The 65,590-nt window shown below is 34.3% G+C and overlaps 3 protein-coding genes across 4 annotated transcripts; 2 read left to right on the forward strand and 1 right to left on the reverse strand.

Annotated features, from left to right (window-relative positions):
* Window positions 1–29,649: 29,649 nt before the first annotated feature.
* LOC114631056 (olfactory receptor 141) lies at window positions 29,650–30,619 on the forward strand. Its single transcript, XM_028779361.1, has one exon. The coding sequence runs from the start codon at window positions 29,650–29,652 to the stop codon at window positions 30,595–30,597; it is 948 nt and encodes a 315-aa protein (XP_028635194.1). The 3' UTR covers window positions 30,598–30,619.
* Window positions 30,620–35,162: 4,543 nt separating this feature from the next.
* LOC114631068 (olfactory receptor 141-like) lies at window positions 35,163–36,110 on the reverse strand. Its single transcript, XM_028779371.1, has one exon. The coding sequence runs from the start codon at window positions 36,108–36,110 to the stop codon at window positions 35,163–35,165; it is 948 nt and encodes a 315-aa protein (XP_028635204.1).
* Window positions 36,111–61,896: 25,786 nt separating this feature from the next.
* LOC114631054 (olfactory receptor 1094) lies at window positions 61,897–65,159 on the forward strand. 2 transcript variants are annotated; one of them, XM_028779359.1, is made up of 2 exons: window positions 61,897–61,909; window positions 64,119–65,092. In XM_028779359.1, the coding sequence occupies exons 1-2, from the start codon at window positions 61,897–61,899 to the stop codon at window positions 65,090–65,092; spliced, it is 987 nt and encodes a 328-aa protein (XP_028635192.1). The 2 variants fall into 2 exon arrangements, with proteins under 2 accessions (XP_028635192.1, XP_028635191.1); XM_028779358.1 differs by lacking the exon at window positions 61,897–61,909 and having other exon boundaries at window positions 64,031–65,159.
* Window positions 65,160–65,590: the final 431 nt, after the last annotated feature.

Raw genomic sequence — 65,590 nt, forward strand, 5'->3', positions numbered from 1 at the left:
AGAGAGAGAGAGAGAGAGAGAGAGAGAGAGAGAGAGAGAGAGAGAGAAACACACAATATTATTCCTTTTTAAGAATTAAATTTGAAATGTGACTTTGAGATCCATGAAAATGAATATCTGATAACAGTGGTTTCTCGTTTCACTTGATCAGTCATACAGGGAGACCCCATTTATTTCTATTGTTAAATAAGGTTTTGCTGGCAAATTAATGCACTGGGTGAGTTGATCTAGTCCAAGGAAGACAAGTGTATCATGTATTCTCTATCATGTGGGTCCTTCTTATGTATGTTTAACATGGAGGCCTTAAAATTCATAAAATTAGGAAAAGGTCGTTAAGGAGGAATCTCTTAAGGGAAATAGATATTAAAAATGGAGGGGCGATTAAATTCAAGAGTGATTTTGATAGAAAAAAGAAATTAATAGTCATGGATGGAGGGCTGTGTATTTTAAAAATCAGTACAAAAACTTAAAGCTAACATTAAATAAAGAATGTAAAATAGAATTTAAAGGAAAAGATCCTGCTTGGTTAAATAATGCTATTCCTAGAAACCATGGATTATTAGTGTAAGGAGTGAGATGCATCCATAAAAGTCATTGGTTATAGAGGCCCAAAAGGCTTCAAAAAATTAACAGCTCTTATCATTCCTCTTATACTGCCCACCAGAAACAGATAATAAAACCCTATTACTAAAGGCAGTGTAGGTCAGAGTTACATAGTATTGAAAAATCAAGCTGAACTATTCTGGATATTTTCTCTTGATAACTACTAGGTTAAACAGTACTAGATGGTCCTTTCGAGGTTGATGAGGGAAAAGACATCATTTTTAAACAGCTTTTAATTCTACAAACTATAATACCAAACTTGCAAGTAAGATGTACTCATTGGTGCAATTGTGGTATGACTGTTGTATACTTAACTATTCTCTGATTCTACTTAATTGAGGAAGGACTCACTATATACTCTAAAATACTGAATTACTGGTTTCTGAAAGATTCTGGGAGAGTGGGAGTCATTATCTTCAGGTGTGTACTATAATCGGTCCCACCAATTTCTGCAATCACTGAGAGTGTTTTCATTAATCTCAGTACATTGTCAAACAGGAAAATATCACATGGTTTTCTCACATTGTAAAAGACAGAAAATTCTGATAGAGAATTTACCATCATCTCACAAATTCCCTTCCAAAATCCTTATGTTATTAATAGTCTCTTAAAAATAACTTCTCAATTATGTCCCATAGCAGAACACTTGTATTAGTAGGTCACATGCTCAAATTAAAATATTCCACCTATTTTTAAACTTATCACATGAAAGCTAAATTTAATCTATTCAAATAATCTTCATTCTTTCCAACATAAATTCAAAAGTTTAGTTAAATTATATAGAAGACACTCTAACAGTATCTTAATTAAGTTAAACATGTTATATGCTTCCAAAGTAAAATGGTAAGTTAAACTAGTGTCATGGAAAAAAATCAGAATAAAAAATGTCTAACAAGTTAGTCTAATTACTCAGTTGACAAACAACATAATAATTATTTTGGAAAACAATTTGTATTGTGTCTACTAGGTCCAACTAGGGCAGATTATTGTGCCATCCCACACTCCAGTAATCTTCCCTTATGCTTAATTGAGAAGTTGAGAACATATATATCAGCTCTTATGCATTGAAGTAGCATGCTATGGCATTCCTGGGCCAAGGCTACTGTATCACACTGATGACTAGATAATCCTCTAATCTTAGGAGTTATTCTACTTTTTGGTATCTACTTAAGATTATCAGTTCAGTTTCAAGGAAATTCAGTTTCCTTCTCTTGGAAATATAACCTGTTTACCTAAATATTCTAGAGAAATTACCTACTGAAATCTTATAAATTAACAGCATTACTAAATTAAATGTATTTTCAAAATTTAACCTTACTTAAAAATAAATGTCACAGTTCCCAATGGCATGTAAGATAGATTTATTCTTACTGAAAATTAAATGGTAGAGGGAACAAAGGCATGCTTACAATTAAGAAATATAACCATGAATATGTAATATAACATACTTATTTAGAATGTGCATATAGGTGTAATTATTACTATATATTATAAACTGTATAATGTTAAAAATAAATTATAATTTTAAATATTATTTTCTTGCCTCAGAATTTCATACATTAATATGTAGAATTATGACTCATATTAATATATAATATGTAGAATTATATATTGTATCTAATATATGATATATATATACCATATATATATATATATATATGCTCAAAAATTGGCACATGATCAGACATAATCATTGCAGAAAAAAATTCTGATGAAGAACTATCATTAAGATCAGAAGTGGAGAGATTAGATTTTCCTGTATTCATCTTCCCTGTCTGCTGAGTCCACTGGGTCACACTCAGCTGTCTTAAGCTCCCTGATGACCTCCATTTTTCCACCATCCCTCACCCTGTATTTATCAGACACACTGATCCAGAACCATACAGGCCAAGGATACCCATCAGAGGCCTGCTGCACCAGAACCATTTAGATTAGGCCCCTTCCCAGTACATTTTACAATAGACATATCTATGAAATATATCCTGGCAAATGGCTGAAGGTGCTTCAAAGAATACAATCAACACAAACCAAGGCAATCTGACAACTTCACCGTACTGCAGCATACTGGTTGTCCTAACATAAATAGAGCATAAGAAAATGACCTTAATCCCAATCTTGTACAGATGATAGAGGCCATTAAGGAAGAAATAAACAAATCCCTCAAAAAACAGAGGAAAACACAATCAGAGAGGTAGAGGTTTTTAAAAAGAAAACAAATATATCGCTTAAGATATTCAGGAAAATACAATTCTCAGGGGAAGGAAATAAATAAAACTTTACAGGAACTAAAAGTGGAAATAGAAACAATAAAGAAAATTCAAACCAAGGAAGTTCTGGAGACTGAAAATCTAGGGAAGAGATCAGGAAAACCAGATGCAAGCAACAACAACAGAATGCAGGAGATGCAAGACAGAATTTCAAGTTTAGAATAAACAATAGAAGAAATTGATATATCAGTCAAAAAAATACTAAATGTACAAAATTCCCAACACAAAACATCCAGAAAATCTGGGTTACCATAAAAAGACCTCACCTAAGAAAAATAGGAATTGAAGAAATAAAGAGCCCTAGATTCAAAGAGCAGAAGATATTTTCAACAAAATAATGGAAGAAAACTTTCCTAAACTAAAGAAAGAGAAGCCTATAAACATACAAGAAGCTTATAGAACACAAATTAGACTGGACCAATAAAAGAAAATCTAACCAACACACAATAATCAAAACACAAAACATACAGAACAATGAAAGGATATAAAAAGTGTCAAGACAAAAAGGCCAAGTAACATTCAAAGGTCGACCTATCAGAATTACACCAGACTTCTCAACAGAGACTCTAAAAGCTAGAGTCTCTAAAATTCTTGGAGAGACTTCTCACAACCTCTAAAGAAATCCACAGATGACACCCAAGACTATTATATCCAGCAAAATTCTTAGTCGACATGGAAACACAACACATTTCAAGACAAATCCAAATTCAAACAATATCTATACACAAATCCAGCCCTACATAATGGACTAGAAGAAAAACTCTGACCCAACGAGGATAACTATGTCCAAGAAAACATAGGAAATAAGTGTTTCTATGTCAGAAAAAAATGGGAGGAACACATAAATACACAAACACATTAACACCGCTCACATCAAAATAACAGAAAATAACAATTGCTAGTAATTAACATCTCTCAACCTCGATGTAATTAATTTTCTAATTAAAAGACATAGGCTCACAGAATGGATATTATACTGCCTCATACAAGAAACACACCTCAGAAGTAAAGATAGCTAACACCTAACAGTAAAAGCTAGGAAGATTTTTTCAGTCAAACAGACCCAGGAAGCAACCTGAAGTAGCTATTCTAATATCCAATAAAATATAATTTCAAACAAAATGAATCAAAATAGTCATTGAAGGGCACATTGTACTCATCAAAGAAAAACATACCAAGATGATATCTAATTTCTGAATATCTATGCCCCTAACATTTGTAAAAGAACCCCACACATTATTAGCATGAGACCTAAATACCCCACTATCACCAATTGACAGGTCATCCTGGCAAAAATTACACAGAGAAATGAAAATAATAGAAATTATGAATCAAGTGAATCTAATAGACTTCTGTGGAACATTCTCCCCAAACACAAAAAAATATACCTTCTACTCAGCACCTCATGTATTCTTCTCCAAAATAGACCGTATATGGAATCACAAAGCAAGCTTTAACAGATACAAGAAAATTGAAATATTGCCTTGTATCTTATCAGACCACCATCTATTAAAGCTGGACTTAAAGAACAGCAGAAACACTAGAAAGCCTACAAACTCATGGAAACTGAACAACTCTCTACTCAATGATCACTGGGTCAGGGAAAAAATAAAGTAAGAAATTAAAGACTTTCTGAATTCAATGAAACAAAGAGACAACATACACAAATCTACGAGACACAGTGAAAGCAGAGCTAAGAGGAAAGTTCATAGGCATGAATACCTCTATAAAGAAACTAGAAAGTTCTCATATCAGCAATTTAAAAGTACCCTTGAAAGCCCTGGAATTAAGAAAGGAGGAGGTGGTGGGGAGGAGGGGGAGGAAGAGGAGGAGAAAGAACACCAAAGAGGAGTCTTAAGAAAGAAATGAAATCAAGGCTGAAATTATTCAGTTAGAAACAAAGAAAACAATACAATGAATCAACAAAGCCAAGAGCTGATTCTTTGAGAAAATCAACAGGATGGAAAAGCCCTTAGCCAAAATAAACAAGATACAGAGAGACAATATTCAAACAAACAAAAGCAGAAATGAAAAGGGAGACATTACAACGTACTCTGAAGAAATTCAAAGAATCATTAGGTCTTACTTAAATGCCTGTATTAGCTCTCCCACAGCCCACAACCTACTTTTCTCCTAGAAAGTCTGTAATAACCAGGGACATGGGTGAGAGCTCCTGCCCCAATACCTGCTCTAGCTGAGACCCCCAGGAAGCCCAACAGGTACTGCTCTGGTCTCTATCTTCCTTCCAGTCTGCAGCTCCAGCCAGGGAAGATTGATGCACCTACACCTTTCTCATTCCCCTGCCTGTCTCCCAGGAGGTCCACCATAACCAGGGACACAAGTACGACTCCCAACCCTAATACCTGCTCCAGCTGGGACCCCCAAGATGCCCAGCAGACTCAGAACCTATCCACTTTGCCAGGGCCCAATCTTCCTTCTATAATGTAACTCCCCTTGGGACAGATGAGGCTCTCTTGCTCCTCTCCTATACCCAGAGTATGGTTGTCTCTCAGGAGGACTGCCATTACCAGGAACATATCATGCCTGTTTTCCAGGAGGTCTGCAGTAGCCAGGGACACAGGAGATCTACTCTAATTAGGGACATAGAAGGCCTCACCTAACCAGAGACAGAACTGCCTGTCTCCCAGGAGGAATACTTTAACCCAGGTCACAAATCTGTATCTGCCATCCAAGGTGGGAGAGGCTCTAGGTAGAGACACTCAGGCCACTTAACACCAGAGATAACCAGATGGCAAGAAGCAAGCACAAGAAAAGAAGCAACAGAGCCAGTGTAGCTTGGCACCATAAGAAACCAGTTACCCCACCTCAGCATGCCCTGTATACCATAACACCCTTGAAAAGCAAAATTCTGATCTAAAATTCTATCTCCGGAAGAGGACAGAGATTATTAAGGAGGATATAAATGCTTAAACTATCATAAGGAAATATAGAAACACACAGGCAAACAGGTAGAAGCTCTTAAAGAGGAAACAAATTAGTCCCTTAAAGTTGCATGAAAATTCAACCCTATGAGTAAAGGAAATGAACAGTCTAAAATCCAAAAATGGAAATAGGAACAATAAATCACAAATGGAGGCAACCCTGGATACGGGCAACTTATGAGAAAGATCAGAAGCTACATATGCAAGACCAACAGAATACGAGAGATAGAACATCAATGTGTTAGCAGTTTCAAGCAAAGTACATTGTTTGAAACTTAAAATGTACCCCCAGAAAGAATTATTAATTTAACAGTCTGGCAAGCCAAGAGTGAGTAAGATTCTGCACATAGCCTTACCAACCTAAGAAAGAAGTACATTGCTTTTGATAATGTATATTCCATGACAGGTAAGGAAGACATTTTTGTCAAAATGACCTAAGACAGGCTCAGTCTTGTTTATTAAATAAAAGAAGGGATGATGTGCAGAGTTTTGGGGTCTGCTTGGCAGGAATCTGACATTGGTCAAGGACAAGGAAATGTGCTGATGGGCAAGAATCTGATATTGGCCAAGAACAAAGAAATGGGCTTCAGGTAGGAATCTGACATTACACTAGAACAAAGAAATAATTTCAGGCAGGAATCTGAATCTTAGGCTAGAACAAAGAAGTAGGCTTTAGACATGAAAATGACTTTGGGGTAGGACAGGGAAGTAGGCTCAGATATTTTGGTCATCCTGATAAGCCCTTAGAAACAGTGATCACAGGAGTGACCATGGGACTTTGCTTATTGTCTTGCTTTTACTTCGACTATTTGTGTTTATTGACTTGTTTGTTCCTTGCTTGTTATTTACATCTATTGTACAGCTAGTTCCTCAACCTAGAACTGACCTTAATACTTAGATGTAAATAAATAGTATAAGATCAGATTGGGAAATAAATAAATAAATAAATAAGAAAAAAGAAAATTAAAAATGAGAAGCCACATGAGGATGCACTTTCTATATTTTAAATGTAATAACTCATAGCATATTGTTGTTGCTAATCAAGTAGTAGATGGTGCAACAAACAAATAAAATCAGTTATGAGGTAAAATTGCATCTGGAAAAGATACACTGTATGTACAGCTTGCAAAGGGGAGAGTAGCTTTTTACTGAAAAGGACTAGAGTCCTCAGAAATAGTCTTCTTGTGTTTGACAAGCTACTTCTTTTGGTTAAGTAAGAAGTGGGCTATATCACAGCTAAATATCACAAAGACTGAGTGTATTAGAAATGCTATGATCAGAGATTTGTGATACAGTCTTGGAATGTATGATCACTAAATCATGCCAAACAGATGTGCAAAACTAATTATGCTTAGGTGAAACGGAAAGGCAAAATAGATATATGATATCTTGCAGGATTAAGTAAAATTGAGCACAACACGAAATAAGCACACACACAAATAGTCGGGTAATATTTTGGATTAACACCATAGTACATGTTTTGGTAGGTAGAAAATATCAGTGATCAAGCACCTCAATATAGGGCTCTTGGAAAAGTGAATTGCATACTGGGGTATGCCCACTGTCGGTGATAAAAACTGCTTTACAGATTGTAAATGACAGATAGCTGCAACTGAGGCAGTACTTCAATTATGCGCTTACTACAATAATGCCAGATTTTAGAATTTTGCCCAGGCTATGGCACATGTTTGCGTGCTATGGCATAAGAATAAAGGTCAATGTTAGAGAAAAAAGAAAGAGAGATAGAAAGGAACCTCAGACCTAAAAGATAGCATAGACAATATTGAAACAATGGTCTAATAAAATACAAAGTGCAAAAAAGTTTCTGACCCAAAACACCCAGGTTATTCAGGGCACAATTAGAAGACCGTACTTAAAAATAATAGGTATAGAAGAGAATGCAGAATCTCAGTTCAAAAGGCCAGAAATCATCTTCAATAAAATCATAGAAGAAAACTTCTTACCTAAAGAAAGAGGTAGGCATAAATGAACAAGAAGCCTACAGAACAACAAATATATTTCAACTCACTTGATAGTGCTAGAACAAAAAGAAGCAAAGTAGATAACAGGAACTAATCAAATTCAGGGCAGAAAGCAACCAATTAGGAAACAATAGAACTATACAAAAGATCAGGAAAACCAAGAACTTTGAACAAATCAAGAAGATAGATAAACCCACATCTAAACTAAATAAAAGGCACAGAGACAGTTTACAAATTAACAAAATCAGAAATGAAAAGGGAGACATAATAACAGATACTAAGGAAAGTTTTAAAAATCACCAGATTTTACTACAAAAGCATATACCCAACAAAACTGGAAAAATGTTGATAAAATGGATGATTTTCTAGACCAAAGTTAATATGAAGATAAACTATCTAAAGAGTATCATAACTCCTAAGGAAATAGAAGGAATCATTAAACCTCTACAAACCAAAAAAGTCCAGGGCCAGACAGTTTTAGTGCAGAATGATACCAGATGTTCAAAGAGCTAATGTCAATATTCCTAAAAGTAGTCCACAAGAAAAAGAAGTGATGCAGTAAATCTGTTACAGCACTCTGAGCTGCAGGTGGGTGATGGAGCTTCTTGCTACTGCCCAAAGCTCTGGAGTCACCAAATGAAACACACACACACACACACACACACACACACACACACACACACACGCTGGCTTATTTTTAATATATCTCAGCTAGTTACTCCTGAACCTTCATGTGGACAACATGGATCCCTCTGATAATCCTGAGTTAATACTTCCTAATTCTATATTTCATCTTGCTACCCTAGACCCAGTTTGGGGAGTGGCCCCTGGGGCTACTTTTCCTGATCCTTATATATTGGAGGGCTCTTCCTCCTGCACTTCTTTCTTAGTAGTTCATCTCTTTCTTATCTTTCCTAAAGGTGGAATCTCTCTCTCTCTCTCTCTCTCTCTCTCTCTCTCTCTCTCTCTCTCTGTCCCTTTGTGTTTCTTGTCTGGAGAATCCTCAAAGTACCGCTTTTGTCCCACTGACTAGCCACTGGTTTCCGGCCCTTTACTGATAGATCAAAAATCCAACCATTGTCAGAGGCCCAAAGTGGACATGTAAATTCCTATGTAAGCACAAATCAAATCCTCAAAACAGAAGTAACACTACCCAATTCATTCTATGAAGCCACAGTTACTCTCATACATAAACCACACAAGAACCAACAAAGAAGGATAATTTTAAACCAATTTTTTGACGAATATTGATGTAGGAATACTCCATAAAATTCTCACAAACCTAATCCAAGGAGACATCAAAAGAATCATTATGATGATCAAGTATGCTTCATCCCAGGGATGCAGGGATGGTTCTGTATTCAGAATTTATCAACATAATCCACTATATAAACAAACTCTAAGGAAAAAAAAAACATGATCATCTCAATAGATGCTAAAAAAGCCTTTGAAAAATCCAACACCCCCTCACTTTAAAAGGATTAGGGAGGTCAAGTATATAAGACACATAACTAAACATAATCAAAGCAATATATAACAAGCCAATACAACATCAATTTAAATGGAGATAAACTTAAGTCAATTCCACTAGTATTAGGAACAATACAAGGCTGTGCTCTTGCTCTTTCTCTATCTATATATTTATTTAACATATTACTTGACATTGTAGTCATAGCAATAAGGCAATTAAAGGAAATCAAGTGGATACAAACTGAAAAGGAAGTAGTCAAAGTATTGTCAATTGCAGATGATATAATAGTATATAAAAGCAACCACAAAATTTCTATGACAGAACTCCTACAACTAATAAACACTTTCAGAAAAGTGGCTTGATACAAAATTAACTCAAAGAAATCAGTAGTTCTTCTGTATACAAATGGTATACCTTCTAAGAAAGAATTTTTGGGTAAAATACCTTTACAGTAGCCACAAATAATATAAAAATATCTTGGTGTAAATCTAACTGAACAAGTGAAAGATCTGTATGACAAGAACTCCAAGTACTGGAGGAAAGAACTGAAGGAGATATCAAAAGATTCAAAGATATCCCATGCTGAGAAACAATAGGAATAACATAGGGAAAATTGCCATCTTGCCAACAGCAATCTACAAATTCAATGCAATACCCATCAGTATTCCAAAACAGTTTTAATAGACCTTGAACAAGATATTCTCAACTTCATATGGAAGAACACAAAAACCAAGATAGCCAAAACAATTTGAAGAATAAAAGAACATCAGGTGGAACATCTCTGGCCTCAAGCTATACAGAGCAATGGTGATTAAAAACTGCTCTTCCATAGGAGTCCCAAGCTGTAACCACTATTTGGCTGTGGGTGTCTGCGTCTATCTAAGTCAGCTGCTAGATAAATTCTCTCAGAGGACAATTATGCTAGACCCCTCTCTGCAAGCATAACAGAGTATCATTAATGATTTCAGGGATTGGTGATTAGCCCAGGATTTGGCTCAAGCTGGCATGGTTATTGGTTGGCCATTCATTCTGTAAGTCTCTGTTTCTTCCGTTCCTGCATTTCTTGTAGACAGGATAACTTTTGGGTAAAAACTTATCTCGGCAGATTGCTGTCCCAATTGCTCCATATTGGTTCCTAGCTGGCTACAGGAGACTAGGCCTTCAGGTTACACAGTCCTGTGAATCACAGCTTAAGGACACCTGAAGTGATTCTTGGGTGGCTCCCTTGTCCTAGGTCTCTCTCTATTTCTTCTTGGAGATGACCCCTAAATCCATATGTCTATCAGTTGCAGATTTTCATTTATTCTCATAGTCATTTCGTTATCCCTCCTGTCACTCCCCACATTTGATCCTGTACCCTCTATTCTCATTCCCATTCTTTTGCCCACCCAATTCAATCCCATCTTCTGCCTTTTATGATTTTATTCCCCCTTCTATGTGAATTTCAAGCATCCGTGATTATGCTTGCCTTCTTCTTTAGCTGCTTTTGATCTGTGGCCTATAGCATGTATATTTTATAGTTTGTGGCTAATATCCACTTTTAAGTGAGTACATACCATTCATGTCCTTTAGGAGTGAGTAACTTCACTCAGATATTCTCAAGATACACCTATTTCCCTGCAAAATTCATAATCTCTTTGTTTTCAATAACTGAATAGTATTCCATTGTGTTGATGCAGCACATTTTTTTAATCTATTCTTCAGTTGAAGAATATTTAGGTTGTTTCCAGTTTGAAGGAAAAGTTTTGGCCTCTAGAGGATAGGAACTTCACAGGTAGATGAATAGAGTAAACTAACCTAGACCCCGTGGCTTCCAGAGACTGGAAGACCAACCAAAGAACAAACACTGACTAGAACTAGCAGATATTCATTTGATCTTCATGTGGGTCCCAAACAATTGGAGTGTGGGTTTTCCTAAAAGTTGTTGTCTATATGTGGAATATGTCCTCATAGCTTGGTTGTCTTGTTTGGCCTTAATGGGAGAGGATTGATCTAGCCTCACAGAGCCTGGATGTTTGAGAGTGTGGGGATATCTAGGGGAGTACCACTGTCTCAGAGCAGAAGCGAAGAGGAAAAGGGAGAAGAATTTTGAGAGAGGGTAAGCAATATGCAGACAGTGAGCATGATATAACTTGAATGTGTTAAAAGTGTTAATAAATTAAGAAAATAAAATGTTATGGGATTGGTACAGAAACAGTGAAGTCAATTAATGGAATCAAATAGAAGATCCAGAAATAAACGTACATACCTATGGACACTTGATTTTTAATAAATAACCCAAGCCATACAGTGGAAAAAAGATAGCATCTTCAACAATTTGTTCTTGACTACTTGGATGTCTACATGTAGAAGAATGCAAATAGTTCCATACTTATCACCCTCCAAAAAATTCACAGTCCATGTGGATCAAAGACTGCAACATAAAACCAGATACACTACACTGCATAGAAAAAAAAAAAAAAACTTGGGAATAGCCTTGAAATTATTGGTACAAAAGACAACTTCTGAACAGAACACCAACAGCTTAGGCTCTAAGGTTAGTATTTGATAAATGGGACCTCATGAAACTATAAACCTTTTGTAAGGCAGAAGAAACAGTAATTAGTACAAAAGGGATCTCTACAGGTTGGGAAAGGATCTTCACCATTCCTGTATCTGAAAGAGGGAGAATATTCAAAATCTATAAAGAACTCAAGAAGTAAGACACCAACAACCCAAATAAGCCAACTAAAAAAATGAGTTAATGATCTAAACAGAGAATTAATAACTAAGGAATCATGAATAACGGAAAAACACTTTCAGAAATGTTAGAAGTCATTATGGAAATGTAAATCAAAACAACTCTGAGATTATATCTTGACACCAGTCAGAATGGCTAATAAAAGCTGAAATGATAGCATATGTTGGTGAGGGACAAGGGACAAGGTGAATATTCCCACATTGTTGATGGGAAGTCAAACTTGTACATCCACTTTGGAAATCAATTTGATGGTTTCTCAGAAAACTAGGAGTAGTTCTACTTCAAGAACCAGCAATACTACTCCTGGGCATATTCCCAAATGACCCACCACACCATCGGGGACACTTGGCCAACTATGCTCATAGTACCCTTATTTGTAATATCCAGAAACTGGAAATAACCTAGATGTTCCTCAACTGATGAATTAATAAAGAAAATGTGGTTCATTCATGCAAAGGAATGCTAATGAATTAAACTTGAGACTATCATCCTGAGTGAGGTAAGCCAGTTCTAAAAGGACAGGCTTGGTATGTACTCACTTATAAGGGGATGTTAGCCATAAAATATATGACACCCACACTACATTCCACAGATACAAAGAAGCTAATAAGGAAAGAAGGCACATGAAAGGATACTTGAATCTCATAAGGGAGAAAAATAGTCATAGTAGCCAAATGGATGGAGGGAACTAGGTGGCATAGGGAATGGTGATGGGAATAGGGAGGGTCAGTATCAGGTGTCCAGAGGGACAGAGTAAGAGGCCAGATGTCCATATTATGAATGGAAATTTGCATCTGGCAGGGGCCGGGGTTGAGGGGTATCTCAAGGACTTTTCTGAGACCTATGGAAAGGATAGATGCCCAAGAATCTTTGGTGTTGACCCTAGCTGAGACTCACAGCTGTGAGAATATGGAACTTGGAGTAGCCACTAGGAAGTCCCAGGTGTCAAGAAAGCAAGAATCTCCCAGGACCCAATGGCAATGACTTTAGATTTTAGTTGAGAAGTTATGGCAGTTGGTGGTTGTGTTAAATCTCCAACCTCAAAAAGCCCATTCAAGGAAAATGCAACTTTGTTTCAGTGAATCTCCATCCCAATAAACCCATACGTGTAAAACACCACTCAGTTGAATATTTATAAACTGTACACCTATATTGGGCAGATTTGCCTCTACAACACTTTCTTCCCTAGCTATGAAAGCCTTGCTACTTATAGTTCCTCCAGGTCATGTGCTTCTGCTGCAGCTTCCTTCCAACAAATCTCTCTCTCTTTCCTTCTCTGTTTGCCATCTCTGCCAAACTCCCCATCCTCCCCTCTTCTTCCTGTCATGACCAGAAAACTCACCTCCTCATTTTTTGCCCAATTGTCTATTTGTCATTTATCCTAGCCAATCAGGTAATCAAGGGAAATTTCTCTACAGTTGATGGCTTCTAATGAAGAGAGAATCAATTTTCTTTAGGAGAGTAGCTCTTGTGAGGGGCACAGACTACAGTTGGTAGCCTCAAACCCACAAATACGTATATGGTCACTCAAAATTGTACATGAGTGTGAGAGACATTGGGGTGGAAGTAAGACAAGTTTTAGGGAAGACTGGAGAGTAAATATAGGTGACATACACTGTATGCATTTATGAAACTCTCAATCGAATAATAAAAATAGCATCTTAAAGTTTCATTAACCCTGAATAACTTAGCATTATACCAGAAGTAAAGACATTATTTATTTATTTATTTATTTATTTATTTATTGTTGTTGTTTTTTTGAGACAGAGTTTCTCTTTATAGCCTGGGCTGTCCTGGAACTCACTCTGTAGACCAGGCTGGCCTTGAAATCAGAAATCTGCCTGCCTCTGCCTCCCAAGTGCTGGGATTAAAGGCATGTGCCACCACTGCCCAGCAAGACATGATTTAAAATATACAAATTAATACAAGTAATGCATTTCATAAAATAGAAATTACATGGAGCTCTAACCCCAGCAATATCTTAGGTAAAGAGACAGAAACACCTGCCCCATTCAGGGAGTAACTGGGACACACTGGGACCCAGGAATTCATTCCTGCCCAGAGCACTGGTCCTTCCATTCTGACCTGAGCACCGAAAGGATCCTGGGCTGCAGCTCTGCACCAAATCTCAAAAAACCCAGAGGAAGCTGGACTCAAAGGAGCTCTAACCCCTTCAATATCTCAAATAAGGAGACAGCAACACCTACCCCAAACAGTGAGTAACTGAGACCCACTGGGACCCAGGAATTCACTCCTGGCCCAGGACACTGATCCCTTCCAGTCTCCGCCCAAGCACTGAGAAGATTGTGGGCATCAGCTCTAACCTTGTAATGGCCGTTTCTTTTGTAATGGCCAGTTCTGCTACTTTGTAATGGCCCGTTCTGCTGCTCTAGTCCACAGGTCAGGGTCTAGCAAGAGAGAGAGTGGGGACGGAGGAGGGGCGAGAGATGCAAAAGATGGATACAAGACAGAGTCTGTTGGAGTCTCTTCAAGTCTCTTCTTTATTCTCTTATATTCTCCTCTATTCTCCTTTAGTGTCTTCTATTCTCCTATATTCTCCTCTATAGAAAGGAAATCCTGGGTATTTATACCCTTTACAACGTGACTTGCCCTTGTGGACAAGCTCAACTGAAGGCACTACATCACATGCCTTGTAGCCATGAATACCAGGTGCACCTTGCAGCTGGGGCCACTAAACAGTGTAACAAGATGTTTATCAGAGTGTGCTCAGCTATTGCAGGCTGTTGAAAACAAGCCTCATCAGGGTATATGGCTCGAGATGGCTGTAAAGATGATAGCCGCTTTCAGCTAAGAGTCAGCTCCCAACATAACCCCAGCAGCAATGCCCACCCCAAAAAGTTCTGACACAACCATGATAATAGGAAAAACAGGCTCCAGTCAGAGATAGTGAAGTTAGCACTACAGAGATCCAGATGGCGAAAGGCAAGCACAAGAACATAAGCATCAACAACCCAGGGTACTTGTCATCATCAGAACCTAGTTCTTCCACATTAGAAGATCCTGAAATCTCCATATCACTAGGAAAGCAAGATTCAGATTTAAAATCACTTCTAATGATGATGATAGAGGATTTTAAGAAGGACATAAATAACATTCTCAAAGATATTGAGGAGGACACAGGTAAATAGGTAGAAGCCCTTAAAGAGGAAACACAAGAATCCATTAAAGAATTACAAGAAAACACAACCAAACAGGTGAAGGAATTGAACAAAACCATCTAGGACATAAAAATGCAAATAGAAACAATATAGAAATCACAAAGGGAGACTACCCTGGAGATAGAAAACCTAGGATAAAAATCAGGAGTCATAGATGCAAGAATCACCAACAGAATATATGAAATAGAAGAGAGAATCTCAGGTACAGAAGATAACATATAAAATATTGACACAACTGTCAAAGAAAACACAAAATGCAAAAAGTTCTTAACCCCAAACATCCAAGAAATCCAGGACACAATGAGAAGACCAAACCTAAGAATAATAGGTATAGAAGAGAGTGAAGATTCTCAACTTAAAGGGGAAATAAATATATTTAGCAAAATTATAGAAGAAAACTTCCTTAACCTAAGGAACGAGATGCCCATAAATATACAAGAATCCTACAGAACACCAAATAGACTAGACCAGAAAAGAAAGACCTCCTGTAACATAATAATCAAAACACCAAATGCACAAAACAAAGAAAGAATATTAAAAGCAGTAAAGAAAAAAAGTAAAGTAACAGATAAGGCAGACCTATAATAATTACATCAGATTTCTCACCAGAGACTATAAAAGCCAGAAGATCCTGGAGTATGATATCGTACAGATTCTAAGAGAATACAAATGCCAGCCTAGGCTACTATACCCAGCAAAACTCTCAATTACCATAGATGGAGAAACCAAGATATTCCATCAAACCCAAATTTACAAGATATCTCTCCACAAACACAGCACTGCAAAGGATAGAAGGAAAGCTTCAATACAAGGAGGGAAATTATACCCTAGAAAAAGCAAGAAAGTATTCCACTTCCAACAAGTCCAAAAGAAGATAGCCAGACAAACAATGCCACTGATAATAACAAAAATAACAGGAAGCAACAATCTTCTCTCCTTAATATCTCTTGACATCAGTGGACTCAATTCCCCAATAAAAAGACATAGACTAACAGGATGGATATATAAACAGGACCCAGCATTTTGCTGCAAACAGGAAACCCACATCAGTGACAAAGACAGACACTACCTTAGAGTAAAAGGCTGGAAAACAATTTTTCAAGCAAATGATCCCAAGAAACAAGCTGTAGTAGCCATTCTAATATCGAATAAAATCAGCTTTCAATGTAAAGCTATCAAAAAGGATAAGGAAGAATATTTCATACTGGTCAAAGGAAAAGTCAATCAACATGAACTCTCAATTATGAAGGTCTATGCGCCAAATGCAAGAGCACCCACTTTCATAAAAGAAACCTTTCTAAAGCTAAAAGCATACATTGCACCTCACACAGTAATAGTGGAGACTTCAACACCCCACTCTCGACAATGTATAGATCATGGAAACAGAAACTAAACAGATATTCAGTGAAACTAACAGAAGTTATGAACCAAATGGACTTAACAGATATCTATAGAACATTTTATCCAAAAAATACATATAAGAATATACCCTTTTCTCAGCACCTCATTGTACCTTCTCCAAAATAGACCATCTAATTGTTCATAAAACAGGCCTCAACAGATACAAGAAAATTGAAATAATCCCATGCATCCTATCAGATCACCATCGACTAAAGGTGGTCTTCAATAATGACAAAAACAATGGAAATCCCACATACATGTGGAAACTGAACAACACTCTACTCAATGATAATGTGGTCAGGGAAGAAAGAAAGAAAGAAAGAAAGAAAGAAAGAAAGAAAGAAAGAGAGAGAGAGAGGGAGGGAGGGAGGGAGGGAGGGAGGGAGGGAGGGAGAGAAAGAAAGAAAGAAAGAAAGAAAGAAATGAATGAATGAATTAAAGTCTTTTTTGAATTTAATGAAAAGGAAGACACCTCATACCAAAACTTATGGGACTCAATGAAAGCAGTGCTAAGAGGAAAACCCATAGCAATAAGTGCCTCTGAAATGAAACTGGAGCGAGCATACACTAGCAGCTTGACAACACACCTGATAGAGCTAGAGGAAAAAGAAGCAAACACATCAAAGAGGAGTAGAAGGAAAGAAATAATCAAAATCAGGGCTTAAATCAACCAAGTAGAAACAAAAAGAACTACACAAAGAATCAATAAAACCATGAACTTGTTCTTTGAGAAAACCAACAAGATAGATTATACCCTTAGCCAGACTAATCAGAGGGCAGAGAGACAGTATCTAAATTAATAAAATTAGAAATGAAAAGGATGACATTTCAACAGAAACTGAGGAAACTGAAAAAATCATCAGATCCTACTACAAAAGCCTATACTCAACAAAATTGGAAAATTTGGATAAAATGGACAATTTTCTAGACAAACACCAGTTACCAATGTTAAATCAGGACCAGATAAACTATCTAAATATTCCCATAACCCTGAAAGAAATAGAAACAGTCTTTCAAAGTCTGTGCACCAAAAAAAGTCCAGGACCAGATGGTTTTAGTGCAGAGCTCTATCAGACCTTCAGAGAAGACTTAATATGATTTCTCTATAAATTATTCCACAAAATACAAACAGAAGGAACACCACCCAATTCATTCTATGAAGCCACAATTATACTCATATGTAAACCACAAAAAGACCCAACAAAGAAAGAGAACTTTACACCAATCTCCCTTATGAATATTGATGCAAAAATACTCAATAAAATTCTCACAAACCAAATCCAAGAACACATCAAAACAATCATCCATCAGGATCAAGTAGGCTTTATCCCAGGAATGCAGGGATAGTTCAATATTCAGAAATCCATCCATGTAATCCACTATATAAGTAAACTCAAAGATAAAAAAAACACATAATCATCTTATTAGATGATGAGAAAGCATGCGACAAAATTCAACATCCCTTCATAGTAAAAATCTTGGACAGATCAGGAATTACAGGCCCATACTTAAATGTAGTAAAAGCAGTATACAGCAAACTAGTAGCCAACATCAAACTAAATGGAGAGAAACTTGAAGCAATTCCACTAAAATCAGGGACTAGACAAGGCTGCCCACTCTCTTCCTACCTATTCAATATAGTACTGGGAGTCCTAGCCAGAGGAAATAGGCAACAAAAGGAGGTCAAAGGGGTACTATTTGGAAGGGAGGAATTCAAAATTTCACTATTTGCAGATGATATGATAGTTTACTTAAGTGACCCCAAAACTTCCACCAGAGAACTCCCAAACCTGATAAACAATTTTAGAAAAGTTGCTGGATATAAAATTAATTCAAACAATTCAGTAGCCTTCCTCTACTCAAAAGATAAACAGGCTGAGAAATCCATTAGGGAAGTGATACCCTTCACAATAGTCATAAATAATATAAAATACATTGGTGTGAATCTAACCAAGCAAGTGAAAGATCTGTATTATAAGAATTTCAAGTCTCTAAAGGAAGATATTGAAGAAGATTTCAGATGAAACGATCTCCCATGCTCATGGATCAGCAGGATTAATATAGTAAAAATGGCTATCTTGCCAAGAGCAATGTACAGATTTAACACAATCCCCATCAAAATTCTCACTCAATTCTTCACAAAGATAGAAAGAACAATCCTCAAATTTATTTGGAATAACTAAAAAAACAAAACAAAACAGGATAGTGAAAACTATTCTCAACAGTAAAAAAACTTCTGGGAGAATGACCATCCCTGACTTTGAGCTGTACTGCAAAGCAATAGTGACAAAAACTGCATCTATTGAAACAGAGACAGGCAAGAGAATCAATGGAATAGAATTGAAGACCCAGAAATGAACTCCCATAAATATGATCACTTGATCTTTGACAAAGGAGCTAAAACCATCCAGTGGAAAAAAGATAGCATTTTCAACAAATGGTGCTGGTTTAACTGGAGGTCAGCATGTCAAAAAATGCAAATTGATCCATACTTATCTACTTGTACAAATCTCAAGTCCAAGTGGATCAAGGACCTCCACATAAAACCAGCTACACTGAAACTAATAGAAGAGAAAATGGGGCAAAATCTCAAACACATGGGCACAGGGAAAAAGTTCCTGAATAGAACACCAATGGCTTATGCTCTAATGTCAAGAATTGACAAATGGGACCTCAGAAAACTGCAAAGCTTCTGTAAAGCAAAGGACACCATCAATGGAACAAAGCAGCAACCAACAGATTGGGAAAAGATCTTTACCAATCCTACATCTGATAGAAGGCTAATATCTAAGGTATACAAGAACTGAAAAAAATAGACTCTAGACAATCAGATAACCCTATTAAAAGTGTAGTACAGAGCTAAACAAAGAACTATCAACTGAGGAAATTTGAATTTCCGAGAAGTACCTAAAGAAGTGTTCAACATAATTAGTCATCAGGTAAATGCATATCAAAACAACCCTTTGATTCCACCTCATGCTAGTCAGAATGGCTAAGATCAAAAACTCAAGTGACAGCAGATGCTGGTGAGGATGTGGAAAAAGAACACTCCTCCATTGTTGGTGGAATTGTAAGCTGGTACAACCACTATGGAAAGCAGTCTGGCAGCTCCTCAGAAAATTGAACATAGTAGTAATTGATGACCCAGCTATCTCACTCCTGGGCATATACTCAAAAGTTGTTTCAACATACAACAGTGACACATGCTCCACTATGTTTATTATAGCCATATTTATAATAGCCAGAAGCTGGAAAGAACCCAGATGTCCTTCAACAAAGTAATGGATACAGAAAATGTGGTACATTTACACAATGGAGTGCTACTCAACTATTAAAAACAATGAGTTCATGAAATTCTTAGGCAAATGGACGGAACTAGAAAATATCCTGAGTGAGGTAAACTAATCACAAAAGAACACACATCGTGTACATTCACTGATAAGTGGATATTAGCCCAAAAGCTCATAATACCTAAGATAAACACATAGTCCACATGAATCTTAAGCAGAAGGAAGACCAAAATATGGGTGCTTTGTTCCTTCTTAGAAGGAGTATAAAAATACTCAACCAGAGCTCCGAGGTTCTAAACTTCCAGCCTGAGAACAAAAAAGGAGGTAATCATGGCTCCACCTCTGTAAGTAGTTGAGGATGGCTGTCAGGCATCAGTGGAAGAAGTGAGCATTGGTCTCTGAAAGTTTGGATTCCCTAGTGTTTTGGAGTTCGAGAGCAGGAAGGCAGAAATAGATGGATGGTGGGAGCACACCCTCATAGAAGTAGGAGGAGGGGAGATGGGATAAGTGGTTTTCAGGGGGAATGGGAGAGGGGTAACATTGAAATGTAAGTAAATAAAATATCCAATTTAAAAAACCAGATAATGAATCTGGCAATTGTAGTCGAGCAGTCGAAACTTTTTGTCAACAATTTATTATGGTGACTTTGTATAATCCTCAAGGACAAAGACAAGGATGAGGCCCTTGGAACTTTAAAATGATTGGTGAGACATACTGTTGCTGAGACAAAGAATGATGCTGACCTGTGAGCTTGCTGAGTGCCCTGACAAGGGTGACTGGGAAGCTGTATTGGTCGTTCCTGACCCACCTTTGCTTGACTATATCCCACATGTGACAAGCTGCCTTGTCTCAAGTTTTTAGACCTTGTTGAATAGAGAATCAAAAAGAGAAATTATAATGTCTCTTGTATTCTTCTTAAAGGTGTCCAGCTATTAGGATTCAATCATGTATTGGTCTAGAAATCAATCCAATATTGGAAATAACAGTCTGCTTTTGGAAGACTGGATCTGGACTTTGTCAGAGAGATATTTGGAAGTTAGCTGTAGCTAACTATGATGTTACAATAGCAAGAGATAAAGTTGGGACAGGATCTGGATTTCAAACAAGGATTATTGCAAGTTATAAGGCTCTTTTAATTGTCAAGTTAAAATTGGTTTTGTCTCTTCTACAGTATTTGTTGTAAGTTGCATTGACTGTATAATTTCCAATTGTGTTAGTATGTGGCAACCTGGCATGTCTGTTATGGGGTTCTATCAACCAGCTTTCATCTTACTGCCCTGAGTATTAGAAAACCTTGATTTGCTAAAAAAAAAAAAAAAAAAAAAAAAAAAAAAAAAAAAAAAATCTTGAAAGTGCTGGAAGAAGTGAGTTAGGCTTTAAGCAGAAGCAATATGTAGCGGGCTTGATTATTGCTTTTATAACAGCTTCAATTCCATTTATTGCTAGCACCACTGCTTCTTTAATAGCATTAACATAGGAGTTAAGACAACTATTTTTGTCAACCATCTAGCAAAAAAAAATGTTACTAAAGTATTGAGTATATAAAAGTATTTATATAGGTAACTGGAACAATGGATGATGCTCTATAATCTATTCAAATTATCTGAAGGACGTCCAGGGTTCAAGAGTTAGGAGCCATCCCACGTGTCATGATAAATATCATTGGAGTAGTGTTACTTTTGAAATTCACAATGATTGTCATTATAATTAGAAAAAATTAATGACACATGTAGGATATTTGGCATAATCCTAACACCTCTCTGGGTGTGTGAACTTTCCATAGTGAGATTATAAATTTAAAGAATACTGCTCTGTTGAGCTTTCATGCTGCAAATACTGCCGATAAAATTATCCACGGCCTGAGGTCAGTGTTTCCATCTTGGTCAAACCAAAGGAATGGCATATATAGCTTGATCAGGCTAGCCCTTCTTGTCCTGAGAATACTTTTATTCCTGCTCATAATGTTAAAGCTTATCTTTAACAACATCAACATGTAGGCAGCAAAAGTACATGCCTTGAACCTGAAAATGAACCCCCAGACAGAGTCATTAAATTAACAGGCTGACAAGCCAAGGATGGGTAAAATTCTACACAGAGCCTTACCAACCTAAGACAGAAATACATTGCTTTTGATAATGCATATTCCATGATGAGTAAGGAAGGAATTCTTGTCAGAATGACCTAAGGCAAGCTCAGTCTTGTTAATGAAATAAAAAAGTGGGAGTGGTGGAGAGCCTTTGGGGTTGCTTGGCAAGAAGCTGATATGGTTCAAGGACAAGGAAATGGGTTGCTAGACAGGAATATAACATTGGCTAAGGATGAGGAAGTGGGCTTCAGGCAGGAATCTGACATTAGGCTAGAATAAAGAAGTAACTTCAGGTAGGAATCTAAATTGTAGGCTAGAACAAAGAACTAATCTCTGGCAGGAACCTAAATATTAGGCTACAACAAAGAAGTAATTTCAGAAAGGAATCTAAATTTTAGTCTAGAATAAGGAAGTAGGTTTCAGATATAAAAATTACCTTGGGCTAGGACAGGGAAGTAGACTCAGATACTTTGGTCATTCCGATAAGCCTTTAGAAACAGTGATCATGGGAGTGTACACCTAATTGGGTTTAATGCCTTGCTTTTTCTTTGACTATTTGTGTTTATTGTATATCTTGTTCCTTGACTATTTGCAACTACTGTATTGCTAGATCCTCAACCTAGAACTGACCTTATTACATGAATATAATCATAATGGTATAAAGCATTAAGGAAGAGGGTTTATAGGAAGGGTGTTCATGGGAGGGGAAGTGGGGAAAGGGGATAACATCTGTATTGCAAATAAATAAAATATCCAAAAAAGAAAGAAAAACAAAAGAAATTACTTGAGGATCTCAGTATATGCAAAAAGGTTTTTTGACAAATCCAACATATTTTTCTTATAAAAGTCTTAGAAGAAAAATGCAGAAAATATACCTCAACATAATAAAGGATACAGCCAACATCCATAACCAACATGATCCTATCATGAAGAACAAGTCTTGTATTTCCTTTTTCCATCTCTGTTAATGTAGTGTTAATTAAAATCTTAGAGTGATAAAAATAGTATTAAAAATATTATGGATAGAACAAATAATTTTAAAATTGGGTTTTTGGGTGACATGTTGCTTTACATAAAACATACTAAACATTCCACCAGAAAATTTTGAAAATTGACCATCACTTTCAGCAAACCAACAGATTAATATTAAAAAAATAAAATAAAATAAATGAAAAGTGGCCATGACATAATCCAAAGATAATCATACTTAGGGAGAACTAAAGAAAATAATACCATTCATAATAGTCTCAAAACACCTAACAACAAACATATGCAAGAAGGTGAGACACTTCTAAAATAAAAAAAATCTTTAAAATCATAAAAATAGAAGTCAAGAAGACAGTAGAGAATGGAAAGATGTCATGTTCTCAGTAACTGGAAGAATTATTACAGTGAAAAACTTTATCTAGTTAAAAGGAGTTTACAGAGTCAGTGGAATATCAGTCAAATGTTTCATGCAATTATTTAGAGAAAGAGAACAGTATCTCTAAAATTCATTAAAGAGAAAAAAGAAAAAAAACCCTAAAAGATGCCAGGTAACCAAAGCAATTCTGAGCAAGAAGATCTAACGTGAAAGAAATTATCAGTCTGATCTCAAAATTTACTACAAAATCAAAGTAACAAAAAAAGCTGAGTATTGTTTGTGGAGGCTACTCTCTACAGTGCACTAGTTTGTTCTATTGACCTGCTTGCTAGATTTGTAAACTCTTTTAACTGGATAAATTTCCATCTTACAATTATTTATTGAGGCATATTATTCAGTTTAAATCCTAAAACTAAAATTTATAAATATTTTACAAAAGATAGATATAATTGTCTGTCAGTATGGACATCTATGAATATCATTATGTCTTCTTTTTCAAGCCAGGCTTTTTGTCTTTAAGAAAAGTACACAGGATGCTCCTTGAAAGAACACTGATTATTTCAGGAACAGTATATAGCCAGGTAATTTTGATTTTTCCAAAGTAATCAAAGGGATTTTGAACAATGAATTGCAGGATAAAAATATGAATCAGAGCTGGACATTAGAAAGTGCTATTTCATAAGAAAAAGAATATGTATAAAATTCTAAAATGAGTACAATGAATCAGAGAACAGTAATATCTCCAAAAGTATTTAAGCTATTTAATAAATTCTTTGAAATCACATCAATTTCAGTGGACATTTAAACTATTTCACTACTCTAGTATTTTGTACACATATTCTTGTTTAAAAATAGGCATTTATAAATTAGAGTCAAATTACATTTGCATCCAATAATAACTACTGACAAATCATTCCAAGTGCTATAAGAGATACAGTATCCACGACTGCCCCAACTGGGATCAATCCTGTCTGCAGACAACAAACGCAACACTGTTGTTCTGGCCAAGAGGCACTTGCTGAGAGTAACCTGGTATGACTGCTCCTTCAGAAGTTCAGCCAGCAATTGACAAATACAGTCAACCATCAGACTGAGCTCAAAGACCCTGGTAGGGAAGCTGGAGGAAGGATTGGAGTAGCTGACAGGGTTTGCAACCCCATAGGAAGATCAACATCAGATGGTCGAACCACCCAGTGCTCCCAGGGACTACACCACCAACCAAGGAGTTTACAGGGAGGGATCAATGGCTCCATAGACATAGGTAGCATAGAATGGCCTTCTCTGATATCAATGGGAGGGGAGGCCCTTGGTCCTTTGAAGGTTTGATGCACCAATGTAGGGGAATGGTGGAGGGGTGGGAAAGGAGAGGGAAGGTAGGGGAGCACCCTCATAGAGGCAAGGGGAAGGAAGAGATGGAGGTTGTGGGTTGTGGGGGGCTGTGGATGTGGGATATCATTTGATATCCCATCTGGAAGTGGAATACCGTTTGAGATGTAAATGAATGAAATCATTAAAAAATGATAAAAAAAGAAAAAGAGACAAAGCACATTGAAGCTTAATGGAGGCATTCCAATACTCACTTGAATTATTAGGATAAAAATACATGAACATGATGACATTTAATAAGAAATTTGGGGCAATATATACATTTAAATTTTTTATTAATAGTAATTTAGTATTGACATTTATTTTATTTCTATTAGGTCATTTAAAATCTTGGGACTACCATGTAGTAATCTACAGAATTATAAAACTTTCTTTAAAATACTATGGGAAAATGTAGATGTTAAAAGAAATAAAATCACAGAATATCAGATATTATGTGGCAATGGAAGACACATATCTGATAAAGGACTGCCATTAAAACATCCAATAAATCTTGATTAGCAACAAGAAGTAAACAACAAAGCCAATTGAAAGTTTAGTTAAAAACCTTATACAGAAAGCCTATTTGAGAAAAATGAACAAATGAACTTATATAAGCATGATCCAGTAGTTCATTAAGGGATTGAAAATGTAAAGAGAGAATCCTTTCATACACCAAGACCACAAAATCTCAAAGTTGTATGTAAAATTAATTCATGATCAGAGGAAAGGATATAATACAGCCATTTAGGAGGGCACAATGGACATTCCTAAACTACGCTATTTCTTGGACTATTTTTATTATGGCTCATAATATTCAAGACATTTCTTTGAATGTTTGATTTTTTTTTTTTTTTTTGCTAAGGATCTAATTTGGAGGATGCTTAGAAAAATTTTTATGCTCATTAATTCATACATTAAATATCCCAGGAAATTCAAAGACATCCTTGAAATCTCTCTATCTCTAAATGTCTTAAAAATGAGTACTATCAAGAGTAGATTTAATTGTATCAAAATAATATCTGTTTCATGTTCCATGTAAAATGCATCTATCGTCACAACAAATAGTTACTTCATGTGAATAAATTTCTTATCATTTTGGAGCAGTCATGAATAGAATTTTTTTCTTGATCTTTATTTGATGATTTGGCACTGACATACAGCTAAACTATTGATTTGTGTGATAATTGAAGGTAGTTGTAACTAATAGAATTATAGGACTAACAAAGCCTGAATTTTATATTTTGCCTTTTTAAATTTTGTAGTTCTGTATGTATTTATTATAATAATCTATGAAACAATAATTATAATTGACTTTCATTAAAGAGTTTAGGTTATAATTTCAATTGAGTAAAAGTATGACATTTCAAAAGCTCAGAATCCACGCATTAGATCAAAACTGTTACTTTTCACATCATTATACCTTACCATAATTACCCATTAATTGAAATATTTAACATGTGTATTATCAGAGAGAGGAAATCAAGTCAGGGAAATTAAATATATAACAAAATATCAAACCCATGTCATAATATTTACAATCTCTGATTTTTTCTCACGAACAATCAAACAATTTCTAAAAGAGTTTCTATGTTAGAATACAAAATGAGAAAACTTAATTCATTTCATGAATATTAATCTGTAATGTGTTTTCTAAGACACTAATTCTTTTATGATGAAATACTTCATAATGATGCTATTTTGAGCCAGTTGTTAATTGGTGTATATTTCCCTTGGGTAATCTCTTGGGGATTCATCAAAATTTGATTGAGTAGATATAAATGTTCTACATTTACTATATGGTTTGAGTAAATAAGCATGAATTTGTTGACTTCACAGGTAAGATAAATTTTAGTTAACTTGAAGAACATTTTAGGATGATTACAACATTGGATCATAAATTTTTGTACCTCAATTTTGTCTATCATATATAATGTGAAAACTTTTAATTACTGATTATTGCTTGGATGAATGAAATGTATTTATCCATACCTGATTTATTTCAAATTTCATCAAAATGTTGAAAAGAAACTTTTCCTTGAAAACATAAAAGCAAGTATTCACCTATGCATTTGAGTATACATACATGTTCCAAATTTAGTAGTATGTATTCTTACTCTCCCAAAAATAAAACATTTCAAAGAATTAACAATACTAGCCACAATAGATGAAAAAGATACACTCAATCCATATCCTATCAATGGGACTAGTACTTTGATAAAGTATCAATAGTCCTATTATATAGAATTTACTTTTGTTTCCTTAATGCTGATATTATTTTTCCTACTTATTGCTGATTATTATTCCCAATAGCATAGTTTTTACAATTTTATTAATTAAAAACAAATTGAACTCACTCTAATATGGCAAACTGAGTTGTGGTTATCTGTATCTAAGTATGGTGGAAATAGTAAATCAATAGATCACAGATTCTCATTCTAGAAATAAAGAGAACATATAATTCATTAAAATACACTTTTCAAAATATTTTAAATTTAATCCTGATAAAATAATATTAGAACACATATTAATAATCAAAAATATTTTGTATAACTGAAGAATTAAATATTTGGCTTGAGTCTTTAGTCATATATTTTAGATAATATAATTTTAATTCTTATTTGCTAATATTGGATACTTTCTAAATTAGCATATACTGCTATAAAAAGTCATTCCATATTTATCTTGATTTATTGCTTTATGTGGCATGTTACAGGAACTTCTTTGAAAATGTCATCCCCCATGCAATCATTCTACTTGACCATCAATCATCACATACCTTACTTATTCAAATGTATATATATTATAGAGAAGCAAATTTTCCAAGAAAAAATCCTCACATATAATGTTACAAAGAGCTTGTGTTCATGAACTAAAAAGAACACACATTTTAAATTTCCATGTTCTATATTTAAATCTCAAGAGAGATATCTCATTGAAGTTATCTAAAGTATTATATTCAGCCTGATAATTTCCTCTGATTGCTGGTAACTTCATTTCAAAGAATTTCTCTATGATTTCTTTTAAAACGATGCTTATAGCTCATCTATTCAATCTCATTTAGTTCACAGTTCTTGGTAAAGTCACCACAAATATATCCTCTATTTTGTATTTTACATATATACTAAGCTGTAATTTATTCAGACTTTGTAAATCTCTACACCTATCCTTTTTTAGGAATACACCACTGATATACTTTATAGATTTCCAAATAAAATTTAATGCAATTGACTCTTGAATGGTTCTTTTTGGTTTTTCAATATTCTCCCTTGATGTTCTCTTGTTACTTGTATTATTTTCTAGGCAGAAACACCCTCCACCGAACATACACACAAACACACACCCACACCACGCACACAATTTAAATCCAAGTTCTGCATGTGATAATAAATATGAGTGCTTTTTTGTGTAAATTCTGTTTCATTTTTCTGAAGAAATCATTCCCAGTTTTGTCTATTTCTTCCACATTATTTCACTTTCAGTTATGTACAGTACAATTTTAACTTTGCTTTTGCACCATATTTCTTTTGCACATTCACATGTTGATGGATATCTAGGCTGGTTCCACATCTTAGCTTTTGGTAATAAGTTTGCAAAAACATGGATGTGCAATGTCTCTATGGTAGATCTTGAAGAACTTGGGATAAATATAGAGGAATGGAAGAAATTTTGTTGTCCAAATTCATTTTTTAATGAAATATCATATATTATCCAATGTGGCCACATATTTTCATACCCACCAGACAATTTAAGTATTCCTCTTTTTCCAGTACCTATTGTCATTTTTTCTAATGGCTAGATATTTGATTGTGTTGAGAATCTCACAGAACTTATATTTTTCAGTTTTCCTTAAAAAGTTGAACGTTGTTTCAACTATTTTCATAATTCCTCTTCCTTCCTTCCTTCCTTCCTTCCTTCCTTCCTTCCTTCTTTCTTTCTTTCTTTCTTTCTTTCTTTCTTTCTTTCTTTCTTTCTTTCTTCCTTCTGTTCTCTCTTTCTTTCTTTTTTTTGAGAATTTTTGATTAAGTTCTCTGGCCCAGGTGTGCTGAAGGATTGATTCATTAGAATTTCATTTCAGTAGATATTAAAATCTCCTATGTGATAAATGTTAAACGAAATCAGTTTTGAGGGGACATAGATGGTTTTCATTATGCTGACTATTTTCTTTGTTGGACAGAACTATTTAATCTCTTGTAATTTTCATTATCAGTTTGAGGGATTATATTCTATGTGATAAGAGTACTTTTCAGAATGTACTTCCCTGTATTTAGATGTGTTTCCCTTATATTTTCCTCAAGCATTTTCAGTAAGCCAATCCTAACTTTATGATAATTGATATACTTAGAATTATTTTGGAGCATAGAGATTGGTGTCTGATATCATTATTCTACTAATAATCACCATTTCCCTATCACCACCCAATGAAGAATATTAGTTTTGACATCTTAGTAAAAAAGTTACAATGTTATATCTCTGAATGCTTATTTCTATGTCTCTTTCCATCCCAGGGCATACATATGAGTATTGTACTGGTAGACACTGGCTTTGATCTTAAGATTTTGTGCCACATTAGGAACTGAGATAGATTTACAATTATTTTTCTGGAAGACTGTTTTGTATTTTTCAATTTTTTTGTGTTTCCAATTTAAATCATTATTGTTTTATTATAATCTGTGGAGAATTCTATTGAAATTTAGATGATGATTACATTGGACCAATAGAACATTTTATGTAGTGTACCCATCTTCACAATATTAAATACCATTATCTCTATTTCATTATATTTAAGTGGCATATATGATTACTCTATGTATATATATGATACAGCTATTTTCTCCTAGACCATTGATTAGTGTGTATCAATTAGTCTATGTTTACTTACATATATACTAACTGTTGTTATCATATTACTATGGACTAAAGACTGAGTATCTTCAATATTGTTGCAGGAGATTCCAACATGAAGAACATCACAGAAGCTACTTCATTTGTTCTCAAGGGACTCACAGACAGCAACAAACTTCAGATCATTCTCTTTTTCCTCTTCTTAGCAATTTACCTTTTTACTCTAATAGGAAATGTAGGACTTATTTTTTTAGTTGTTGGCGATCCCCAACTCCACAACCCAATGTACTGTTTCCTCAGTGTGTTATCTTCTGTAGATGCCTGCTATTCTTCAGATATCACCCCAAATATGTTAGTAGGTTTTATGTCTAAAAGCAAAATCATTTCATTTTATGGTTGTGCAACACAGATGTTTTTTGCTGTTACATTTGGAACCACAGAATGCTTTCTTTTGGCAGCAATGGCATATGATCGATATGTAGCCATTCACGACCCACTTCTGTATGCAGTGAGCATGTCTCCTAGAGTGTATGTACCACTTATCATTGCTTCCTATGCTGGTGGAATTGTGCATGCTATTATCCACACAGTGGCCACTTTCAGCCTGTCTTTCTGTCGGTCCAATGAAGTAAAGCATATATTCTGTGATATACCTCCTCTACTTGCTATTTCATGCTCTGAAACTTATGTAAATGAGCTGTTGCTCTTCTTCTTTGTGAGTATCATCGAGTTAGTCACCATCCTGATTGTTCTGGTCTCCTATACTTTTATCCTATTGTCAATTCTGAAGATGAATTCACCTGAAGGGAGGAAAAAAGTCTTCTCTACATGTGGCGCTCACCTCACTGCTGTTTCCATTTATTATGGCACAATCCTCTTCATGTATGTAAGACCTAGTTCCAACTATTCCCTGGAGCATGACATGATACTATCTACATTTTACACCATTGGGATTCCCATGCTCAACCCTATCATCTACAGTCTGAGAAACAAAGATGTAAAAGAGGCAATGAAAAGACTTTTGAGAAAAAAAATAATATTAAACATTGTATTAAAAAGTTAAAGGTTTTTCTGTGTTTCTTATACCATAAGTACTTTTAAAAAGTTTTCATCTATTTTATACTGTAATTTTTTACCAGTCTTTATTTCTTTTACACAAAAAAAATCATTGCCATTTGTCTCTTCTTATAATTGGTTAGCTGGCCTGTAATATAGAAGATAATTCTCCTGTTTTCACCACTCATCTCAGGATAGAAGCACTGTGATATCAGATGCATCCAATCATCTCTGGCTTTTTGTGTATTTTAGGAATTCAAACTCAAATCTCCAAGCATGCATAGCAGGCACTTTACATACTGAGATGTCTACCAGCACTTCAGTGTTTGAATTTTGAAGAACATGAAATTCCATTCATTTTTATTTTGAAGTATCATTATTTGAATAATGTGGTTCTTATATGTTCATTTTTAAAATAAATACTGATTACATTAAAGCTTCTAGAAGATATTTACATACCTAAATATGTGAAATCTCTTTGTTTCTTAAAAAAATCTGTGCTTACAGATATTTCAGACACAGTCAGTTACTAATACGCTGAAGTGATTGAAGTAGCTTGATAGGGCTAACATGACAATACAGTAAACCGGACCTGGTTTATGCAAAACTTTATTTTTTACATGTCTAGATGTTAGATATGTAAAACAAAAAATTGTGCAGTGATAAATTATTCTTAGGCTTTTCTGGATGTATATTGGATGCTTATATTTTCTTATTATCTTCCTTGTAGTTTTCTCCTACATATATTTTTTTTGCTAATCTGTCCTTATAAGGATAATAAGTATATTGGATTAACACTCATCAAAAGACTACCTATATTTTAAAGATCATATCTCTAATTCAGACACACTCTGAAGCAGTAGGTGTTTATTTTTAATTTGGGTCCTATGTATGTGTGTGTGTATGTGGAAATATTTGTGAATATATGATATATATTCATATGATCATTGTTTTAAAAACAAATTAGCTTGCCTCTCTACTAGAAATATTATTCTAAGTTCTCAGCTTTGTAATTCTATACAACTTCATATTTGTATATGACTAGCTTGGTGAAATGCCACCTAATCAATATGTAAAACACACACATATAAAACTTTTATAAAGTCTCAGTCTCTAACTTCATTTCCTTTTGCATTACTTCATCCCTCTCAACACATTGGAAAATATATGTAGAACGTTACAGATGGCAGTCATCACTGACTTTGCTGCAAAATTGCACCCTAAGAATTCAGTGAAATATTTATTATATGTCTCTAGACATTTAATTATGATCTATGGTTCAATCAATAGAGATGATGTTTCTCTTGTTCTTAATCTAAGGAATGAATATGTTTTTTTGTTGTTGTTGTTGCTCTATGAAGAAAATAATTCTTATTCTTGAATTCCTCAAGAAAAGAAAACCAGACATCAATACATGTCAGGATTATATTAAAACTCAAGAACAATGTAACTGATGTATGTTTGTCTAAAGTTCAACACATGATAGCTCTTCCATTCCCCTGCATAACCCTCTTCCCTCTTGAATATACTATCCATTGACTGGACTCTGTTCATGATATAGTTCAGTGAAGGTTTGGAAATAGTTTCATCTTTTATTGCCCACATCCAAAGACAAAAGTACAGAAATTATCATTCAACTTTTGTAATCATAACTATCTTTGACAAAATGTTTCTGTGATCATAGGGGCAACGGGTATGGGATTTAAGGCCAGGTTAATAAGAAATTAAAAAGAGGCATACATAATTAAGTTGGCATTTAAATCCTGATATAGAATAATTTTCCAACTTTATTAGGATGAACTTCTGGTTAAAGTAGTGTTTATCTTTGATGTTAAATATTCATTTGGAAGGGTTTCCCCAGACAGATGTAGATGGGAAGAAATAAATGAGAAGGGCAAGTTTAAATATAAAAGTTGTCTGTTGTTTGTATAGTAGCAGAAGGTGGAAACATAAGAAAGAGTTTGAAATTTTATCATGCTAAGTTTGGGCTGTACTGAGTCAAGCTGTTTATATTAAGAGAGTAAGGCCCAGGATGCCAGAGGAAAGTAGTATTGAAGGAGTAATCTGGAATTCAGGAGGGATGAGATCTCACGGACCCAGAAGTGTCTAAGGAACCTGCTAGACTTAGCACACTTCCTACAGAGAGGAGGCAAAGAAAATGTGTGAATTCTAGTAGAATTCTAGAAAGGAATAGTTATCTTAGTAACTAGAAGGTTGCCTACCTGGTGAGGCCACAGAGGTTACTAGCAGGGAGGTGCCCATGTGGTTTGAACCCTGGGAAGTATATGTGGGTCCAAACCAAGACAAATGACTAGAGAAGGTGGAGTGAAGAAGTAACTGAAGAAACAGACTCTAGAATTTCAAATCAAACATGATGGGTGACCAAAGCAAACAGAAACAAAGAATCCATTCATAATTTAAGAGAGTCAAATCAAGAGCTTAAGTCAGATCAAAAGAATGATTAAGAGTGCCAGAATCTCTTTGTCTATGAAAGGCTAGTTTGTCCTGTTGATTAGTGATTTGGACTTAGAAGCTTATAAAAAGACTTAGCTTATAAAAAGACTTAGCAATTGGTGCAAGAAGGGGCTTATGAGAGGAGACAAAAAATACTTCATATAGGGGACGATCAAGAATCTAGAAAGAAGGAAAACCACAGTATAAGAAAGCAGCCATCCCTAGGAAGGATATAATTTTGTCGTTGGAGGGAACTGTGAATGGCTCAATCATTTTTTATATAGCCTTGTGGATTAGAGTAATAGCTAGTTTTAGATAAGTAACTTGAGTGATAGCCAGATGGATATTAGAGTGTGAAACTATACTCCTGCCCAGACAGGAATTTTAAGGGAGTAGAGGTGTCAGAATGGCTCATTTGTAGGGACATACTACAGAGGTCAAGATAGTTATACAACTTATAATTTATTTATTTAGTCACTTTATATTATAATCACTGCTCTCCCACACTCCTCTCTACTCAGTGCCACTGTTGAATGTTCTTCCTCCTAACCCCATCCTCTTCTCTCAGAGAAGTGGAAAGGCCCATATTATACCATTCCACCCTGGAGTATCCAGTTTTATTAGGCCTAATTGAATCTTCTTTAACTGTGCCCAAACTATGAAGTCCAGTCAAGGAAAAGGGATTCAATGGTAGGCAACAAAGTCATAGCCAGCCTCTGCTTCATTTTAGATTCTACTTGAGAGCTCAGTAAAGGGAAAGTTCTGCCAGGTTATGTGATTTGGAGGAAAAGGAGAGGAATAGCTTCCACTGTGGTTAAGAGATCACTTATCACCAAAAGAAAAGGACAGGTTGGTAACATTGGGAAGGACTGGGTAAGAGGGATAACCCCCCAAAATACAACCTGTTGGTGGGGTTTCCTTAGGCTGGTAAAGTTGTATCTCCACCCTAACAAAAGGAGATGTGGGTTCCCAAAACTCCATTGGAACTGAGTAGTGGTCTTAGTTTACAAAAGGTAGGACATGGATCACCCCGATATCATTACTACTACTCATGGCTCCTTGCTCCTTACTGGAGATGGCAGTGGTCAGTTCAAGAAAGGCTGGACCTACTCAGTCACCCATGGTCAAACCTAAGAGGTTGGCTGAAATGTGATCATGTCTGATATTCTGATTCTATGATTGTTATGGGTGTGGCTAATAATCCAATTTCCACTTTGATGACATCTTGAACACTGGACCCAAATTAAAAGTAAACACCTAATGCTTCAGAATGTGGCTGCATTTAGAGATATGGTTTTTTAAATGTAAGTAGTTATAATAAAGTCTTTCTAATGGGTGTTTATCAAATACACTTTCTATCCTTATAAGAACAAATTAGCAAAAATACAAATGTAGGAGAAAACTACAAGGAAGACAATGAGAAAATATAAGATCTTCAATTCACACAGAAAAACCTAAGAGTAATTTATCATTGCATACTTTTTGGCTTTAGATATCTAACATCTATACATGTAAAAAATAAGATTTTGCATAAACCAGGTCCTGTTTACTGTATTGTTATGATAGTCCTACGAAGCTACTAAAATCACCTCAGCATATTAGTGACTATGTATGAAATATTTGTAAGCACAGCTTTTTTAAGAAACAAAAAGATTCTACATATTTAGGAATGTAAATATCATGAAGAAGCTTTGATGTAATCAATATTTATTTTAAAAATGAATATTTAAGAACTACATTGTTCAGAGAATGATACTTCAAAATAAAAATGAATGGAATTTTATGGTTTTCAAAGTTCAAACTTTGAAGTGCTGGTAGACATCACAGTATGTGAAGTGCCTGCTATGCATGCTTGGAGATTTGAGTTTAAATCCCTAGAACAAACACACAGCCACAGATGACTGGATGCATCTGATATCATAGAGCTTCTATCCTGAGATGAGTGGTGGAGACAGAAGAATTGCCTTGAATATTACAGGCCAGATAACCAGTTATAAGAAGGGACAAATGGCAATGATTTTATGTGTGCAAGAATTAAAAACTGTTAAAAAAATTACAGTATAAAATAGTTGAAAACTTTTTAAAAGTACTTGTGGTATAAGAAACACAGAAAAACCTTTAACTTTTTAATACAATGTTTAATATTATTTTTTTTCTCAAAAGTCTTTTCATTGCCTCTTTTACATCTTTGTTTCTCAGACTGTAGATGATAGGGTTGAGCATGGGAATCCCAATGGTGTAAAATGTAGATAGTATCATGTCATGCTCCAGGGAATAGTTGGAACTAGGTCTTACATACATGAAGAGGATTGTGCCATAAAAAATGGAAACAGCAGTGAGGTGAGCACCACATGTAGAGAAGACTTTTTTCCTCCCTTCATCTGAATTCATCTTCAGAATTGACAAAATAATAAAAGCATAGGAAAACAAAATGATCAGGATGGTGACTAGCTCAACGAAACTCACAAAGAAGAAGAGCAACAGCTCATTTACATAAGTTTCAGAGCATGAAATAGCAAGTAGAGGACGTATATCACAGAGTATATGTTTGATTTCATTGGACCGACAGAAAGACAGACTGAAAGTAGCCACTGTGTGGATAATAGCATGCACAATTCCACCAGCATAGGAAGCAATGATAAGTGGTACATACACTCTAGGAGACATGCTCACTGCATACAGAAGTGGGTCGTGTATGGCTACATATCGATCATATGCCATTGCTGCCAAAAGACAGCATTCTGTGGTTCCAAATGTAATAGCAAGGAACATTTGTGTTGCACAACCATAAAATGAAATGATTTTGCTTTTAGACATAAAACCTACTAACATATTTGGGGTGATATCTGAAGAATAGCTAGCATCTACAAAAGACAATGCACTGAGGAAATAGTACATAGGGTTATGGAGTTGAGAATCTCCAACAACTAAAATAATAAGTCCTACATTTCCTATTAGAGTAAAAAGGTAAATTGCTAGGAAGAAGAAAAACAGAATGATCTGAAGTTCATTGTTGTCTGTGAGTCCCTTGAGAACAAATGAAGTAGCTTCTGTGATGTTCTTCATGTTGGAATCTCCTGCAACAATGTTGAACATACTCAGGTTATGGTCCATAGTACTATGATAAAAACAGATAGTATAAAAGTCAATAAACATAGGCTAATTAATACACATCAATCAGTGGTCTAGGTGAAAATAGCTGTATCATATATATACATAGTGTAATCATATATGCCACTGAAATACAATGAACTAGAGATAATAGTATTTAAAATTGTGGAGATGGAAATCCTTCATAAAATGTTCTACTGGTCCAATGTAATCATCATCAAAATTTCAATAGAATTCTCCACAGATTATAATAAAAAAATACTGAATTTAATTGAGAGTCAAGGTAACTCTCTGAAAAATACAAAACAGTCTTCCAGAAAATAATTGTAAAGCTATCTCAATTCCTAATGTCGCACAAAACCTCAAGTTGAAAGCCAATGTCTGCCAGTACAAAACTCATATGTGTATCCTTGGATGGAAAGAGACATAGAGATAAGCATTCAGCTTGTAATTTTTCTTTTTGCCAAGACTTCATAAAAAATAGTTGAAACAATATCTTCAATGAGTGGTGATAGGAAAATGGTGATGATGATTAGAAGAATGAATTCAGACACCAATCTCTAACTATGCTGCAAAATAATTCTAAGTATATTAATTATCATGAAGTTGGAATTGGCTTACTGAAAATGCTTGAGGAAAATACAAGGGAAACACCTCTGTATACAGAGAAGTACATTCTGAAAAGGACTATTATAGCATAGAATATAATACCTCAAACTGTCAATGAAAATTATAAGAGATTAAATAGTCCTGTCCAAAAAAGAAAATAGTAAGTATAATGAAACCCATCTATGTTCCCTCAAAATTGATTTTGTTCTATATTTGCCACAAAAGAGATTTCAATATATACTATAATGAAATTACAATAAATCAATCCTTCCATACATGTGGGCCAAAGAAGTGAATAGATAATTCTCAAAAAATGAAAAAAAGAAAGGAAGAAAGGAAAAAAGAGAAATTATCAAAATAGTTGAAACAACATTCAACATTTTTAGGAAAACTGAAAAATAAAGAGCTTTGAGATTCTTTCTCAACACAATCAAATATCTAGCCATTAGAAGAAATCACTGTAGATACTGGAAAAAGAGTAATACTTAAATTGTCTAGTGGATATGAAAATACATGACCACATTGGAAAATTGTATGATATTTTACAAAACAAATTGAATTTGGACATCAAATGTTCTTCCACTTCTCTACATCTATCTCAAATTCTACTAGTTCTAACACAGAGATAATTGCACATCCATGTTTTTTGCTAACTTATTCACAAAAGCTAAGTGGAAGCAGACTAGATATTCATCAACATGTAAATGTGTAGAAGAAATATGATGGAAAAACAAAGTTAAAATTATACTGTACATAACTAAAAGTGAAATGATGTGGAAGAAATGGATGAAGCTGTGGATGATTTCTTTAGAAAAATGAAACATAATTTACAAAAGTGCATTCACTAATTTATTTTCACAGAACATGAATTTAAGTTGTGTGTGTGTGTGAGTTTGTGTGTGTGTGGGGGGGAGGTGTTTCTGCCTAGAAAATAATAAAAGTAACAAGACAACATCAAGGGAAAATATTGAAAAAAACAAACAGAACCCATCAAGAAACAATTGCATAAAATTTAATTTGGAATTCTATGAAGAATACCAATAGTATGTTCCTAAGAAAGGAGAGGTGTAGAGATTTACAGAGCCTGAATAAATTACAGATTAACATACGTATAAAATTCAAAATAAAGGATATATTTGTGGTGACTTTACCAAAAATTGTGAACTGAATAAGATTGAATAGATAAAGTATAAACATCCTTTTAAAAGAAATGATAGAAAAATTATATGAAATCTAGTTACCAGGAATCAGAGGAAACTATCAGGCTGAATATAATACTTGAGATACTTCAATTAGATATATATCTTGAGATTTGAATGTAGAACAGGGAAATTTAAGATGTATGAACACAAGCCATTTCATTGGATATGAGAATTGTTTTTGAAAATTTGTTTCTCTATAATATATATATATATATATATATATATATTATACACACATATCTATGCATATATATATGTATATTTATATATAAAGGTATGCGATGGTTGATGGTCAAGTAGAATGACTACATGGGGGAGTATATTTTCAAAGAATGTCCTGTAACCTACCACATAAAGCAATAAATCAAGATAAATATGGAATGACGTTTTATAGTAGTATATGCTAATTTAGAAAGTATCCTGTATTAGATTGCAAAAAGATAAAAAAATTAAATTATATTGTCTAAAATATGTGACCAAATATTTAATTCTTCAGCTATACAAGATATTTTTGCCTATTAATATATGTTCCAATATTTCTTTATCAGGATTAAATTTAAAATTTTTGAATAGTGTATTTTATTGAATTATACTTTCACTTTATTTCTAAATTGAGAATCCGTGATCTATTGATGTACTTTTTCCACCATATTCAGATATAGATAACCACAACTCAGTTTGCTACTTTAGAGTGAGTTCAATTTGTTCTTAATTAATACAATTGTAAAAACTATGTTATTGGGAATAATAATCAGCAATAAGTAGGAAACAAAATAATATTGCAATAAGTAGGTAACAAAAGTCAATTCTATATAATGGAACTATTGATACTTTATTCTATCAAAGTACTAGTTCCCTTGACAGGATATGGATTGAGTGTATCTTTTCCATCTATTGTGGCTAGTATTGTTAATTCTTTGAAATGTTTGTTTTCTTTGGGAGAATAAAAATACATACTACTAAATTTGGAACACTTATAAATACTCAAATGCATATGTGAATAATTGCTTTTATGTTTTCAAGGAAAAGTTTCTTTTCAATATTTTGATGAAGTTCGATATAAATCTGGTATTGACAAATACATTTTATTCATCCAAGCAATAATCAGTAATTAAAAGTTTTCACATTATATATGATAGACAAAATTGAGGTACAAAAATTTATGGTCCAATGTTGTAATCATTGTAAAATGTTTTGCAAGTTAACTAAAATTTATCTTACCTAGGAAGCCAGAAAATTCATGTTTATTCATCCACACAATATAGTAAATGTAGAACGTTTATATCTACTCAATCAAATTTTGATGAATCCCCAAGAGATTACCAAAGGGGAATATACACCAATTAACAACTGGTTGAAAATAAATTATTTCATAATAATAAATTATTTCATCATAAAAGAATTAGTATCTTAGAAAACACATTCCAGATCAATATTCATGAAATGAACTAAGTTTTGTAGTTTCTCATTTTGTATTATAACATAGAAACTCTCTTTTAAATTGTTTGATTATTAGTGAGAAAATAATCAGAGATGGTAAATATTATGACATAGGTATGAAATTTTGTTATAAATTTCACTTACCTGACCTGATTTTCTCTCGCTGATAATACAAGACATTAAATGTTTCAATTAATTGGTAATTATGGTAAGGTATAATGATGTGAGAAGTATCACTTTTGAGTATCTGATGAATGAGTCCTGAGCTTTTGAAATGTCATACTTTTACTCAATTGAAATAATAACCTAAACTCTTTGACATAAGTCAATTATAAATATTGTTTCAAAGATTATTATAATAAATACCTACAAAACTACAAAATTTTAAAGGGCAAAATATAAAATTCAGACTTTGTTAGTCATATATTTCTATTAATTATGACTACCCTCAAATTTTATAAACTCTCATATTATATAATATATCATATTCACAAACAAATGATATAAACAGACATAACACTGGTACATATAAGAAAACATACATGACCAAACAAATGCATGTGCAGATAGATATATGATATAGAAATTTGATGTTGATTAATAAAATGTCATGAAGTTTTCTCCCTCTTAATATTCCAGATGCTTTTTACAAAATTTTATGTTGAAATTGAAAAGGTAGAGAATATAAGGCTCTCATTTTATGGATGAGTGGTTAGAAATCTAATACAGCTTGTCATGCTAGTAATTCTATGTTTACAATCTAAACAATTGTAATGCTAAGTCATTAAGGCTGCATTCTTGAGGATAGTCTAGGCTATATTGGAACACCAAGCTCAAAATCTTGTACAAATCTTGATATAGTATAATTACTAACTCTTCATGTAAATATCATGACTCAAAAGCAAATATCAATAAATCTGAAGTACGGAACACCATAAATGATATAAAGAGAAAATATGAGAAAATGAAAATACGTAATACTGTCACAGGTTTGAACATATTATTGATAGACTGAATAGAATGTCTCTACAAAGAGATCAATCTTGAGCCAACACTTAACAACATAAGAATCTTTATTTAAGAAGGAGCACACAGCAAAGATAACACATGAGCAAAGAATGTTATACATATAAAGAACTAACTATTCTACTAGTTAAAAAGAAAAAGAATGAATAAAAAATTAGTATAAAAATTAGTATAAAATTGAATTGAACTGAGTCAGATTTGGTAATATGGTATTCCTTATTAATAATCTCCCTATATTTTTTAAAAAGTTGATGAAAAGAAAATCTGGAAAAATTTCCCATAAAACAATAACAAACCCAATAAGAAAATTCAGTTAAATGATTATGCACCATGGTAAAATTCATATCGTCCTAGGATGATTCAGTATAAGTTAGTCAATAAGCATACTGAACAAAGCATAGCAAAAAATAACAAGACAAAAATCACATGTGAATCTCAAGGAATGCCAAACAAACAATTGATAAATTAAGCATTTAGTCACTGAATAAAACATAAATGTGATATAGGAAGAATGTTTGTCATCATAAGGATATCTGTTTTCTTAGTAACAGCTAACCCAGTGCAAGAATTACTAAAAGCTTTGTATGATTTGAGATAATTAAAACATGCCTACCTTCAACGTCTTTTATTCCAAATGATACTAGAAGCTGTATACAGTAGTCATGAAAGAAAATGCAGGAAAGTAAATCAAAAGGAGACAAGAAAATGTCAACATTTTTTCACAGTTGGTAATATCTTGCAGATTGTAAAACATAAAATCTCAATCCAATAAAAGGATTTCAGCAAAGGTACAAAATACAAAAATGTCAACACAAAGCAATAACTTAGCTGTATTATCAGTTCCAAATCACCACATAGAGATAAAAAAAATTCCTATTCATGAATGCTCCAAAAATGATAAGGAATTTATTCACATAAAGTATTTGATATGATGATAGATGCATTTTACATTGAACATGAAACAGAAAATATTATTTTGGTGCACTTTAAATCTTCTATTGATAGCACTTGTTTTTATGACATTTAGAGGTAGAGAGATTTCAAGGATATCTTAGAATGTCGTGGGATAATATTTAATGTATAAACTAATGAGCATAACAAATTTTTTCTGAACATCCAAAAATTAGATCTTTAGCAAAGAATTATAGGAATCAAATGAATTATCTAAAATCAAACATTCAAAAAAATGTCTTGAATATTATGAGCAAAAATAAAAATAGTCTAAGAAATAACATAGTTTAGGAATGTCTGTTGTGCCCTCCTAAATGGCTGTATTATATCCCTTCCCTGATCATGAATTAATTTTTTATACATCTTTGAGATTTGGTGCTCTTGGTGTATGTAAGGGTCTCTCTGTTTACATTTTCCATCCCTCAGTGAACTATTGGATCATTCTTACATAATCTCATTTGTTCTTTCTCCTAGAATTGGCTTTCTATATAGGTTTTTCACTTAGCTTTCAATTAGCTTTGTTGGTTATTCCTTGCTCTATTCAAGATTTATTGGATGCTTTAATGGCAGTCCTTTATCAGACATGTGTCTTCCACATAATATGTGATATTCTGTCTTTTTATTTCTTTTGACATCTACAATTTCTGACAGTATTTTAAAGAAAGTTTTATAATTCTGTAGATTACTACATGGTAGTCTGAGATTTGAAATGTCCTAAGAGAAATAAAATAATTGTCAATTAATTGTACAAAATCACTAATAAAAGAATTTAAATGTATATATTGTCCCAAATTTCTTTTTAAATGTCATCATGTTCACGAATTTGTATCTTAATGATTCAAGTGAGTATGAGAATGCCTCCGTTAAATTTCAATATGCTCTCATTTTTTATCAATTATTTTTTATTAATCTTTCCATTCTTTTACATCTCAAATAATATCCCACTTCCCAGTTACCTTTCCACAGGCCACTCAACCCACAGCCTCCATCTCCTCCCTCCCCTTTACCTTTTTGAGGGTATTCCCTTACCCACCCACCCTTTTCTACCCCACCCCTCCAGCATCCCCCTATCTTGGATCATCAAACCTCCACAGGACCAAGGACTTCTCCTCTCATTGATATCAGATAAAGCCATTCTCTGCTACCTATGTATCTGAAGCCATCGACCCCTGCAGGCATACTCCTTGCTTGATGGTCTAGTCCCTGTGAGCACTGGATGGTCCCCCAGCTGATGTTGTTCTTCCTATGGCGTTGTAATCCCCCTTAGCCCCTCCAGTTCTTCCTCCAGCTCTTCCCTCAGGGTCCCTGAGCTCAGTCTGATGGTTGGCTCCAAACATTCACATCTATATTTGTCAGTTGCTGTCTGAACCTCCCAAGAAGCAGTCATTCCAGGTTCCTGTCAGCAAGTGCCTCTTGGCAAGGGCATCAATATCAGGTTTGGTGTCTGCAGACAAGATGGAATCCCAGGTAGGGTAGTCTTGGATGTTGTATCTCTTATAGCACTTGTAATGATTTGTCAGTAGTCATTATTGCATGTAAATGAAACTTGACTCTAATTTATAAATGCCTGTTTTTTAACAAGAATATGTGTACAAAATATTAAAGTAGTGAAATAGTTTAAATTTCCAAGAGAAACTAACCTGATTTCAAAGAATTTATTAAATAGCTTAATTACTTTTGGAGTTGTTGCTCTTCACCGGTTCATCATATTCATTTTAGAATTTTACATATATTATTTTCCTCATGAAGTATCACTTTATACTGTCCATCTCTGATTCATATTTTTATACTGTAATTCACTGTTCAAATGATCTCTTTGATTACTTTGGAATAATTAAAATTACCTGGGTATATACTTTTCCTGAAATAATCAAGGTTCTCTCTCTGGAGCATCCTCTGTACTTTTCTTAAATACAAAGGGCCTGGTTTGAGAAAAGAAGACATAATGATATTCATAGAGTTCCTTGACTGACAGAAATTTCTATCTATCTCTTGCATATTTAGAAATTTTAGTTTTCGGTTTTAAATTGGATACTATACCTCAATAAGTAACTGTAAGATGGAAATTTATCTATACCTCAATAAGTAACTGTAGTGGAAATTTATCTAGTCAAAATGAGTTTACAGATCTAGTAAGACGACCTGATGGTAATTAGAACAAAAGAGTGCAGTGTAGAGAATAGCTTCCACAAACGATATCGGCTTTTTTTGTTACTTTGGTTCTGTAGTAAAATTTGAGATCAGACTGATCATTTCTTTCATATTAATTTTCTTGCGCAGAATTGCTTTGAGATTCTTTCTCAACACAATCAAATATCTAGCCATTAGAATAAAACGAGATATGTCATGGCCACTTATTATTATTATTATTATTATTATTATTAATTATTATTATTATTATTTTACTATTAACATGCTGGTTTGCTGAAAGTGATGGTCAGTTCTCAAAATTTTCTGGTGAAATGTTGAGAATGTTTTATGTAAAGTAACATGTCATCCAAAAACACAATTTTAAAATTATTTTTCCTATTCATAATATCTCTCAACACTATGCTTTATCACTCTAATTAAGACTGTAATTAATGCTACATTAACAGATATGGGATAAAGGAAATACAAGGCTTATTCCTCATGGTGGGATGACATTGGCTATGATGCTGTCTATATACTTTATTAGGTTGAGGTGTATTTTCTGCATTTTTCTTCTAAGACTTTTATAAGAAAAAAGTGTTAGAGCCGGGTGGTGGTGGCACACACCTTTAATCCCAGCACTTGGGAGGCAGAGGTAGGTGAATTTCTGAGTTTGAGGACAGCCTGGTCTAGAGTGAGTTCCAGGACAACCAGGGCTACACAGAGAAACCCTGTCTCGAAAAACCAAAAAAAAAGAAAAAAGGAAAAAGAAAAAAAGAAAAAAAGAAAAAAGAAAAAAGAAAAAAAGAAAAAAGAAAAAAGTGTTGGATTTATCTGAAACTCTTTTTGCATATATTGAGATCATGTAATTTCTGTTGTATGTATTAATTTGTATATTTTAAATCATCTCTTTACTTCTGGCATAATGCTAAGTTATTCAGGTGAAATAACCCTTTAAGATGCTACTTTTATTATTTGTTTGAGAGTTTCATAAATGCATATAATTTATGTCAGCCATATTTACTCCTCAGCCTTCCCTAAAACTTGTCTTATTTCCACATCAATGTCTCTAACACTCGTGTACAATTTTGGGTGACCATGTATGTACTCATCGGTTTGAGGTTACCAACTGAAGTCTGTGTCCCTAGCAAGAACTACTTCCTCAAAGAAAATTGATTCTCTTTTCATCAGAAACCATCAACTGTAGAGGAATTTCCCTTAATTATCTGATTGGCTAAGACAGATGACAAATAACCTATTGTTGAGCAAAAATGAGGAGGTGGGGTTTTTGGACAAGTCAGGAAGAGGACGGAACGAGGAGTTTGGAAGAGACAGCAAATGGAGTAGGACAGAGGGAGAGTTGTTGGAAGGAAGATAGAGGAGAATCACATGGCCTTGAGGAACTGCAAGTAGAAGGGTTTTCATAGTTGGGGAAGAAAGTGTTGTAGAGGCAAATCTGACCAATATAGATGTGCAGTTTATAAATATACAACTGAGTTGTATTTCCATTGCATGGGCTTGTTGAGATTGAAGATTCACTGCAACAAATTTGCATTTTCTTTAAATGGGTTTATTGAGGTTGGAGACATACCACAATAAAGTGGCTCCCAACGTGGTGTACAGGAACCCAAAATCCTGGGATTAGGAGTCCCATGCAACAAAATGGCATCCCAGCATATCAATTAGAATTCAACTAACCTGAGATTAAGGATAACAGTCCCTCCCCTCACCCCAATACAAGGCTGAGGAAGTGATCTAGGCTGAAACAGTGTGTGGATTGAAAGCTGAATAGGTCTGATTGGCCTACAGAAAACTGCAAAGACGCTTCCTCCCCAAGCCCCAGACAGACAGAACTGATCAGAACAAGAAAGCCTTTCTATACTTTCTGTGTTTGCTTCCCCATATCCCCTGAATCTACACATGACATGAACAGACAGACTCTGAATTGAACAGCAGAGGGAGACAAAGGTACAAAGAGCTCCCAATCAGGTAATAAGCATCATACATTGATACTTAAAGATGAGAAACACAATGAATACCTTTTGGGCTTTAAAGAATACTATTCTGAGTGGGTTTGACGGGGTTGGATTTAAAGGAAATAGACACCTTATCATTTACCAGTATTGCAACATTTATTCTCTTGATCTACTATAGCTTCTCAAAAGACAGAGCCCTAGATAAAAAGTTCCTTGCCTTAGAAAAGAGAGATTATAGATAATGCTAGCATCAAAGGTTTAGAATTTTATAGGTCAAGATAAGCAACACAAAGAGGAGATTAGATACAGGAGCTAGAAGAGATGCTAGGAAAAAAAAAAAGGATTTAACAATTCACAGACCAGACTGAACAGCAAGGAGATAGAGATAAAATTTGGAAGCATAGTCTAAAGCTAGAATATCAAAATAAAGCAGATGCTGCAGTATTAGAATTACAACAAAAAGAGAAGTTAAGATTATGGAAGTAAGGCCTAAAACAGAAGACACAGGAGATTATAGAGCAACATGAAAAATAGAAAGAAAAATTTAAGACTTGGCAATGTGGCCTAGAGGAAACACAAGAATTGAAGACACCAGAAATTATAGATCAGACTAAGAGACAGGAAGGTGAAAATGAAGGTGGGAGGCGGGAGATGAAAAGGATGCTAGAACAAAGAATGTAGCAGCTCACAGAACAGACTGAGCAGCAGAGATAAAATAATGAGGTTTGGAAGCAAGACTTGGAGAATAACCTTTTAAAATTAATCAGACAGAATAAAATGGATAGCGGACTATCAAAATTACAATATAAATAAAAAAATTGAAATGTGGAGGCAGAGCCTTGAGCAGAAAATGCAGGAACTCAAAACAGGAGGAGTAACAAAAAGAGAAATATGAAGCATGGACAAAGATATTAACGGAAGAATTTAAAATTTCAATTAAGGAAAATACTCAGATAGAAACAGAAGATGAAATTAGAGAAAGCCCACAAAAAGTTATTAAAATGCAAACTTTAGTCTATCTGTTTAGTATACAACAAAGACCTCCAGACAATGATCACAGGGTTATCAGGAATTTGAATGGCAACCTGTGGATGTGTTAGAACTGAGAAAACTTAAGGAAAGTGTCACTAATTTGGGAATGCATTAGCCATTTGTAAAACAAATCCTGACTTCTTGGGTTATTAAAAATACAGTAATTCCCAATGCTGGAGGGGTTACTAGAATACTAGCAATACTGGAACCTGTGTCACATTTATAATGGTTCTCAAGGTGGAGAGAAGAGGCAAGTGAGATAGCATGAAAAAATAGAGCAAGGGGTAGAGATATTTCCACAGATCAGCTGCTTGGTTAAGGTTGAGTTGCTGAGGTAGAGATGAAGACTGTATATGATGAAGAAACTTTGGCATTGTGTCAACTATCAGCCTTAAAAGCCTGGGACAAAGTCACAGAATCAAGGAAAAGACTTGAACCATTTACTCAAGTCATGCAAAATCCAAAGGAAACCTTTCCTGACCTTTTGCAAAGGCTGATCTCAGCTGTAGAAAGATGTGTATCAGATTCAGCAGCTAGAATGCCAATAATCGAGTCTTTAGCCTTTGAAAATGTGAATGCTGAATGCAAGTAAGTAATCAGACCACTGAGGGTAGGGTCACCATCAATAGATGAGTAGATTAGACTATACAGCTGATGGTTGACCTTGTTTGCCTGATATGACAGTAATAAGAAAAACTGCCACTAGAGACCTAGAGATGACCTAAAATTTCAAATATTTTAGTTGTGGTGAGCAGGGTCATCTCAGAAATAACTGCAGGAAAAAATCAAAGTAATTCCAAAAGGGGGCCTATGCCTTTTGGAATATGTAAAAAAATATGGCAGAAGCCAACATTTGGCTAGGGAATGTAGAGGAACAACTGACAAATGTGGCAACACCCTGCCAAAAACCTCCCAGGGGGACCTCTTGCAGGGAGATGCCAGGCAGGAACAGTTCTCTTCCTTGGGAAAACTAAATGTCACTGCTTCAAAAACAGATAATGAGGCTCAGGAAAGTTTTATAGACAATTTAAAAAACGAAAAAGGGAACAAAAAATGAGTATTTTAGCAAACTTCTGTAGAGACTCAAAGGCCAAAACTAAGAAGTCTAGTAAACAATATTGAGATTGAAGGAATGGTTGACACTGGAGCAGATGTCACCATTATCTCTCCAAAATCTTGGCCTGTAAGTTGGCCACTTCAAGAAGTAGACATCCAATTTCAAGGATTTGGGATTTTATCTCAAATAAAGCAAAGCACCAGATGGCTTAGTTAAACAGGACCTGAAGATCAGGTAGGAACATTAAGGCCTTACGTGGCTGATATAGCCATTAACTTATGGGGAAAGGTCTATTACAGCAATGGAAAACATTGTTAATATCCCCTCAGTTTCAATATCTGGCCACAAAACTGGTCAAATTCCTAATAAAAAATATAAATTAATTAGGGAATGGTATCAAAGGCAGTTACAGATTATCTAGGCTGTCCATAAAAAAGATACAGCAGAGGCTGACAATTTAGCTCTAACCCATGGAGCCACTGTTGATAAGACACCAACAGCCTTGCCACTATGATGATTGACTGACCAACCCATTTGGATTGATCAGTGGTCTATGACAAAAGTAAAACTACAGGTATTAGGACAGCTAGTCCAGGAGCAGCTGGAGGCTCAGTATGTAGAGGAGTTCACCAGGCCTTGGAATTCTCTTGTATTTGTCATTTAAAAAATCTGGTAAATAGAGGATGTTGACAGATCTCAGAGTGATTAACAATACTATTCAGCCAATGGGTTCCTTGCAGCCTGGAATCCCATTGCCTTCCTTGTTGCCTAAAGAACGGCCTCTATAATATAAGAGCCAATTTTCCTATTTCCCTTTGAGCCCTCAGAAGGGAATTCTTCACCCCAATTCAGCTGGAAGCAGACAAAAGAAGATCGATCATTGTCCAGGTCCTGTATGTTGAAAGGGCTGGTCCTGGTTAAGTTACAAGTTATAGATGTGTTGTCATTTTAAGGGATACATTGCAGATGTAGGTTTGAACAGGGAGGGAACTAGAGAGATTAAACTCAGGAATTTTTACCTCACTTTTCATTTCCTCTTCTCTATCCTTTCTTTTTAGGTAAGGGAGAGAGGGGTGGAAGAAGGGGGATACAGAAATATCATAAATTAGAGAAATAGAAAAATAGCTATAAGTTATCAAAATTACTCTTGAACAAAATTTTGCATAGCTATATTCTATGTTTGTAGAAAAATTTATAATTATTACAATGTTTTAATTTCTGGCATTGGTATAGAATTTAAATTTGATTTATTGTGATACAAATTTAAGGTTTCAATTGTTATAAATTTCTTCTATTGATATAGAGTTAAGAATACAAAGCTTAGACCCAGTCCTTCTATAGCTTCTATTACAAACTGTTTTTGAATATTTAAGCAATACGTGTTAAAGGCCAGATTGGAAAGTCAAGGTTCTAAGTTAATTAAATGGGTCTTTTTGAGATATTTCAATTACAGATGGCGGAGAATAGTTAAGGCTTAACAGTTCAGATATACTTTGCATAGATAGATAGTTTTCAAAAATATCAGAGATCCACAGAATGTGACATTTAATGTTATTTGATCATTTGATGCCGAGACATATCTGCTCCTGATGGCACCTCATTTATTCAGTTAAAAGAAGATACTGATTTTTTATTTTAAGTAATGCTGTTTCTCCGTAGGTTGCTTTTATCAGGTACTTTGCTATAGCAATAATAAAAGTAACTACAGTGTCTTCTTTTGGTATTTATGTTTTTCTTACAAGCACTGGTTTGTGGAAAGCTTCACCAATGAGTAGAGGTAGAACCATCCTTACCCTGTACAGTCACGTTCCCAATAAATTGTCAAGTTATTTCTTCAGAAGACAAGATGTTCATGTGTAATAAAGTCCCTTTATTGAAGTATAAATTGAAATGGTGACTATTTGCTATAAATATACATACAATTAAAGAAAGTATGAATCAAATATATCAAAAAAAAGATACTGAGCATCTTCATGTCAGGCAAGGTTGTTTATTGTGGCAAGGTAGCCACTGGGCAGAAATTGCCTATTTCTTCTACAGATCTATACTGTTCATGAGAGGACACAAGATACAGGATAGTCAACACATTAGTTCTGCATAGACATAATAAGCTAGTCCTTCAGAATTCCTGTTTCACAAGGTCTGTCATTTGCTCTTGGGCCAGAAGACTACAGATTGATGCTCTAATGTGTTGTAAGCTGAGGGACTGTCCAAGTGATCAGTTGTCTCTATAAATTGATTAGATTTTGGAAACTAAGTCTATGCTCCTTATATTTTCAGGTAATATTTGGGTCATTCTTGGATTTCTGACGGGGTTGAAGACTGAGTAAAGTCTCACCCAACCCAAGCCATTTTGCACTGAGAGAAATGGCATAGATTTGAGAGGATGACTTTCAGATTGTATATAATCTAAAACCAGGACATAATTCAGGTGTAGAACTAAGTCTTTTTTAAGTTAGATGGAGGGCAGAGTGCTTTATCTAATTGACAAATTGTTGGAATGGATGTCATTTATAGCTCATACTGTGTAATTTATTTGTCATAATTCCTTTCAATTATATCCTGAAGAAGAGTTTTATCTATCTATCTATCTATCTATCTATCTATCTATCTATCTATCTATCTATCTATCTCTTATTGAACAGAAAAGAGATGTTGAGGAATTTCCCTTAATTATCTGATTGGCGAAGAAAGATGACAAATAGCTAATCATTGGGCACAAATGAGGCAGGTTTTCTGAGCAAAACAGGAAGAGGAATGTAGAAGGGGAGTTTGGAGGAGATGGCGAATGGAGAAGAACAGTAGGAGAGTTGTCATAAGGAAGATAAAGCAGAATCACATGGCCTGGAGAAACTGCAAGTAGCAAGGATTTCATAGCTGGGCAAGAAAGTGTTGTTAGAGGCATATCTGCTCAATATAGGTGTGGAATTTATAAATATACAACTGAGATTCATCTTCCTTGCATGAGCTTACTGGAGTTGGAGATTCACTGCAACAAAGTTGCATTTTCCTTGAAGTGGTTTATTGAGGTTGGAGATTTACCACAACAATCAACTGCCATAACTTCTCAACTAAAAGCTTAAGTCATTGCCATTGGGTCCTGGGAGCTTCTTGATTCCCTAGCATCTGGGACTTTCTAATGGTTCCATATTCCCACTGCTGTAAGAATCAGCTAGTGTCAATCCCACTGACTCTTGGGTGCCTCCCCTATCCATAGGTCTCTGGAAATTCCTTGAGATATCTCTCAACCCCAATCACTTTTAGCTGCAAATTTCCATTCATATTATGGCCATCTGGCCACTTCCACTGTCTCTACCTACACCCGATCCTGATCCTCTCTATTCCCCTCCCCATCCCTTCTAGCAACCAGTCCCTCCCTCCATCTGACTCCTGTGACTATTTTACTCCCCCTTGTAAGAATCAAGTATCCTTTCCTGTGCCTTCCTTCTTTATTAGTTTCTTTGTGTCTACGGAATGTAGTGTGAGTTTCTTCAACATAAAAATCAAATGTCCATAGATGTGTAGGTTTATTTCTGGGCTTTCTATTTGATTCCATTGATTGACTTGTCTGTTTCTGTACCAATACCATGAAGCTTTATTTTTTTAATTTATTAACATTTTTAACACATTCACTTCGCATCCTTCTCACTGCCCCTCTCTTGCTTACCCCCGCTCAAAATTCTTCTCCCCATCCCCCTCCCCTTCTCCTCTAGGACAGTGGTGACTCCCTGGATATCCCACTACCTTTGAATACCCAGGTTCTGGGATGATAGGCCAATCCTCTTCTACTAAGGCCAAACAAAACAGCCCAGTTATAAGAATATATCCCACATACAGACAACAACTTTTCGGAAAACTCACACTCCAATTGTTTGGGACCCACATGAAAATCAAGCTGCATATCTGCTAGTTCCAGTCAGTGTATGTTCTTTGGTTGGTCCTCTAATCTCTGAAAGCCACAAGGATCCAGGCTAATTGACTATGTTGGTTTTCTGTGTAGTTCCTATCCTCTTAGTGTCCAAAATCCTTCCTTCAAACAATGGAAGAAGCTACACCTACAAAAGAGCAGTTTTTATTACTAAGGCTCTGTACAGATTGAGGTCAGGGATGTTCCTCCTGATGTTCTTTTATTCTTCAGAATTGTTTTTGCTATAATAGGTTTTTTGGTTTTCCATTTGAAGTTGAGAATACTTTGTTCAAGGTTTATAAAAACTGTTTTGGAATATTGGGTATTTCATTGAATCTGTTGATTGCTGTTGGTAAGATGGCAATTTTTCCTATGTTATTCTTCCTGTTCCTCAGCATGGGATATCTTTGCATCTTCTGATATCTCCTTCAATTTCTTTTCTCAAGGACTTGAATTTCTTATCATATAGATCTTTTACTTGTTCGGTTAGATTTATACTAAGATATTTTCATATTATTTGTGGCTACTGTAAAGGTGTTATTCCCCGAAATTCTTTCTTAGAAGGTGTATCATTTATTTTAATGCTCACTATTGACTTGTCTTATATTGCTTTGATTATATTTAGTTATGTGCCTTATAAGCTTGATTTTCCTAATCTTTTTAAAGTGAACTTGTGTTGGATTTTTTTAAGGCTTTTTCAGCATCTAATGAGATGATAATGTGTTTTTTCTCTGAATTTGTCTATATAGTGGATTACATTGATACATTTCTGAATACTGAGTCATACCTGCATCCCTGAGATGAAGCCTAATTGATCATGCTGAATGATCATTTTGATGTCTCCTTGGATTAGGTTTATGAGAACTTTATTGAGTATTTTTGCATCAATATTCATAAGCAAAATTGGTTTGAAATTATCCTTCTTTGTTGGTTCTTGTGTGGTTTAGGTATGAAAGTAACTGGCTTCATAGAATGAATTGGGTAATGTTCCTTCTGTTTTGAGGATTTGATGTGTGCTTATATAGGAATTTACATGTCCACTGGGGCCCTGCCAACAATTGGATTTTTGACAGGTCAGTAAAGGGCCAGAAGCCACTAGCTAGTCAGCAGGACAAAAGAGATACTTTGAGGATTCCCCAGGCAAGAAACACAGAGGGCAGGCGCATGTTTACACCATTAAGAGAAATAAGAGATGAACTACTTGAGCTACTCTGAAAGAGGTGCAGGAGGAAGAGCCCTTTGATATGTAAGGATCAGGGAAAGTAGCCCCAGGGGTCACTCCCCAGATGGTATCTAGGGTAGAAGAGATGAAATACAGAAATATCAAGTATTAACTCAGAAATATCATAGGGATCCATGTTGACCACATGGAGGTTCAGGAGTAGCTAGCTAAGATATATTAGAAGTAAGCCAGCATATGTGTCTTTCATTTGGTGACTCCAGAGCTTTGGACCATAGCAAAAAGCTCCATCACCCACCTTGAGCTAAGAGTGCTGATACAGATTATTACATCACTTTTTCTTTTTATATTCTGTGGACTAGTTTAAGGAATATTCGTATTATCTCTTTGAATGTCTGGTATCATTGTGCACAAAAACCATCTGGCCCTGGGCCTTTTGGTCAGTAGAGTTTTAATGACTGCTTCTATTTCTTTAGGGGTTATGGAACTGATTAGATAGTTTATCTGCATAGTAACTTTGGTCTAGAAAATCATTCATTTTATTGAGATTTTCCAGTTTTGTTGAGTATAGGATTTTGTAGTAAAATCTGATGATTTTTTTTTAAATTTCCTTAGTTTTTGTTATTATGTCTCCCTTTTCAATTCTGATTCTGTTAATTTGGATACTATCTCTTTGTCTTTTATTGAGTTTGGATGAGGGTTTGTCTATCTTCTTGTTTGCTCAAAGAACCAACTCTTGGTTTTTATATAGTACTATTTTTTCCTATTTGGTTGCTTTCTGGCCTGAGTTTGATTAGTTCTTGTTATCTACTTTACTTCTTTTTGTTCTAGAGCTATCAAGTGGGCTGAAATTATTTGGTGTTCTGTAGGCTTCTTGTACATTTATGCCTATATCTTTCTTTAGGCAAGAAATTTTCTTCTATGATTTTATTGAAGATTTTTCTGTTCTTTTGAACTGGGAATCTACATTCTCTTCTATACATACTATTCTTAAGTTTGGTCTTTTCATTGTGTCCTGAATTTCCTGGATGTTTTGGATTAGAAATTTTTTTTGCATTTTGTATTTTATTTGACCATTGTGTCAATATCTTCTATGCTATCTTTTAGATCTGAGGTTCTCTTCTATTTCTCTTAACATTGACCTTTATTCTTATGCCATAGCATGCAAACACGTGCCATAGCTGGGGCAAAATTCTAAAATCTAGCATGACTGTAGTGAGCACATAATTTAAGTACTTCTTCAGTTGCAGCTAGTTGTGGGCGCTGACAGTGGGCATTGATTTATTGAATAGCTCAAAAGGAAGGAGTTATATCCTGGCCATGCAATTCACTGTCAAAATTCCAAGAGCCCTATGTTGAGGTGCTTGATCATTGATACTTTCTACCTACCAAAACATGTACTACAGTATTAAAAATCCAAAATGTTACCCAAATCTTTGTGTGTGTTTATTTAGTGTTATGTTCAATATTGCTTAATCCTACAAAATTTCATATGTCCATTTTGCCTTTCCATTTCATCTAAATATAATTAGTTTTCCATATCCATTTGGCATGATTTAGTGATCATGCATTCCATGACTGTATCACAAATCTCCCATAAACCATTGATCATAGCATCTCTAATACACGCTGTCTTTTTAACATTTAGCTGTGATACAGGCCACTCCTTACTTAACCAAACAAAGCAGCTTATCAAACACAAGAAGCCTATTTCTGAGGATTCTAGTCTTTTCCAGTAAAAAGCTCCTCTCCCCTTTTCAAGCTGTATATATACAGTATCACTTTTCCAGAGGTGGTTTCAACTAATAACTGATTTTTTTTTGTTGAACCATTTATTACTTGATTAGCAACAACAGTATGTTATGAGCTATTATGTTTAAAATATAGAAAGTGCATCCTCACATGGCTTCTCATTATTAATATTCTAAAGATTTATTTATTTATTTATTTATTTATTTATTCATTTATTTTTCCCAATCTGCTTTTATACTATTTTAATTACATCCAAGTATTAAGGTGAATTCTAGGTTGAGGAAGTAGCAGTATAATAGATGAAAATAGTCAAGGAACAAGCAAGGCAATAAACACAAGGAGTCAAAGAATAAACAAGGCAGTAAACAAAGTCCAGTGATCATTCCCATGATCACTGTTTCTAAAGGCTTATCAGGATGACCAAAATATCTGAGCCTACTTCTCTATCCTACCCCAAAGTCATTTTCATGCCTGAAGTCTACTTCTTTGTTCTAGCCTAAGATTCAGATTCCTGCCTGAATTTACTTCTTTGTTCTAGCCTAATATCAGATTCCTACCTGAAGTCCATTTCCTTGTCCTTGGCCAATGTCAGATTCCGGCCAAGCGGACCCAAAAGCTCTCCACATCATCCCCTCTTTTATTTCATAAACAAAACTAAGCCTGTCTTAGGTCATTTTTACAAGAGTACCTTCCTTATCCATCATGAAATATACATTATCAAAAGCAATGCCTTTATGTCTTAGGTTGGTGAGGCTCTGTGCAGAATCTTACCAGTCTTTGGCTTGCCAGCCTATTAAATTAATAACTCTGCCTGAGGATGTATTTTCAGTTTCAAGCCATGTACTTTGGCTGCCAATATGTTGATGTTCTATTTCTTCTATTCTGTTGGTGATGCTTGCATATGTAGCTCCTGATCTCTTATATTAGTTATCCATATCCAGGGTTGCCTTTATTTGTGATATATTGTTCCTATTTCCATTTTTAGGTTTTAGACTGTTCAGTTCCTTTACTTGTTTGGTTGTATTTTTATGCAACTTTAGAGGACTAATTTGTTTCCTCTTTAAGAGCTTCTATTTGCCTGTGTTTTTCTGTATCTCTTTATGGGAGTTTAAGCATTTATATCCTCTTTAAAAAACTCTATCATCTTTCTGAGATAGAATTTTAGATCAGAATCTTGCTTTTCAAGTGTGTCATGGTATCTAGGGCTTTCTGAGGTAGGGGAACTGGTTTCTGATGGTGCCAAGTTACATTGGCTCTGTTGCTTCTTTTCTTGTGCTTGCCTCTCTCCATATGGTTATCTCTGGTGTTAAGTGGCTTGAGTGTCTCTACCTAGAGCCTGTCCCTCCTTGGAGGATAGGTGTAGCTTTGTGACTTGGGTTAGAGCAGTCCTCCTGGGAGACAGGCAGTGCTGTCTCTGATTAGGTGAGGTCTTCTATGTCCCTGTTTAGAGTAGACCTCTTGTGTCCCTGATTATTGCAGACCTCCTGAAAAACAGGTATATGTTCCTGGTAATGGCAATCCTCCTAGGAGATAGCCATACTCTGGGGTATAGGAGAGGAGCAAGAGAGCCTCATTTGTCCCAGGGGGAGTTACATTACAGAAGGAAGAGGGCCCTGGCAAAGCGGATAGGTTCTGAGTTTGCTGGGCTTCTTGGGGATCCCAGCTAGGGAAGGTCTTAAGGGTAGGAGTCTTACCTATGTCACTGGTTATAGCAGACCTCCTGGGAGACAGGCAGGCTCTGGGGTATGGGAAACGTCCATGTGCACCAATTTGCCCTAGCTGGAGTTGCAGACTGTAAGGAAGATGGGGACCAGAGCAGTATCTGTTGGGCTCCCCAGGAGTCCCAGCTGTGCAGGTATTGGGGCAGGGGATCTCACCCATGTCCCTGGTTATCATAGACCTTCTGGGAGAACAGTATGTTGTGGGCCGTGAAAGAGGTAATACCAGCTTTTAAAGTAAGACTTAATGATTCTTTGAATTTCTTCAGAATCTGTTGTTATGTCTCCCTTTTCATTTCTGATTTTGTTTATTTGAATATTGTCTCTCTGTCTCTTGGTTATTTTGGCTAAGGGTTTTTCTATCTTGTTGATTTTCTCAAATAATCAGCTCTTGGTTTTGTTGATTCCATGTATTATTTTCTTTGTTTCTAACTGAATAATTTCAGCCTTGATTTTATTTCCTGCTTAAGACTCCTCTTTGGTGTTCTTTCTCTTCCTCCTCCTCTTCCTCCTCCCCTCTTCTCCATCTCCCCCTCCTCTCCTCCTCCTCCTCTTCTTCTTCCTCCTTTTTTTTTAAATCCTAGAGCTTTCAAGTGTACATTTAAATTGCTGATATGAGAACATTCAATTTTTTTATAGAGGAATTTATTGCTATGAATTTTCCTCATAGGTCCACTTTCATTGTGTCTCATAGATTTGTGTATGTTGTCTCTTCATTTCATTTAATTCTAAAAGACTTTAATTTCTTACTTTATGTCTTCCCTGACCCAGAGATCATTAAGTAGAGAGTTGTTCAGTTTCCATTAGTGTGTAGGCTTTCTGGCGATTCTGTTATTGTTGAATTCCAGCTTTAATAGATGGTGGTCTGATAAGATACAAGGCATTATTTCAATTTTCTTGTATTTGCTAAGGCTTGCTTTTGTGATTACACTTGTGGTCTATTTTGGAAAATAATGGATAAGTTGCTGAGAAGAAGGTATATTCTTTTGTGTTTGGATAGAATATTCCACAGATGTCTTTTAGATCCATTTGATTTATGCCAGTTAGTTTCATTTCTCTGTGGAATTTTTGTCTGGATGACTTGTCAATTGGTGAAAGTGATATATTTAGGTTTCCTGCTATTAATATGTAGGGTAATTTTACAAATGTTATGGCATAGATGTTCAGAATTGAGATATCATCTTGGTATGTTTTTCCTTTGATGAGTATGATATGCCCTTAAATGACTCTTTTGATTCATTTTGATTGAAATTCTATTTTATTAGATATTAGAATACCTACTCCAGTTTGCTTCCTGGGTCTGTTTGCTTGGAAAAAATTTTCTAGCCTTTTTCTCTAAGGTAATGTCTATCTTTTTTTCTGGGGTGTGTTTCTTGTATAAACCAGTATGATGCCATTTTAACATCCATTCTGTGAGCCTATGTCTTTATATTAGAAAATTAAATCCACTGAGGTTAAGAGATATTAATTACTAGTAATCGTTACTTCCTGTTACTTTGTTGTGAGTGGTGTTAATATGTTTGTATATTTGTGTGTTCCTCCCTTTTTTTCTGACAAAGAAACAATTATTTCCTATGTTATCTTGGATATAGTTATCCTCTTTGGTTTAGAGTTTTTTTTTCTAGTACATCCTGTAGGGCTAGATTTATAGATAGATATTGTCTGAATTTGGATTTGTCTTGAAATAAGTTGTGTTTTCCATCTATGGTGATTGAAAATTTTGCTGGGTATAGTCTTGGGTGTCATTTGTGGTTTTCTTTAGAGGTTGCAAGAGATCCAGACATTTCTAGCTTTTAGTGTCTCTGTTGAGAAATCTGATGTAATTCTGATAGGTAAACCTTTGAATGTTATTTGGATTTTTTTTCTTGACATTTTTTATACCCTTTCATTGTTCTGTATGTTTTGTGCTTTAATTATTGTCTGTTGGGAGGATTTTCTTTTCTCATCCAGTCTAACTTGCATTCTCTTAACTTCTTGTATGCTTATAGGCTTCTCTATCTTTAGTTTAGGAAAGTTTTCTTCTATGATTTTGTTGAAAATATTTTTTTGTTCCTTGAAGCTAGGACTTCTTACCTTCTTCAATTCCTATTCTTAGGTTTGGTCTTTTTATGGTATCCTAGATTTTGTGGATGTTTTGTGTTGGGGATTTTGTACATTTAATGTTTATGATTGATGGATCAATTTCTTTTATTGTTTCTTCTAAGCCTGAAATTCTGTCTTGCATATCCTTCATTCTGTTGTTGTTGCTTGCATATATTCTTCCTGTTCTCTTCCCTAGATTTTCAACTTCCAACTCCCTTGGTTTGAGTTTTCCTTATAGCTTCTATTTCTACTTTCAGTTCCTGTAGAGTTTTATTTATTTACTTCCCCTGATAAATTATATTTTCCTGAATATCTTAAGAGATATATTTGTTTGCTTTTTAAAAACCTCTACCTGCTTGATTGTGTTTTCCTCTATTTCTTTAAGGGATTTATTCATTTCTTCTTTAATGGCCTCTATAATATGTTCAAGATTGGGATTAAGGTTATTTTCTTATGTTCCATTTATGTTAGGACAACCAAGGATTGCTGCAATATGGTTGCTGTGTTCCGAAGTTGTCAGATTGCCCTGGTTTTTGTTGATTGTGTTCCTTGTAGCATCTTCAGTCATCTGCTAGGCTATAGTTCATGGATGGTACTGTTGTAAAAGGTATTGGGAAGGGGCCTAATCTCAATGGTTCTGGTGCAGCAGGCCTCTGATGAGTATCCTTGCCTGTATTGTTCTGGATCAGTATATCTGATGAAGACAGAATGAGCAGTGGTAGAGAAATGGAATTCAGCAGAGAATAGGAGTGAGCTCAAGACAGTTGGGGTTGACCCAGTAGCCTCAGCAGACAGGGAAGATGAATATAGGAAAATCTAATCTCTCTGCTTCTGATCTTAATGATAATTCCTTATCAGATTTCTTTTTTGACATGATTATGTCTGATCATGTGCCAATTTTTGAGAATATATATATATATATATATTCCACTATATATTAGATACAGTATATATTCTACATATAGTAATTCTACATATTATATATTAATATGTGTTATAATTCTACATATTAATATATTTCATTCTGAGGCAAGAAAAGAAAAATATTTAAAATTATAATTTATTTTTAACATTATACAATTTATTATACATAGTAATAATTACATTCATATGCATATTCTAAATATATATGTTATATTGCAAATTCATGCTTATATATCTTAATTGTAAGTATCACTTTGTTCCCTATACCATTTCATTTTCAGTAAAAATAAACTATCTTGCATGATATTGGGAATTGTGACATATTTATTTTTAAGTAAGTTTAATTTTTGAAACTATATTTAATTTAGTAATGCTGCAAATTTATAAGATTTTAATAGGTAATTTCTCTAGAATATTTAGATAAACAAGTTATATTTCCAAGAGAAAGAAATTGAATTTCAGATCAATTTATCTACACACATAAATAGTATTGGATTTGTAACACCTCTCTGTTGCATTCATTTCTTGGTCTTATGTATATATGCTCTTTTCACTGAGAAATGATTTGGCATCAATCACTTTATATCACATTCATTTGAAAATTATTCATTTGCTTGTTATAGAAAAACCTAAATCACCTGGGTATTTTCCTATCCTGAGAGAATCAGTATGTTCTCTCCCTGGGGCATCCTGTATACTTCAAAAAAATTTCAAAGGGCTGGTGTAAGAAGGAAAATACACAATTGTCACAGCTTGCCTTATGTGACTGAAGCATCGTTTTCAGTGTAAGAAGAAAATTTATCTTATACAAAATATTTAGAAATTCTTAACTTTAAATTATACACATGCTTTAACATACAAGGTTTTTTTAATTTTTAAAATTCTGTAGTATTACTTTACTTTTGAGATTATAGTAATTTTATATTATTTCCTTTTCCTTTTTACTCCCTGCATATCCTCCCATATGTCCATTCCTGCTCTCTTTCAATTTCATAACAACTTTTTTACTTTTTTGCAAATGCAGATATATATATATATATATATATATATATATATATATATATATATATATGTATGTGTATATATATGCATACAACATATATTCATATGTTACAACATGAATGATAGATATTAATGTTTTAACAGCTGAATGTTTGGCATTATGTAAACAAGAGAGATGGTGTTTCCCAGGAATGGCGTATCAATTAGTTTATATGTAATTTGATGATAAGGTTCTGCTTAAGAAATTGTATACTGCAACTGAAGCATATGTATTCTATGGAGACTTAATGTGTCTTATATTGACCACATATTTGTTGACTAGAAATCTGTTTTTACTTCGACAAGAAAAGTAAAATAATGAGAAGTAAGACTGAGGGTTATATTTTCAAATTAGAAAAAAGTATGAAATGCATAAAAATTTTAAAGACTGCAAACCAAAAACTTTTTTATGCTCTGTGGAGAGTTTGTTGTTATTAGATGATATAAAGAAAATTTAACTTTATTTCTAAATGTTAAGAAATTAAATATAGAACCAATCAGTTTTTTAATTGAATTTTCTTATATAAATTGGCTGCTTTGTAATATGAATCAGATATGTAATTTTGTGTTCATTTCAGTAGCTAATGATTCCTAAGTATTGATACATCATTAAAAAGTCCACAACAAATCCCCTGAAAATAGTTCAATAAGGAAGCCTGGGCTTGAATCCTGGATTTGCAAATTGTAACATGGCTTAGTTTATTTTCAACTCTAAATTCAATAAAAGTATGTTGAGTCATTTATTTTACAGATTGTCACATTGACTGTAAAAGACAAAACACACACACACACACACACACACACACACACATTCTATCAACTCTTCTAGTATTAGGATAAAGCAGCACCTGAAGTTATTGTGTTCTTCATGTGATCTCTGTGTTTCTGATGTTGCTGGAATAATATATGTGTTATAACAACATTGATTTAGTTCACATCTTTCTTTCATTTTTATCATTATTTGTTAAAAATATTATATCTATATTTCTTTACCATTGTAATTTCTTTCTAACAAAGTCAATTAGATAAAATTATTATCAAAACAAATTTATCTGTTTTATATAGAAATGTTTGCATTATAAGTATATGTTATAAAATATTTAAATGATACATTTAATTTTGGCTACAGGGACTCATATTAGATACCTAATGAGAATTAGATAACTGTTTCTGGGAAATTTGTTATTAAATAGAGTAAATTGGCAAGTTTCTAAACATCTTTGCTTTAAAAACAGAAGTGTGAGAAAGTGAATAATTTGCAAGAAAAAATATTATCACATGACTGGTATTAATTTATCTTTCAATCTATGTTCTTTACTAACCAAAACAAAAATGTAATGGAAATTTTTTATTAAATATGTTTATTACCTGATTTTAAGTAGATGTAGATAAATGGTATATTTGTGAGATCATTAAAACTTGTGAGACTGCTATTTAGTGTTTTAAATCTCATTGAACTTCTTTTTGAGGTATGGTCTGTTTATATACATATACATACACATACACATATACATATGTATAGTATGTGTGTGTGTGTTTGTGTTCTATTCCATTAGTGCCTCAATACTATGAGGTAAACGTTTATTATTTTAGTATTAAATAAAATATAAAGTCATAATTCATATTGCTCTTTATTCAGGATTTGCATTATATTTTTAGTAAATCTCATAAAAAACAATCTGCATAAGTTACTGTTGAGTTTCAACAAGGTATAATGTTAACAGCAAGTTTAATCAACATTACTTATTTATACTTACCAGTACTATATTGATACCAAAGAAATAACTTTTATGAGCTTACCATTTCCATAAGTACATCTGAGATTTAAAACACACAAATTTTATTCAAAATACAATGTTCCTAGTTCTTTACAACCATCCTTTATCAGCTATGTGAAGGTCAGGTTGTGATTTATCTGTGTATTCTTCTGCTTGTTTATAAGTCAAGATGATGTACAGATGTGCTTCAGAAAGAGTCTAAATGGTAGACCATCTGCTGTTACTTTACACGATAATGGACTATCTAATTTATACTGTGTTTCTGATACTTTGTGGTGCACATTTCCACACGTATCCTAGGATTCTTTAAGTAGTACAAGAGGAATGGTAAAAACAGCAATGAATATTACTGAAGTCAAATTCTTTTTTAGAATATTTAATAACCATGTTATTTTGTCATATATTTTGTGTATTTTAATGTATGTATTTATAAATAATTAGTTAACATATTCAAATTGAAGTTGAAGCTATTATATTTGTGTATATTTATTAAAAGTGTACTGTTTTATTTTTTAACACATATGTGGGAGTTTTGAATATTTTTTATTTTAGGTTTCTGAAATTATGTGTAAGAACTTAATCAAAGTTTTATTTGTTTAACACCACACTAATGACCCTATAAAAAATAAGGCTATGTATCAAACACTATTCTTGAATACAAAAATAAGTCTTTCCTTCTTAAGAATCATACATCAGCTGTATAGCTGATAAATGGAAGTTTCAATGCAACAATTACCATGTGTTTCATAGTGAATATAAATCAATAAATAGGCCACAAATGGTTTAGCCAAGCCTAATATAGAGAGGCTGTTCATGAATTCAAATACGTTGATTTGTCTGAAATCCTGAAGAGAAAGCAGCAACATTAGTAAAAAATCTGTTTTTCTGATTCTAGAAATTGAAGCCAGGATTTGTTCACAGTAGGTAAGTAGGTTACATTACCAGGGCCTCATAATGAACACTTTCTGTGACTTTCATTAAATGTGATATTTTAGTTGCAAACACAGAATCCTGATCCAAGATTTGTCAAAATTACCTGTTGCTTCATGTTTATGGTCCATATCATAACATTTATTTTGAAAAGTATTTTTATAATTACTAATATTGATTGTTGCTAAAAGATATTAGCTTATAGTAAATTTATTAATTTCATCAACCAGTACTAAGAGAATAACAAAGCATTATTTATGAAACAAATGTGTCTCATTTTAAATCCAAAAATATGTTTTCAATTCTTTTGGACAGGTTTCTTTTTGACCCTGGCAGGTTTGGACATAGTTACTTAGACTAAGCTGAAGTCATTAAACTCACAGACTTTAAGCCTAGATTTATGATTAAAGACATGAGCCACCATGACTGCATGAAAGACTTTTTTTTTCATATGCACACCTCCTTGTCTTGTGAATTTAGATCTTCCATATTACAAGTGAAATTGTTTTAAAAATACAGGAAAAAAAACTCAAAGGTTAAAAAAAATAGGAAAAGGATAATGTTCATTTCAAAAAAGAAAAGTGAAAAACTAAAATACATTTCAAAATGAGGTATTTGTTTTCTTTATTTTTTTCATTTTCAAAAGGCTCATCTCCCCCTTTATGAATTTTTTCTGTTCATCATTGTTCGTCATGAGTTAGTGAAATGAGAAACTGCCATAAGAACGACAGCCCTGAGTGAGTTGGATATCTAAGACAAATTCATTCCATGTTCCATTATCTCACCTTCACTAATTGATACTCATCCAATTTTCCTCTGTTAAACTTTAATGATTTTACTATCTATATATGACTCAGACACTGAGGAAACTTATTAGAGAGACCCTGTTTATAACATATATCTTTACATTAATAATTCTGAGCACAATGTAACATGAAGAACGGTGAGAAAAAAATTAATAGAGAACAATGAGCACCTTCAAGATTAAATTTGTTAATTCTAAATATGAAAAGACACTGCAAAAATGTAAAAATACTTTTTTCAATGAATTTTTAACTCAATTCATCTGCTTACTCTCAACTTCCTTATTACAGCTACATCCTCTAAGGAGAAAGTATTCATTATGAATTTCTAAAACACAAACCCAGGGATGTGATGGTGGACACAGTTCTCAAAAGGCATTGACTTTATATCGTACAAGAGTCAGAAATGTCAAGACGTCCACTAGGTTACACAGTACAAAGAATTCCAGTGAACAATGTGACAGACATCACCATGTTTATATTAACAGGCTTCACTGATGATGCTGACATGCAAGTGTTGTTATTTCTTGTGTTTTTTGTGATTTATCTCTTTACTCTCATAGGCAACTTGGGACTTGTTTTGTTAGTAATTGGAGATTCCCGGCTTCACAACCCCATGTACTATTTTTTAAGTGTTTTATCATTCCTAGATGCCTGTTACTCCACAGTTGTAACTCCGAAGATGTTAGTCAATTTTCTTTCAAAAGATAAATCTATCTCATACCCTGGATGTGTGACAGAGATGTTTCTCTTTGTTACATTTGGAACCACAGAATGCTTCCTGTTGGCAGCAATGGCTTATGACCGCTATGTAGCTATCTACAACCCACTTCTGTATATAGTGAAAATGTCACCTAGAGTCTATATACCTCTCATCATAGCTTGTTATTCAGGCGGAATTATGCACGCTACTATACACACAGTGGCTACTTTTAGCCTTTCTTTCTGTGCATCTAATGAAATTAGGCATGTCTTCTGTGATATTCCTCCATTGCTTGCTATTTCTTGTTCAAACACAAATATAAATCAGCTTCTGCTCTTCTATTGTGTAGGTTCCATTGAGATTATCACCATCCTGATTGTCCTGGTCTCTTATAGTTTCATACTCTTTGCAATTCTTAAGATGCATTCTGCTGAAGGGAGAAGAAAAATCTTCTCTACATGTGGTTCTCATCTTACAGGAGTATCCATTTATCATGGGACAATTCTTTTCATGTATGTGAGACCTAGTTCTAACTATGCCTTGGAACATGACATGATTGTGTCCATATTTTATACTATTGTGATTCCAATGCTGAATCCTATCATCTACAGTCTGAGAAACAAAGATGTAAAAGAGGCAATAAAAAAGATTTTTGAGAGAAATTTGTTCATGAACAGAGTGCATTTTAAATTATAAAACTAAACATAATGTCCTTTGTAAATCTGTATTTTACAGATAAAAGCACTCCCAAGTTTTGTTAATAGTGCCCATGTTCCAAAATGTTAGAGATAACCTGTTAATGCTATCTTAGTTACTGTTTGTCAAAAATAGCAATGAGCGCTGTCACTTACATAGCCATTGATGAATTCAAACACAGGTATATTAGAAATACTATGGATATATAAGTTATCAATAAAGTTTTTGAATTTTCAATAGCGTTCATGTCTTCAGGAGTCTATTTGACATTTTGGTAGTAATAAGTCATCTTTATCTAATCTAAATTTAATATGTCATGCTTTGGTTCCCCTCTTCCCTGGCTATTAATGCAATTGCTCAATTTTTCTTAACATACTCCTAACAAACTAACCACCTCTGGTGGGTTTTAGACATGTTTAACTTAAGCCATAGACTTCTTTAGTTCTTTCTTTCTTTCTTTCTTTCTTTCTTTCTTTCTTTCTTTCTTTCTTTCTTTCT

The sequence above is a fragment of the Grammomys surdaster genome, unplaced genomic scaffold, assembly GCF_004785775.1.
Source record: "Grammomys surdaster isolate TR1022 unplaced genomic scaffold, NIH_TR_1.0 350, whole genome shotgun sequence".
NCBI lineage: Eukaryota > Metazoa > Chordata > Mammalia > Rodentia > Muridae > Grammomys > Grammomys surdaster.

What these genes read in the sequence shown, in the direction of transcription:
- LOC114631056 (XM_028779361.1), top strand. Translation starts at nt 29,650, where the DNA reads ATGAAGAACATCACAGAAGCTACTTCATTTGTTCTCAAGGGACTCACA.
- LOC114631068 (XM_028779371.1), bottom strand. Translation starts at nt 36,110, where the DNA reads ATGAAGAACATCACAGAAGCTACTTCATTTGTTCTCAAGGGACTCACA.
- LOC114631054 (XM_028779358.1), top strand. Translation starts at nt 64,100, where the DNA reads ATGTCAAGACGTCCACTAGGTTACACAGTACAAAGAATTCCAGTGAAC.